A 72,089-nucleotide genomic window follows, 5' to 3' on the forward strand; every position below is an offset into this window, starting at 1 on the left:
CAAAACTCCTTTACTACTTAAAGTGCCTCATTTCCTAATCTAATTCCCTCAGCATCACCCGACTTAATTAGACTACATTCCATTATCCTTGTTTTGCTTTTGTTGATGTTCATCTTATATCCTCCTTTCAATACACTGTCCATTCCATTCAACTGCTCTTCCAAGTCCTTTGCTGTCTCTGACAGAATTACAATGTCATCGGCGAACCTCAAAGTTTTTATTTCTTCTCTATGAATTTTAATACCTACTCCGAATTTTTCTTTTGTTTCCTTTACTGCTTGCTCAATATACAGATTGAACAACATCGGGGAGAGGCTACAACCCTGTCTTACTCCCTTCCCAACCACTGTTTCCCTTTCATGTCCCTCGACTCTTATAACTGCCATCTGGTTTCTGTACAAATTGTAAATAGCCTTTCGCTCCCTGTATTTTACCCCTGCCACCTTTAGAATTTGAAAGAGAGTATTCCAGTCAACATTGTCAAAAGCTTTCACTAAGTCTACAAATGCTAGAAACGTAGGTTTGCCTTTCCTTAATCTTTCTTCTAAGATAAGTCGTAAGGTCAGTATTGCCTCACGTGTTCCAGTGTTTCTACGGAATCCAAACTGATCTTCCCCGAGGTTGGCTTCTACTAGTTTTTCCATTCGTCTGTAAAGAATTCGTGTTAGTATTTTGCAGCTGTGACTTATTAAGCTGATAGTTCGGTAATTTTCACATCTGTCAACACCTGCTTTCTTTGGGATTGGAATTATTATATTCTTCTTGAAGTCTGAGGGTATTTCACCTGTTTCATACATCTTGCTCATCAGATGGTAGAGTTTTGTCAGGACTGGCTCTCCCACGGCCGTCAGTAGTTCCAATGGAATATTGTCTACTCCGGGGGCCTTGTTTCGACTCAGGTCTTTCAGTGCTCTGTCAAACTCTTCACGCAGTATCATATCTCCCATTTCATCTTCATCTACATCCTCTTCCATTTCCATAATATTGTCCTCAAGTACATCGCCCTTGTATAGACCCTCTATATACTCCTTCCACCTTTCTGCTTTCCCTTCTTTGCTTAGAACTGGGTTTCCATCTGAGCTCTTGATATTCATACAAGTCGTTCTCTTATCTCCAAAGGTCTCTTTAATTTTCCTGTAGGCGGTATCTATCTTACCCCTAGTGAGATAGGCCTCTACATCCTTACATTTGTCCTCTAGCCATCCCTGCTTAGCCATTTTGCACTTGCTGTCGATCTCATTTTTGAGACGTTTGTATTCCTTTTTGCCTGTTTCACTTACTGCATTTTTATATTTTCTCCTTTCATCAATTAAATTCAATATTTCTTCTGTTACCCAATAATTTCTACTAGCCCTCGTCCTTTTACCTACTTGATCCTCTGCTGCCTTCACTACTTCATCCCTCAAAGCTACTCATTCTTCTTCAACTGTATTTATTTCCCCCATTCCTGTCAATTGCTCCCTTATGCTCTCCCTGAATCTCTGTACAACCTCTGGTTCTTTTAGTTTATCCAGGTCGCATCTCCTTAAATTCCCACCTTTTTGCAGTTTCTTCAGTTTTAATCTACAGGTCATAACCAATAGATTGTGGTCAGAGTCCACATCTGCCCCTGGAAATGTCTTACAATTTAAAACCTGGTTCCTAAATCTCTGTCTTACCATTATATAATCTATCTGATACCTTTTAGTATCTCCAGGGTTCTTCCATGTATACAACCTTCTTTCATGATTCTTAAACCAAGTGTTAGTTATGATTATGTTGTGCTCTGTGCAAAATTCGACCAGGCGGCTTCCTCTTTCATTTCTGTCCCCCAATCCATATTCACCTACTATGTTTCCTTCTCTCCCTTTTCCTACACTCGAATTCCAGTCACCCATGACTATTAAATTTTCGTCTCCCTTCACAATCTGAATAATTTCTTTTATTTCATCATACATTTCTTCAATTTCTTCGTCATCTGCAGAGCTAGTTGGCATATAAACTTGTACTACTGTAGTAGGCATGGGCTTCGTATCTATCTTGGCCACAATAATGCGTTCACTATGCTGTTTGTAGTAGCTTACCCGCATTCCTATTTTCCTATTCATTATTAAACCTACTCCTGCATTACCCCTATTTGATTTTGTGTTTATAACCCTGTAGTCACCTGACCAGAAGTCTTGTTCCTCCTGCCACCGAAGTTCACTAATTCCCACTATATCTAACTTCAACCTATCCATTTCCCTTTTTAAATTTTCTAACCTACCTGCCCGATTAAGGGATCTGACATTCCACGCTCCGATCCGTAGAACGCCAGTTTTCTTTCGCCTGATAACGACATCCTCTTGAGTAGTCCCCGCCCGGAGATCCGAATGGGGGACTATTTTACCTCCGGAATATTTTACCCAAGAGGACGCCATCATCATGTAATCATACAGTAAAGCTGCATGCCCTCGGGAAAAATTACGGCTGTAGTTTCCCCTTGCTTTCAGCCGTTCGCAGTACCAGCACAGCAAGGCCGTTTTGGTTATTGTTACTAGGCCAGATCAGTCAATCATCCAGACTGTTGCCCTTGCAACTACTGAAAAGGCTGCTGCCCCTCTTCAGGAACCACATGTTTGTCTGGCCTCTCAACAGATACCCCTTCGTTGTGGTTGCACCTACGGTACGGCTATCTGTAACGCTGAGGCACGCAAGCCTCCCCACCAACGGCAAGGTCCATGGTTCATGGGGGGGCTTTTCTACATAGTTTATAATTAAATATGACATTGAATTGAGTACAAAAGCCTTTAGTGTTAAAATTTGTGCATCATGGTCTGAATGGCATTCACGCATTTACTAACAGAATGCCCATCTAGTAATGAATAAAAATATTGTCTATGGCTGTGTTACTGTTCCCCTGTCCCCCAGTTGGAAAAAAACACAGTTTGCATCATATCATATGAGTTTAAATTTAGCAACATCCTTTTTCTTCCACAATCATATACAAAATTAATATTGAAGTCACCACATATAACTAGTTTCTGGTACTTCCTACAAAGTAAATCAAGAACCCTCTCTAGCTTGAGCAGAAATGCTCTGAAATCGGAGTTAGGGGACCTATAAACAAGAGCAATTTGAAGTTTATTTTCACTAAATTCAACTAACGCTGCACAACATTCAAATATCTGATCAGTGCAGTGTTGTGATACGTCTATGGACTCAAATGGAATACTGTTTTTTTACGTACAGAATCCCTCCCCCACCCCGCAAGGAATTCCTTGAGAAACAGCTAGCTAACCTGTAGCCTGGTGATGTCCTCTACCATTTCTCTTGCTAGTCTGATGACAACCGCTTTCTGAGCATGGGTAGGATATCTATGGGACGGAGTTTATCATATTCGATGGCTCCATGTAGCGATACTACTTGTTCACTTTCAAGTAACTCAGAGTGGCCTTCATCCATACCACAGCGATATTGCGATAGCTTCCCTGCACCCGGAACACAACGTCGATAAACGTAGAAACTATTCTGTGCTCACAATTACTATAACGGAGTCTAATCTGTTGTAGGGCTGACGTACTTCCAGAGATTATGACTGCTGTCTCCGCTGCGAATATCAAGGCTTCCAAAATGTCTGTCAGCTCGGCTCTCATAATCGTGGAGTGGGGATCTAGCTCGTATAGGCCATGGCGTTTGATGTGGGGTACCCAGTAGGCACTAGCAGCGCCATCACTAGACTTGGGCCGATTCGTGCACACCACGCTGGTATTGTGACAGTAAGACAGATATTCGGTTTCCACTGCGTTACTTGGGCCCTGGCTCTGAAACGTTAAACTGGTCCTAGCGTCAATCTGCATAGTAGACGTTTCGTACGGTCTGTTTAGTGCTGTGTAAGAGGACTTTTCCCCACACTTTGCGCCTTATTGACTGCATGTCCTTACACTCAGCCGCGTAGGGAAGTTACATCTTTATCCAGCATCTTCCGCACACACAGTAGGCTGTTAACTTCCGGATATTTTCGTAAAACGGTCCATATTCCATCGAAATAGAGCCGCAGGAGAAACTTCTTGCATAGCAATATTCGTCGTATCTTTAACGATGATTTGTTCGCTTCAACGAATAAAGCATTGTTCATGGTTGACATAAACGCACCAGTAACTGTACGCTGGGCTTTGTATTGCATAGTGTCAAGTCTTTGGAATGTGCTGTCTGACGCTGATCCATAGGACGTGCGTCCATGGTCAAAGTGTATTCTTAGCACAGACTGGTCTAAAGTCATAGCTGTCTGCCGATCACAGCGTAGCCACACTCCAGTCGTAGGTCTAACGAGGTTGCATGCCTTTTCACATCTAGTAATGATAGATCGGGCATTATGAACCCTCTTGGTTAATCACCGATAATCATCCAAAGATGCTGTGTTGCTAACGCAACTGGAAAATTATATTGTTCCACTAGCATTGTTTGGGAACGTAGAATCCTGTGGTGATTAAAGATCCTTAGAGTAGACTTACTGAAGAATACTCAGTATTGTAAAACACTCCGTACAACGTCGTTTATTGAAACTGAACTACACTTCTCGAAATATCACTATACACACAAAGAAAACAAATAACATGTAGACGACTATTCATTAAGAGCGTCGGTGAGGTCCGTCGGAGCTGGTCCTATGTCGGCGAGGAACTGGCTGTACTGCTACTGCGCTGGCCTTATAAAGCCGGTGGAGGTCGGCGGAGTACTCCAACTTTTCCTGTGTCTGTGAAGCGACCTCTGCAGCAAAAGGTTCGCATTAGTCTCTAGTAAGTTCTGTTTATTTTGAAGAATTGTTTTCCGCTTGGTTGCGCCTGCAAGTGCTTGTGTATGTTATATGGTACACACGGGTGTCTTGAGTGTAGTCTGCGTGGCAGGGGCCGTCTGTGGCAGAAGTAACATACCTCCCATCCGGGGGGGGGGGGGGGGGGGCTGCGCGAAAGATTGGTAGCTGCTACGTCGTGGAAATCTGCGGCTGCGGCTCCCTGGAGGAGGATGTGGAGGCTGCCTCTTGGAGAATATGGTGCTGTACGTCCTGCGATGCGGGCTGACCGGCGTACTGGTTGTGATGTCGGCATGGGTGGGACCAGTGGCATCGGTTCGACTTCATCGGTGGCCATCGGCTGGTGGGGAGGCGGCAAAGAGGGGCCGGGCAGCTGGTCCGTCGGCTGCGGCTGCTGTGTTGGTGGTGCTGGTGGCGGCGACCGATGCCCTGAAACGTCACCCAGGCAACAATGAGACGGCAGTAATGAATTGGTCTTTATGGGTGGTCTGGAATGGGTTGTAGAGGTGGCGGTGGTCCGTGTCGTAGGGTGCAGTGCAGGTGGCGCAGGGTAGCGAGGATGCAATTGATTATGATGGCGACGGACTATGTGGCCATCCAAGATGACATCAAAAAGTTGGCGACTCCGGAAACGCTGGATGACGGTGGGCAGCCAACCTGTGTTAGTGCCAAAATCGCGGGTCCAGACTAAGGAGCCAGGGAAGAACCGGGACTGTGCAGGAGAAATCTGAATTCTCGGAGAGGGCAAGAGAAGATGTAGGAGGGCCCTGGGTTGGCGGCCGTGAAGTGGTTCCGCTGGCTTTTGTCCCCTATTGGAGTGGCTCAATAGGAACTGAGCAATAGCATCAGAGCATCTTCAAGGGAGTGGTCTTTGGTGTATTTAAGCATTTGTGTCTTGAAAGTACTGACCAGGCGTTCTGCTTCCCAATTGGATTGGGGATGGAAGGGTGGGTTAAGAAGATGCTGGATGCCATTGTCGGAGCAAAAGGAGAGGAATTCCTGGCTCCGAAATTGTGGTCCATTGTCCATGAGTATGGCTTTCAGTAACCCTTCCTAGCAAAATATTTTTGTGAGGACTGATAAGGTAACATGCATGGTGATTGCTGAATACTAAAAGATGTATGGGAAATGGTAAAATGCATCCGTGACTAAGAGCTACTGGTGGCCCAGATATTGTCCCGCGAAGTCAAGGTGGATATGTTCCCAAGGACCGTTCGGCATAGGATAGGGAATGAATTTTTTTTTTTTTGGGAGGAGGGGCAGTTGTTGGGCACAGACAGTACAGCGCCGCACACTCTCTGTGATGTCAGACGTGAGGCTGGTGTCGGCTGGAAAAGTACAACCTGAGGTGGCGTTGATCCTGAGGAGGCGGCTAGGATGGTCACCCATGCAGAACACGGTGTCAGACGACTCAGAGGAGGGAATCTGCTGTGGTGGCTGCAGCTATTTTGACAGCTGTAACAGGAAATGCCTTCAGGGCCTCTTGGACGTCATCATCAATCTGAAAAACGAGGAGGCCCAACTGGTTCAAAAGCAGGCTCTGGACCTTGTGGTAGATGCGACAAGGCGTTCGCGTTGGCGTGCTGGGAGGTGGTATGGAAATGAATAGTGTAGCGAAACTGGGATAGGAACAACGCCCAACGCTGCAGACGTTGGGATGTTTCGGTCGGTAATCGCGTGGAAGGCGCAAATAAAGAGAGGAGCGGTTTGTGGTCAGTAATAATGTGAAAGGACTTGCCATAGAGAAAGAGATAGAACTTGGAACAGGCAAAAACCATGGCAAGTGCTTCTTTCTCGATTTCAGAATATTTGATTTGTGCTGTGGAGAGAGCTTTTGAGATGTATGCAATGGGGCACTCTGTGCCATCCGGCAATTTGTGAGACAGGACGGTGCGCACACCATACTCAGAGGCGTCCGTAGCAAGTATCAAAGGAAGATTGGGAGCATAAGGCATGAGACATGCCGCGGATTGGAGCTCCTGTTTGAAGGTATGGAGAGCGGTCTCGCAGACTGGGGTCCAACACAATGGGACATTTTTGTGGCAGAGGTGGGACAGGAGTGCTGCCACTTGAGCTGCAGAAGGAACGTATTTCCTGTAATACGAAATTTTGCCTAAGAAGGATTTCAAGTGATAAAGGTCCCGGGGATGGGGCAGGTTGTTAATGGCGTCGATATAAGTGAAAGTTGGAGAAATGCCCTTCTGGGAAATGATGTGACCCAGATAGGAGATAGATTGTTGGTGGAAATGAACATTTAGAAATATTACATTTCAGACCTGTAGTTCGAAGGCGGAGTAAGAGGAGGCGGAGGTTGGCTATGTGCTCTTTGGAGGAGGACCTCATGACGACTATGTCATCTAAGTAATTTATACAGCCCGGGATATCAGTGAGAAGTTGTTCAAAGTATCTTTGAAAGATTGCAGGAGCACTGGCTAAACTGAACATGAGTCGGTTTAGTTGGAAGAGTCCGAAAGGAGTAATTATAACAGTGTATTGTCGGGAGGAAAGATCAAGAGGAATTTGGAGATATGCTTCTGCGAGGCCGATTTTGGTAAAGTAGGAGCCCCCTGCCACTTTGCGAAAAAGCTCTTCAGGTCGTGGAAGGAGATAGTCGTCAACGAGAAGCTGTGGGTTGACTGTAGACTTAAAGTCACCGCAGAGGCAAAGGCGGCAGTTTAGCTTCTGCACGATAACTAAAGGCCTGTACCACAAGCTGAACCGCACGGGTTGGAGAATCCTTTCATCTTGAAGACGTTGGAGTTCTTTGAGCGGCCCGGTGAAAACAGGTCGTGGAATTCATTACAGAGCGCATCAACTTCAGAAAAAGGAACGTACCGAGATACTATGTGAACATCGTCCACAATGGAAAAACCAAATAAGCGGAAGGTGTCCAGTCCGAATAAGTCTGCTGTGGAGGAATTGTTGACAACCAGAAACGTGACTGGGCGGAGAACCGATTTGTACTTGAGCCTGAATTTTCCTAGGAGAGCTACCTCTTGCTTATTGTATGCCAGTAGGCGCTTAGGGGCTACAGAGAGGGGTGGTGAACCAATGTTGACATATGAAGTGTAATTAATCAAGGATACTGCTGCGCCGGTGTCCACTTGCAGACGCAGAGGCTTGTCATTGACAGTGACGTCTATAAAAATTTTTGATGTCGAGGAGTTGCCCACCTGGTTGATGTGCATTGGAGTGTTGTTCAAGCCGTTTGGATATGGCCTGGGCTGGCGGTTGCTGGAGGTGGTTGTTTTTGCGCGACAAACGGACGCTAAATGGGCTTATCTGCCGCAGTGTGTGCATTGCGCCCAGCGGTCTGGGCAATCGTCTCTATCATGTGTTGAATAGCAAGTGGGGCAGGAGGGCAGGTGGAGATGATCCCCACGACGACGTTGCCGGTTGTGTTGTGGTTGCTGCAGTGATTTCTGGCTCCGGCCGGGATGGTGCGACTGGGCGTCTTGTTGTGGAGGCGGTCTCCGACCGCGGTGGTGGTAGGAGCGCGGCGTGGAGACCTGGATTGCTGCGACGTCTTCGGCGTCCATCGTGGCGTCGTCACGGATTGCTGCTACATCTGCCCAGGACTCCAGTCGACGATCAGCGGCTATAGAAATTTCGAACTTATATGCCAGTTCTATGAGCTGCTCGAGGGGCAGGTCTTATAACTTGAGGGCGTCGTGGCGGAAAGGGTATGATTCCTTGGAAAGATGTGTGTGAAAATTTCCTGCTGAGACCTTGCAGTTCGGCAGCCCACTGGCGATAGGTCTGCTCGGGCTCCTTCCGGCATTGGTAGAACTCGGCGCGAGCCGCGAGGACATGATATCGGCGTTTGTAGTAGGCATTTAACGTCGCACAGATGGCGGTGAAGGTGAGGGAGTCAGGATCCAGCGGCTGTAGTTTCGTGAACAGAACGTACATCTTCGATTGGTTCCATGACAAGAAAAAAGCGCGCTGCCTGTCTTCTTGGCTGACTTGATGAATCACGAAGTGTTGCCGGAGACGTCGTTCGTCTGTTTCCCATTCTTCAACTTCATCGTTGAATGCATGGAACGGCGGTGGCGTCGCGGGGCGGTGGAGGCTTCGGATTACGGCGATCAGTTGTGTCTGAGTTTCCAAAAACTGGTACAGAAGCTGCTGTCGTAAACATGATGGTCGTCGGTTCGTTCCACTATACTCGTCGCCATTGAAGAAAGTGTTGTAGAACACTCAGTATAATGTCGTTTATTGAAACTGAACCACACTTCTCGGAATATCACTATATACACACAAAGAAAACAAATAACATGTAGACGACTATTCATTAAGAGCGTCGGTGAGGTCCGTCGGAGCTGGTCCTAGCTCGGCGAGGAACTGGCTGTACTGCTCCTGCGCTGGCCTTATAAAGCCGGCGGTGGTGGGCGGAGAATTCCAACTTTCCCTTTGTCTGTGAGGCGACCTCTGCAGAAAAAGCTTCGCATTAGTCTCTAGCAAGTTCTGTTTATTTTGAAGAATTGTTTTCCGCTTGGTTGCGCCTGCAAGTGGTTGTGTATGTTATATGGTACACGCGGGTGTCTTGAGTGTAGTCTGCCTAGCAGGGGCCGTCTGTGGCAGACGTAACACTTACTATCACAGATTTCAAGGCCACTTTGTGTACGTCACTCACGTAGACGTTTCAGATCGGTGTGCAATTTCATTCGACAGGACTGAAGAGCGCTGTTTTCGGAATAGATGCATACTTCGTCTGCGTATTGTAACACTTTTTGTTTTTTTGTTTTTTGTTTTTGTCATCAGTCTACTGACTGTTTTGATGCGGCCCGCCAGAGTAGCACTTGCAATCTACATCCACAATTATTTGCTTGACGTATTCCAATCTCTGTCTTCCTCTACAGTTTTTGCCCTCTACAGCTCCCTTTAGTACCATGGAAGTCATTCCCTCATGTCTTAGCAGATGTCCTATCATCCTGTCCCTTCTCCTTATCAGTGTTTTCCACATATTCCTTTCCTCCCAGATTCTGCGTAGAACCTCTTCATTCCTTACCTTATCAGTCCACCTAATTTTCAACATTCGTCTATAGCACCACATCTCAAATTCTTCGATTATCTTTTGTTCCGGTTTTCCCACAGTCCATGTTTCACTACCATACAATGCTGTACTCCAGACGTACATCGTCAGAAATTTCTTCCTCAAATTAAGGCCAGTATTTAATATTAGTAGACTTCTCTTGGGCAGAAATGCCTTTTTTTCCATAGCGAGTCTGCTTTTGATGTCCTCCTTGCTCCGTCCGTCATTGGTTATTTTACTGCCTAGGTAGCAGAATTCCTTAACTTCATTGAATTCGTGACCATCAATCCTGATGTTAAGTTACTCGCTGTACTCATTTCTACTACTTCTCATTACCTTCGTCTTTTCTTCGATTTACTCTCAAACCATACCGTGTACTCATTAGACTGTTCATTCCGTTCAGCAGATCATTTAATTCTTCTTCACTCTCACTCAGGATAACAATGTCATCAGCGAATCGTATCATTGATATCCTTTCACCTTGTATTTTAATTCCACTCCTGAACCTTTCTTTTATTTCCATCATTGCTTCCTCGATGTACAGATTGAAGAGTAGGGGCGAAAGGCTACAGCCTTGTCTTACACCCTTCTTAATACGAGCACTTCGTTCTTGATCGTCCACTCTTATTATTCCCTCTTGGTTGTTGTACATATTGTATATGACCCGTCTCTCCCTATAGCTTACCCCTACTTTTTTCAGAATTTCAAACAGCTTGCACCATTTTATATTGTCGAACGCTTTTTCCAGGTCGACAAATCCTATGAAAGTGTCTTGATTTTTCTTTAGCCTTGCTTCCATTATTAGCCGTAACGTCAGAATTGCCTCTCTCGTCCCTTTTCCTAAAGCCAAACTGATCGTCACCTAGCGCATTGTAGTTTTCTTTTCCATCCTTCTGTATATTGTTCTTGTAAGCAGCTTCGATGCATGAGCTGTTAAGCTGATTGTGTGATAATTCTCCCACTTGACAGCTCTTGCCGTCTTCGGAATTGCGTGGATGATGCTTTTCCGAAAGTCAGATGGTATATCGCCAGACTCATATATTCTACACACCAACGTGAATAGTCGTTTGGTTGCCACTTCCCCCAATGATTTTAGAAATTCTGATGGAATGTTATCTATCCCTTCTGCCTTATTTGACCGTAAGTCCTCCAAAGCTCTTTTAGATTCCGATTCTAATACTGGATCCCCTATCTCTTCTAAATCGACTCCTGTTTCTTCTTCTATCACATCGGACAAATCTTCACCCTCATAGAGGCTTTCAATGTATTCTTTCCACCTATGTGCTCTCTCCTCAGCATTTAACAGTGGAACTCCCGTTGCACTCTTAATGTTACCACCGTTGCTTTTAATGTGACCAAAGGTTGTTTTGACTTTCCTGTATGCTGAGTCTGTCTTTCCGACAATCATATCTTTTTCGATGTCTTCACATTTTTCCTGCAGCCATTTCGTCTTAGCTTCCCTGCACTTCCTATTTATTTCATTTCTCAGCGACTTGTATTTCTGTATTCCTGATTTTCCCGGAACATGTTTGTACTTCCTCCTTTCATCAATCAACTGAAGCATATCTTCTGTTACCCATGGTTTCTTCGCAGCTACCTTCTTTGTACCTATGTTTTCCTTCCAAACTTCTGTGATGGCCCTGTTTAGAGATGTCCATTCCTCTTCAACCGTACTGCCTACTGCGCTATTCCTTATTGCTGTATCTATAGCGTTAGCGAACTTCAAACGTATCTCGTCATTCTTTAGTACTTCCGTATCCCACTTCTTTGCGTATTGATTCTTCTGACTAATGTGTTGAACTTCAGCCTACTCTTCATCACTACTATATTGTGATCTGAGTCTATATCTGCTCCTGGGTATGCCTTACAATCCAATATCTGATTTCGGAATCTCTGTCTGACCATGATGTAATCTAATTGAAATATTCCCGTATCTCCCGGCCTTTTCCAAGTATACCTCCTCCTCTTGTGATTCTTGAACAGGGTATTCGCTATTACTAGCTGAAACTTGTTACAGAACTCAATTAGTCTTTCTCCCCTTTCATTCCTTGTCCCAAGCCCATATTCTCCTGTAACCTTTTCTTCTACTCCTTCCCCTACAACTGCATTCCAGTCGCCCATGACTATTAGATTTTCGTCCCCCTTTACATACTGCATTACCCTTTCAATATCCTCGTACACTTTCTCTATCTGTTCATCTTCAGATTGCGACGTCGGCATGTATACCTGAACTATCGTTGTCGGTGTTGGTCTGCTGTCGATTCTGATTAGAACCACCCGGTCACTGAACTGTTCACAGTAACACACCCTCTGCCCTACCTTTCTATTCATAACGAATCCTACACCTGTTATACCATTTTCTGCTGCTGTTGATATTACCCGATACTCATCTGACCAGAAATCCTTGTCTTCCTTCCACTTCACTTCACTGACACCTTTGAATTTCCCTTTTCAGATTTTCTAGTTTCCCTACCACGTTCAAGCTTCTGACATTCCACGCCCCGACTCGTAGAACGTTATCCTTTCGTTGATTATTCAATCTTTTTCTCATGGTAACCTCCCCCTTGGCAGTTCCGTCCCGGAGATCCGAATGGGGGACTATTCCGGAATCTTTTGCCAATGGAGAGATCATCATGACACTTCTTCAGTTACAGGCCACATGTCCTGTGGATACACGTTACGTGTCTTTAATGCAGTGGTTTCCATTGCCTTCTGCATCCTCATGTCGTTGATCATTGCTGAGTCTTCCGCCTTTAGGAGCAATTTCCCACCCCTAGGACAAGAGAGTGCCCTGAACTTCTATCCGCTCCTCCACCCTCTTTGACACGGCCGTTGGCAGAATGAGGCTGACTAACACTTGGATATCACTGGCAAAGAGGTCATGAAGGTCTATAGTACAGAGAGGGAACAATAAAGGAGCCAATACTGATTCCTTCGGCAATCCTCTGCTAGTTTTTGTGGTTCCCACTGCAGTTCCGTGTTGCAAAGTGATTATCTTTCTGTTGTTCAGGAAGGTTACAACATTACGAATGTGTGGTTTTGGAACTTGAAGTTTCTCAGTTTTTTCCGTAACACTACAAGACAACGTTATTGTATGCTTTCGTCATGTCTATGATTGCAAGTATCATATGACTACTCGAAGAGATACTTAGCTGTACGTCATTAACTAACCGTAGGTTTCAGTTACCTCTTTTTCCTTTGTGAAATCCAAGTTGCTTTTCCCGTATACTTTCTTGTTTCCGCACCACTATTCTATACGCCACTTAATAATCTACATCTACATCCACATGGATAATCTACAAATCACACATAACAGCCTGGTAGAGCGTGCATCGAACCATCTTCATAATAATTGTCTATTATTCCACTTTCGAAGAGCGCGAAGAGAAACGAACACCTGTATCTTTCCGTGCGTGCTCTGATTTCCCTCATTTTATTATGATGATCGATTCTCCCTGTGTATGTCATCTCAAAAATATTTTCGCATTCGGAGAAGGACGTTTATGATTGAAATTTCGTGATAAGATGCCGCCTCAACGAAAAATGCTTTTGTTTTAATGGTGTCCATCCCAAATTCTGTATCGTGTTCGTATCACTCTCTCCCCTATTTCGCGATAATACAAAACGTGCTGCTCTTCTTTGAACTTTCTCGATGTATTACGTTAATTCTATGTAGTAAGGGCCCCAGACCGTGCAGAAGTACTCCAAGAGGGCGGACAAGCGTAGTGTGGATCTGTTACATTTTCTAAGTGTTCTACCAATAAAACGCAGTCTTTGGTTTGTCTTCCCCACAACATTTTCTAGGTGTCCTTTCCAATTTAAATTGTTCGTAATTATAATTCGTAGGTATTTACTTGAATTTGCGGCCTTCAGATTAGACTGATTCATCGTGTAACTGCAATCTATCGGATTCCTTTTAGCAGTCGTGTTGATGACCTTACACTTTTCATTATTTACGGCCAATTGTCAAATTTTCACACCATTCCTTACTTTCGCCGAACACGATAGTAAGGTGATATGCCGATATAACTCTGGTTTATCACATTTTTTTCTAACGTGTGACTGGGGACGACACTTCATGTTTTCAGAGAGAAGATGTGAACCTTTTGAGTCTATACGCTATCGTTAATTTTGAGCAGTTTCAGTTTCTCTTCCTGTGGGATTTGTTGAAGCACTGGTTGGTCAACACAACCCTGGCCAGGTGCAGCTCCCTTCCCTTGTGAAGTCCTACCAGCAAAATTACACTGTTGTCCTCTTCGTATTCCGCCTTGTCTTCCTTGTCCATTTCGTCACATGGGGTTCTCATACACAAGGACGTTCCTAAAAGTTCGATGGTAGAGATGTGAGCATGCCCGTTGTCAGACTGTTTTTTATGTACCTTATTACATTCCAAATATAGGTTCGTTCTGCTTCTTTGGAGACCGCAGTGCAGAAATTTCGCCAAGATTTTCTTTTCTTTTCTTTCCTTTCCTCTCCTTTTCTGTTCTGTTCTTTTTTTTTTTTTTTAAATTATCTTGGCTATAGCTTGTGTCTACTTAAGAGCACTAAAGATAGTGTAATAAGATTTTTGTATTTTCTTAATGACTACCTGCGTTACTGGAGGACTGCGCCACATTCTCAATGCCGCAAACAGGGTGCTGGCCTACGAGAAGTACGATAATGTCATTCTTGAGGTATTGAGGTTTCCGCTGTTTCACTGACATGCGATACCAAGACCCATTGTTTTTTTAGGTATCCCCAGTTTCGATTATCGATTTTCGTTTTTCTTCCAGTAGCGTTTGGTACGGGTTCCAATTAGCTTTATTTGTATTCCATTTCCGACGGATTACGTGTTTGACAGTCTTCCTAAATCGATCGTTTATTATAATTAAAATTGGCAAGTGATCCAAACCTTAAGTATCCCTTACGACATCCCATGTTGTTCCAGCACACAAGGCAGGGGACTACTGTCGGGACTTCATTTGGTCAACCTATTCGTGTTGGTGATCCATAGATTAGTACAATAAGATTTTCTGGAACATCCACTAGTGTTTTCTTATTGTGTTGGCAGTTTTGCAGCCCCATAGTGTGCGACGGCTGTTAAGTCACATAGCAACAGAAAGAGTTTCCAGTTGGAGTCAGTTATTGTTGTTAACTGTTGTTTGGAAAATCTGTCGTATGCTGCGACAAAATTCAGATGAAAGTCCTTGATCCGCTGAGTACTCGCACTGAGAACGGAAAAGTGGATATCTTGTTTTACCAACAACGCTGCAGTGCCATAGCTATCATCTGTGTCTTATCTAATGACAGAATATCCTAGGAAGGTGAACGGGTCGTTCGGTTTTAACTATGTTTCGGTGATGGCACAGATATCTACTTTGGTGTCGAGCAGAAATTGTCGAAGGTTTTGTTTGCCTTGAGCGATATTGCATCGCATTGAATGCCTTTATAGCTGTTTTTGGTTGCAAGGAGTGGGGTCAACATATTTTGGAATTCAGGATCGAATCTGTTGGTAGTACTGGATGGGCCCTTTAGTTGCCTGTTGGCACGATATACACTCCTGGAAATTGAAATAAGAACACCGTGAATTCATTGTCCCAGGAAGGGGAAACTTTATTGACACATTCCTGGGGTCAGATACATCACATGATCACACTGACAGAACCACAGGCACATAGACACAGGCAACAGAGCATGCACAATGTCGGCACTAGTACAGTGTATATCCACCTTTCGCAGCAATGCAGGCTGCTATTCTCTCATGAAGACGATCGTAGAGATGCTGGATGTAGTCCTGTGGAACGGCTTGCCATGCCATTTCCACCTGGCGCCTCAGTTGGACCAGCGTTCGTGCTGGACGTGCAGACCGCGTGAGACGACGCTTCATCCAGTCCCAAACATGCTCAATGGGGGACAGATCCGGAGATCTTGCTGGCCAGGGTAGTTGACTTACACCTTCTAGAGCACGTTGGGTGGCACGGGATACATGCGGACGTGCATTGTCCTGTTGGAACAGCAAGTTCCCTTGCCGGTCTAGGAATGGTAGAACGATGGGTTCGATGACGGTTTCGATGTACCGTACACTATTCAGTGTCCCCTCGACGATCACCAGTGGTGTACGGCCAGTGTAGGAGATCGCTCCCCACACCATGATGCCGGGTGTTGGCCCTGTGTGCCTCGGTCGTATGCAGTCCTGATTGTGGCGCTCACCTGCACGGCGCCAAACACGCATACGACCATCATTGGCACCAAGGCAGAAGCGACCCTCATCGCTGAAGACGACACGTCTCCATTCGTCCCTCCATTCACGCCTGTCGCGACACCATTGGAGGCGGGCTGCACGATGTTGGGGCGTGAGTGGAAGACGGCCTAACGGTGTGCGGGACCGTAGCCCAGCTTCATGGAGACGGTTGCGAATGGTCCTCGCCGATACCCCAGGAGCAACAGTGTCCCTAATTTGCTGGGAAGTGGCGGTGCGGTCCCCTACGGCACTGCGTAGGATCCTACGGTCTTGGCGTGCATTCGTGCGTCGCTGCGGTCCGGTCCCAGGTCGACGGGCACGTGCACCTTCCGCCGACCACTGGCGACAACATCGATGTACTGTGGAGACCTCACGCCCCACGTGTTGAGCAATTCGGCGGTACGTCCACCCAGCCTCCCGCATGCCCACTATACGCCCTCGCTCAAAGTCCGTCAACTGCACATACGGTTCACGTCCACGCTGTCGCGGCATGCTACCAGTGTTAAAGACTGCGATGGAGCTCCGTGTGCCACGGCAAACTGGCTGACACTGACGGCGGCGGTGCACAAATGCTGCGCAGCTAGCGCCATTCGACGGCCAACACCGCGGTTCCTGGTGTGTCCGCTGTGCCGTGCGTGTGATCATTGCTTGTACAGCCCTCTCGCAGTGTCCGGAGCAAGTATGGTGGGTCTGACACACCGGTGTCAATGTGTTCTTTTTTCCATTTCCAGGAGTGTATTACTCATCGCAGCCATAATTATACTTAAAACCGACAGTAACCGATATCGCTTTATTGGATGAGTCTTTGAAACTGTGGTGGGTAAGGGATGAGACCCACTGAAGCAAGGGGATGGTAGAATTGTAGTCGATCTCCTACACTTGACCTCGGGAGATCGCGCTTTGGTAGCGTTTTCAATGCCCAACACAATGTACAAGCTCCTGGTGGTGTAGTCGGGCTAGCTGTACTAGTAGAGGGATTGGTGATACTCCACTGAAGCCACACACCGTCAGGTGGCTTGCGGACTATGGATGTAGATGTAGATTTACGACGTATGCGGCATTGTTCTAATGGCAAGCGTGTGTCGCTGCAGATCGTAGATGGCGGTACTCATTTTTGCATTGAGTTGCTGTAGTCGAAAAGAGCGGGAATTCTGTATCCTGTCTCGGAATATTTTGGGGAGAAGTACTGCATTTGCGTAAGGCATGTTTTCAGACACAACTCGATTTTCTTGAAAGGAAATTTTTTTCATAGACATCATTTTGTTAATTTCCTTCTGTTTGAGATAGAATGGTCATGTTCGAGACAGGGCACTGTGACCACTGGTACAGTAAAAAGACGTTGCTTGACCGGCCCTGCCACAGGCATCACTTCTGTGTGTGCCTGCGCAGTGTGCACATCTTGAGTTTCTTTTGCACTGTTTGCTGCCGTGTCTAAATCGTAAACAAGATGGAGGGTACATACCCAGTCACTGGACAGCGAAACCCATGAGTACAAACAAACTGTGGGAGCCGCTGTGATTTAAATGTCGCAACACAAACTGGTGACCGCTTCGTTAACTTTCGCTTTTCAGGTTTATAATTTTACTAAATAGCCTGATGGAAACAAGTCACTTCTATTAGCAATTCGTTCTCCGTAAGGGCTCTTTCAAAATTATTGATGATTCCTTGTTTAGCAGTGAAAAACGTCGGAATATGGGCCTCCAAATGTGATTTGTTTAGGAAAGAATGTTGAACCAAATGACTGACAGTTAATCTTGACACAATCTCAATTTTCACACAGTTTTTCCTGCAGCCGTAATATTGATTATGTGCTTGAATAATGATTCACATTTCTGACTAATAAGTTTGCCTACTCCCATAGAGTGGAGCCTGCCTACGTTTCTGTCTCTGATTACAATAAATAAAATGCAGAGTCCATTGTCTTTAGTTGCATATAAGTTACCAATACAGCCTACATGTTGGTGGGTGATGATTCCTTCTTGGATGGTGTCGATGCAAAACACTTTCTTCATTTTTGTCCTCCCTCCGCCGTGCAGTATAGCTGACGTCCCTGCGTGGACTGCAGGTCTCTTGTTGTAGGTGCATCGACGGGCGGAACAAGTTGGCATATATCTGCCTTGTGGGGCGGGATGATTGCGTCGCTACTCACTTCACTGATGGGTACCTGATGTGCATCAGTATTCATTATGACACTGTGCGGCTGGTTTGACGAAGTCTGTGGAGCAGGCGGGCTGCAATCGCCACTGTCGCTGGTGGTGACCGCACAGTAGCGCACGTTTTATGGTGGCAGAGCCTATGGAAGTTTAGAAAATACCAGTAAGAAGTATCACCACTTACAATGAGCGAACACTAGCCGGATAGGAAGTGTTCACACCTCATTAGCGTACCGATGTTATCCTTTCTGCGTCGCTGAGTGAACTGTAGCACGTGGTTTACATCAGCAACTCCTTCATTACCGCACTCAAAATAAAGTGTCTCACGAAGACCGAGAGAGTACAAATAACTTGAAAAATTCCCACTGTTAAGCATCATCATTATTAAACTGGAGGAGCTTCTTCTGTCAACTTTGTTATTGGAACCAAGATTTCGATCGGATATTGTCTTAAATATGTGAATAGTAGGTGCCCTTTCAATTCCTTGATGAGTTACAGTCTTCTCGCCAAAGAGAATCAGTGTTGCATTTGACAGTGTTATAAAATTCTATTCCCAGTGTCTTGTTGACATTGAATTTGAAACAGACTTGGAGTCACTAACTGTCAAAAGTTTGTTTGAAACTATGTGCAGAATGTACATTAGTGCTTCAAGGAGAACACCATTCAGCAGAAAAAAATTGAGTGTTTTCTATTAACTGATATTTCCTAAATCCTCTTGACTGTAGGCAGTAAAATGTACCTCTTACATAGTAATTTGAAGTTCACCTGGATCCCTCAGAGTAGGCGAAGGAATAATCTGACCGTTTATTGAGCATCTGTCGGTACATTTTTTAGTATATATTGCGTAGGATCCACCTCTTCACTAACAATTAGACTTGTAAGGAGGTCTCCATCGTCACAATTATTTTAATTTTTGAATAATGCCATAACTTTTGACTGGGATGAATGTTCTTCTAGATCTTATCTTGGGTTACAATAGAGAATGAGTCTACGCTTGTGATTGCTGGATGCTCATCAATCGACAATTAGCATATGTAATATTTACCTTCCAGTAACTGTCTTCGAAGATAGTTTTCTTATTAATTGCTGCGTGTAAATGAGACACTTGGTTATTCCTTGCACTGTCACTTAGTATTCATTGGAGCTTAGCAACACTCGGAGCGGCGAAACATTATGAACTGGAGTCTGATGCGTATTGTAGGGCCTCAGCTATGTTACTTATACTCATTACTTAAGTTTTACATTTGAGTTGATTTTAGGCAAGTTACAGCGGTGGTTCACCTAATACAAATTTTACGCCTTTGGATCTAATCTTTCCAATTAAATTTCTCTACGTTTTCCTTATTCTATTAATTCTTTTCTCTAAAAATTTTCCAATCAGCATTCTGTAAACTGTAGTGACTATATAAATCTATACATATTATAAAAAAGTGTTTGTGTCTACGTGTGTGTGTTCTACATCTTCTCCTAAACCACTGGTACACATATCCCCTACTGTCATACAACAATCACTGTGGGGGTAAGCACTACCTACCTATTATAGTTCGGAGATACGATGTCGCAAACGGTGAGAGAGTGAAAAAATGGCGCGTCATCCATGAGTGACAATCCTGCATTCGAATCAAGTTAAGGAAATCCCAGACACCTTGTAGTACTTTTGACAGTTTGAACTGCGAAGCGCTGTAGTAGAAACGAATAGCATCTATTGAGCTATGAAGAGGCGTTGCCATAGACACTTTTACAAAATCACGTTATAGACAAGCGAACAGCTCCGTCTTGCCTGCAGGAAATGTCCGGGAACGTCTTACGCCGCATCTACTGCATAATTTCAAAGGTGTTTTCACGAAAATATGGAAATGAAATTTTTTTTCGACACGTCACTACAAACACAGTCAATTTTTTTGTTCTCGCTTCTGATCGAAATTTGGCGAAATGAAGACCCGGGCAATAGCTGGTTTTGTCAGCTTGTATAGCAACGACGCTACAGTCACAATAAATGATAACACTAAGTTCAGCAGTAACACTTAGGTCTTAGTTATAACTCTTTGCAGTGGGTCAGACCTTGTTCCAGCCCGAAACTGCTGGAAAGCAGGGCGTCCAGACGAGTACGCGAGCGCTAATGACCTGTTCGCCCACCCCACCTCCCCCCCCCCCCCCCTCAGCAGCCGCCCCTCCACTAAGTTAGCCTCTGCTCTCCGTCCAGTCTCCGCTCTTGACCTGTCTGGCTAAGGCGGCCCAGCAGACAGCTCCTCCCCCCCCCCCCCCCATTAATTTCAGTCCCATAACTGCGACACAGACAAGATCCGTCTTGTAAAGTGACAACACAAATAAAATATTCCATTTCTACATTTATATGTGTATCCTTACTCTGTAAACCACTGCAAAACCCCGTATTCCATTCGCACATGCAGCGCGACAAGTAGGACTACTCAAATGCCCCTGTTCACGTTCTAATTAGTCTATTTTATATTCTCGGCACCTACGGAAACCGTAAGTAGGGTGCTGTAGTAAATTCATAGACCCTGCACTGAATACTACACAGTTCAGTTACATTGAAGTGACCACCTGGAGAAAGAGCGTGGAGGTGAAGGAACAGAGTCAGTAAGGTTCTGGAAGTTGATGTGGAGTCATGCAAATCAAGTGCCGTGGTCAGCTGCGCTGGGTTTCTCGGATGAGATCGAAGGGGCGAACAGCTTGATAGAGACAGTTCCTCAGATTCTCGATTGTGTTTAAATCCGGGAGTTTGGTGGCCAGCGCAGTACGGTAAACTTATCCCAGTGCTCTTCGAACCACGAACGTACACTGTGAGCTGTGTGACACATTGCACTATCCTGCTGGTAGATGCCATCATGCCGAGGAAAAGCAAAATGCATGTAGGGATGGATATGTTCTCGAAGGATAGATGCACACTTGTTTGATGCATTGTGCCCTCCAGAATGACGATATAACTCAGGGAATGTCACTAATACATGCCCCAGACCATAACGCTCCGCCTGCCGCTGTGGCTGAGCGGTTCTAGACGCTTCAGTCTGGAACCACGCGACCGCTAAGGTCGCAGGTTCGAATCCTGCCTCGGTCATGGATGTGTATGATGTCCTTAGGTTAGTTACGTTTAAGTAGTTCTAAGTTCTAGGGGACTGATGACCTCCGATGTTAAGTCCCATAGTGCTTAGAACCATTTGAACCACAACGCTCGTTCCTTCATCCTGAACCCTTACGATGATTGCTGCAGTACCAAACACGCCAACGGCCATTTCTCCGATGGAACGTAAAACCTGAACATCTGGAAAGACAACCAGTCGCCACTCAGTGGGCGTCCAGTTGTGGTAATGTCGTGCCAATTCCAGCCTTCACCGCCAACGAACAGCAGTCAGCATGGGTGCATGAATCAGGCATTTGTTGCAGAGACCTATATGTAGCAACGTTCGCTGGAAGGTCATTGAGGAGACAATGTTGGTAGCCTCTTGGTTCATCAGTTGGTCAGTTGCTCTTTCAAAAATGTTGCTCAACTATTGTACATGTGTTCGCCCGCACATATCTCCAATGTCGTTCACCCACGTCATTTGTGGCCCGGCGCTGATTTTTTGTAGCACCATTTTGCCACGCACGTTATACTTCAACTACAGCGGCAAGCAAACACTTTAAAAAATTAGCAGTTTTGGAAATACTTTCTCCTTTTGCCCGAAAGCCAATTATGGTGCCCTTTTGGACGTCAGACAAATCGCTCCGTTCTGCGCATTACAACAACGAATGGACTGTTGTTCGCGTCTCCTCGACACCCTTTCTATGCCCTGCAATACTAGTATTGCCACTTGCTGTCTATGAGTGGCTGTTGCTCGTTACCTCGAACAGGGGCGGTGATAACATTAATGTGACTGGACGGTATAATTCTTACAACTTCTTAATTTGGCTTTCGCGGGATAGTTCAAAGTATTCAAGTACCTACAAGCCCAGTTTTTTTTTTTCAACTTTTCCGTGACGCTCTCCTGGGAGTGTTCCTTTATGATGGCAGCACTGTTCATAATCCGCATGATCAGTTCGTCTCTTGTGTTTACTCTTTCCTTGGAGACTTCGTCTTTCAGCTACCACACAGCCGAAAATGTAAAGGGGTAAGGTTGGTCACCTTGGTGCCCAACTGCTTCCTTTCTATTCTGTAGGTCTGGGGGAGTGTCGACACCCTATAATATTCAGCCTGTAGCATTTCTATCAAATTGTTACATTGGTACATTTGTTTCCTCGTTCTGTATGTGTATTTTGATCTCAGGTAAATCCTTTCCAGTATGGCATGTGATGAAGCCACGGCTGTTGAGTAAATGTTAGACAGTTTTACATCATTTCATGTACACATGCTTCTAGTGTAACTGTTGCACATGTGAATACCAATGCAAAGTTGTAAAAGAACAAATTTCATTGAGGGCAAGAAGGAGAAAAACTATCTTTGTATCAGATCTAGACAGGAATTAACTGTGGTGTTTTTAAATAAGAGCTCTGGAGGTGCAATTTATATTGGCAATGAGATTACAATGTTAGAATCCAGTTTCCTTCACTTTATGTATGTCTGAAATTATCAGTCTCAGTTTCGGGTTTTATGTACTTCAGCTCTGCATGCATTATTGCATTGCTGTACACGCACCCCTTCTAGAGTATTCCAACAAACAGCACGCATTCAATTTGGTCGGGCTTGCAGCACTCTATAAGTGCAAGGTGAACATACGAAATTCGTCTCTCTGGATTTCCGAAAGGTGTTTAGCATTGTGCTATGTAGCTGACAATACAAAGCTGTAGTCGTAATGAATATTCTTTGAAAAGTAAGGTTTTCCGATATATTTTCAGACAAACAGATTGCAGTATGTTTCACTGGTAGGCAAATATTCAACAGAAACGGTAGTGTGAGCTCTGCTCCAACTTGCAGGCATCTTGACTGGGTGGCAACCCACAACACACAGTGGCGTGGTGCATGCCTGGATTATAGGTCACTAGCCGTACGCCACATTCCCCTTTTCTTCGGAAGATATTGTGGAGGCATCTCGCTGCCACAGGGACGACAGCCGAAGATACGGCAGTGAAAATCGAGAGTAAGTCGTTCGGGGACTGTGAACACACAAGTAGGCGAAGGTTGTCGGATATTAATGCCTAACTACAGGACGTGGAGGTCAGATGCCTGCCCACTATCTAAAGCAGGAGGGGCGGAGATCTGTGTCAAATCCGACGACTGAGTATAATTCTGATGCAAGCACAAGTGTTTGCTTCACATCGTTTAATACACAGATAAAATTTTTCTTAGCCAGTAGCCCTTTCAGCTTAATCCTTAACGATGCTGTAGTTTACACGGAAGTACTTGTAACGGAGCATTTACAGGCCATGAAGGTCGGTGAGTGACGGTCGCTATTGTGAAAGACAATGACAGTTTGCCAGTGTCTATGGGACTGTGGCTATTCTCCAGTCTGGAAATCCGCCTAACGGCTGACCACCTGGCCCGAATGGATGGTCTGCCAAGACGAAGAGTTTCCCACAGAATGGCTGGTGTTTCCTGGTGGTGGCAAACAAACTTATGAAAGTGTAGCCAGGCAGCGGCACTTAAAAATAGCACCATGTGCGTGAGCAGTAAGTAACCAACCAGACTGTCTACTTTATGCTCTGGAGGCTGATGGTAGAGCCTTCAGCATTTAAAAAGACTGTCGTGTAGTTGTGACCACTTCGCAAAATCCAGTCGGTCGGTTGCCCTGGTAGGGTGCAGGTGGATAATTTGAGCCATGTGGTGGGGATGTGGCGTGGAGGAGTAGTACATCGGAAGTTTGTAGTCAGCGGTCAGTAAGGTTGTTCTCGTATATGGAAGGTTCAGAAAGCCTTAAGAAGTGCGTTCCCTTTGGCGCGTGTTGCAATCGCCTTAATCTATTGCTGGGTTTCGGGGTGGGTGTTGAGATACGACGAGATGATTCGAGATGGACAACAAGCTCGAATTGGGGAGTGATGAGCTACGAATGTGGCAATGCATTTACAAGGAAATTATTAAAGCATTAGCCGTAACTATTAAGATAAATACTAGATATATGTCCTCGGACTTCTTCGCGGTGCCATGCTTAGATAAAATCTTCTCATTAACTGAATTTTCCACTGGTGCTTGGCAGAACATGATAATGATATTAAAAAGGAAAACCACTTCCTAATGTTCTGCAAAATTATACTTATTTGGTAAGAAACAGGCTCTTGGCTTCTCAGGCCATCTTCTGGTGCTACATACAGACTTGTTTACTTGTACTAATAGGTACTTTAAGGTCCAACAAATTTACAGAAGAGCCTCCCAGCTCATACAAGAAAACACTTATTTAGCATTTAGAGAAACGACATAGCTACTGATACAGTAACCACTGCAAGCTTCCAGCACCCACAAAACCACAAACATGCAGCTTTCTATTCAATGGCACACCGTCTTATATCTGTTCCATTATCGAAATCAGCGTTTCAGACAGACTACAGACCATTAAAAAATTCGCTTCCAGCAATTCCCAGTTCATAATATTCACGAAAAAAGAAAATGAATAAAACTATACCACTTGTGTATGCTGACAAACACGAAACACTCTGTAGGTTCAAAGCCTGGTGCAGAATTCCATATACTGGCAAAATTCCAGAGAATCTTGCAAGAAAGTTCAAGTCTCGCAACTACAGACTTGCACTTTATAATCCCAAACAAGATTTTTATTCAAAATGCAACCCTTAACACAGAGTGGTGTATATGAAATCAGTTGAAAGCAGTATGAGAAAGTGTATATTGGTCAGTCACGCAGAGCTAAGTGACTCTGAGAGGAGCTGGCGATTAAGGAAGGAAGATTCCACCTTTGCTTATCATTTTTTAGCAGAAAACCATGCTTACAATGTATAATATGAAGCTTTATATTCATCTACATCTACATGGATACTCTGCAAATCACATTTAAGTGCCTGGTAGAGAGTTCATCGAACCACTTTCACAACTCTCTATTATTCCAATCTCGTATTGCGCGCTGAAAGAATGAACACTTGTGCCTTTCCGTACGAGCTCTGATTTCCCTTATTTTATCGTGGCGATCGTTCCTCCCTATGTAGGTCGGCGTCAACAAAATATTTTCGCATTCGGAGGAGAAAGATGGTGACTGGAATTTCGTGAGAAGGTTCCGTCGCAACGAAAAACCCCTTTTTTTAAAAATGATGTCCAGCCCAAATCCTGTATCATTTCTGTGACACTCTCTCCCATATTTCGCGATAATACAAAACGTGCTGCATTACTTTGCACTTTTTCGATGTACTCCGTCGGTCCTATCTGGTATGGATCCCACACCGCGCAGCAGTATTCTAAAAGGGGACGGACAAGCGTAGTGTAGGCAGTCTCCTTAGTAGGTCTGTTACATTTTCTAAGTGTCCTACCAATAAAACGCAGTCTTTGGTTAGCCTTTCCCACAACATTTTCTGTGTGTTCCTTACAATTTAAGTCGTTCTTAATTGTAATACCTAGGTATTTAGCTGAATTTACGGCTTTTAGATGAGTCTGATTTATCGCGTAACCGAAGTTTAACGAGTTCCTTTTAGCATTCATGTGGATGACCTCACATTTTTCGTTATTTAGGGTCAACTGCCACTTTTCGCACCATTCAGATATCTTTTCCAAATAGTTTTGAAGTTTGTTTTGATCTTCTGATGACTTTATTGGTCGATAAACGACAGCGTCATCTGCAAACAATCGAAGACGGCTGCTGAGATTGTCTCCCAAATCGTTTACATAGATAAGGAACAGCAAAGGGCCTATAACACCACCTTGGAGAACGCCAGAATTCACTTCTGTTTTACTCGATGACTTTCCGTCAATTACTAAGAACTATGACCTCTCTGACAGGAAATCACAAATCCAGTCACATACCTGAGACGATATTCCATAAGCACGCAATTTCACTACGAGCCGATTGTGCGAAACAGTGTCTGAAGCCTTCCGGAAATCCAAAAATACTGAATCGATCTGAAATCTCTTGTCAACAGCACTCAACACTTCATGTGAATGAAGAGCTAGTTGTGTTTCACAGGAACGGTGTTTTCTAAACCGATGTTGACTGTGTGTCAATAGACCGTTTTATTCGAGGAAATTCATAATGTTCGAACACAATATACGTTCCAAAATTCTGCTGCATATCGACGTTAACGATATGGGCCTGTAATTTAGTGGATTACTCCTACTACTCCTACTATCTTTCTCGAATATTGGTGTGACCTGTGCAACTTTCGAGTCTTTGGGTACGGATCTTTCGTCGAGCGAACGGTTGTATATGATTGTTAAATATGGAGCTAATGCATTAGCATACTCCTAAAGAAACCTAATTGGTATACAGCCTGGACCAGAAGACTTGCTTTTATTAAGTGACTTAAGTTGTTTCACCACTGCGAGGATATTTACTTCTACGTTGCTCATGTAGGCAGCTGTTTTCGATTCGAATTCTGGAATATTTACTTCGTCTTCTTTTGTGAAGGCATTTCGGAAGGCTGCGTTTAGTAACTCTGCTTTGGCAGCACTGTCTTCGATAGTAAGAAAAAAAAGCAGAAAGGAGAATGATGATCCCACTGGACAAAATGGAAATCAACAAACACATGACACAGAATGCCAGCCTAGTATTAAATGATCTTACTCAATTTCCATTATTTTCCTTGACCAATTAAGTTTCCTTCACAAATAGTGTATTCACACTGTAAATTCATTTTATTTCTCATCGTTTGTTATATGTATATCCACATAAATCTTTGTTTACCATTTTTAGGTAATGTAATTATTTCAATATTCTTCCACATAAACACTTTGTCATTTTGTGTCTTCTGTACGATTAATATCTGTGTAGGTCGCACATTTATGTTTATCTCTGCGATATTCGGTTGTCACGTGAAGATGGTCCGTGAAGCCGGAAAGCGGTTCATGGCCAAATAAATACAAATTCGCAGAACGTTAAAAAGTATTTTCCCTTTTTAATGTTAAAACTTTCCCAGTTTACAGGCCGTATCATTTCGAATGAAACACTGTGCTGCAGCTATCATCGTCCTCAAGAGTTAATATCACTGACTGCCGGGGCTGGTATGGTGCTCTGCTTATATTCAAGTGAGTGCTGGGAAGTAATGCTTCCGAATCTTTCATGCGAAACCTCTAAAAGCTTTTTATATAGTACAAACTTTATCAACACTCTAAATTTTTATTCTTCTTGTCTACATATTTATTTCTCAACAGTCACCATAGCGAATAACACATTGCCATGAACGAGACACCTGTTTGTTTATACCATCACTGTAGAATGTTTGACTTTGTTGAGGGAAACCTCACCTCTGCTTGCACAGCTTTATCACTTTTGTTTCACGAAAGGTGAAAATCGAATGGGACGTAGTTGGGACTTTGTTGTACTGAACTGAAAAATTTTCCTCTCTGACTTGAATTGTAATATAGATGACTAATGAGATCGCCCCACATCGGATTGCAGAAATCTAATGAACTGAGAATTCTTTGCGATGTCACACAGCATGCAAGTAAACAATGAGAACGCTCGACGTTGAGGGCGAAAAACGTGCTGAACCGAGAATTCTCTGATCTCTTGCATAAAATGGAGAGGAGATTACTAATTACATTGCCCCATGATGGCTGAAATGGCTCTGAGCACTATGGGACTTAACATCTGAGTTCATCAGTCCCCTAGAACTTAGAACTACTTAAACCTAACTAACCTAAGGACATCACACACATCCAGGCCCGAGGCAGGATTCGAACGTGCTACCGTAGCGGTCGCGTGGTTCCAGACTGAAGCGCCTAGAACCGGCCACATTATCAATGATCAGCTGACATCAGTAAGTGAAATCAAAAAGTAAGAGGTTACGAGACTAAGGGACTGGTAAGCGAATGGAACAGACAGATAGCGTAAATGAATAAAACGTAAATGAGTGCCCCTCTCTCATTATGCTTATAACAAAATACAAATCTCGCAGGCGGTTTGACTGGGCGTGGACGCGACAGTTACTGAGCGCATTGAGGGTAGTTTGAATCATCTCACAATTCTTCAGTCATTTGTCGTGTGATGCTGATGGTGCTGGGTTGAGTTCGCGCGTCGCCTCGGAGTTTCGCGGTGGCGAGTCGGCCAATTTACTCTGTGGCCAGCAACTGTGTGGCTAGGGCCTGGAACAGTGCCCACGTTGACAGGTCCCCGTGTGTTCCCGTAGCCGAAGCAGCGTTATAGCGGTGTCGGAAGGCGGATGTCGTAAGTGGGTGGAAGCGCCCCCGTGTCGTCTTGCTTCCAGGTTGTCTCGCCCACTGTCTCCTCACTACTCCCCCCTCTGTTAAGCTCAACTTCTCCTCGAAACTTTCCTGCTCTCGCCGTTGTCATTGGTGCGCTAAATTTGCAATGCCGCACAATGACTAATCGCCTTTCATGACCATGCCTCCCATTGCAGGATCTTAATTTTTTATGTTGTGTGGGCTGGTGTGTGATCCGAGCATTGGCATTTGTCTCACAATCCCACTGTGAACGTTGTTTCCAGTGTTGGTCGCACGTTGTTCCGATGTTGTTCTGCATTCTTAAGTTTCTGTGAAAGCAGCCGCAAAAGACTTGCTTGTAACGGCTCTCTCTGCGTTAGGCCTGGACAATCTCATGTTTGTGCTTCATTTAAGAATCTGCTGGCGTTCGTTATTTACAAGCAATTTTCTTAGCATCCAGCAAAGGCCTGGACAATCTCATGTTTGTGCTTCATTTAAGAATCTGCTGGCGTTCGTTATTTACAAGCAATTTTCTTAGCATCCAGCAAATATTTTCTTTAAGCAGGCTGATTTCTTCTGCGGTTTTTTAATCTCACACACTTCCCTGTTCTAGGCGCTTCATTCTGGAACCGCGCGACTGCTACGGTCGCAGGTTCGAATCCTGTGTGATGTCCTTAGGTTAGTTAGATTTAAGTAGTTCTACGTTCTAGGAGACTGATGACCTCAGAAGTTAAGTCCAATAGTACTCAGAGCCATTTGAACCATTTTGAACCAATTTTCTGTGCGAATTCGCGTCCCAGTGTGTGTGGGGTGCTGGAACTGTCGGCAGGTTCACGCATTCTACAAGGGTAGGTAAAAACGGCTGCTGCAAGCCAGAAGATTTACACGCCTACATGTGTGCATTCTCGACGCTTTTGTGGTATGCTCCATCCGAGTGGCTGCACGGGTTGTGATGTTACAAAATAGAAGTGATGTTGCTATTCAATGGAAAGTTGGAAATTGAGATTTAACTAACTGTTTTATCAATCACAATTGGCGTAAGAATCATGGATTGACCATTGTCATAAAATATTGCATTATGAGATGTGAATAGTTTTTACTTGCGGTTTCGCGTGGCTTGAGGCAGTCACAACTAGCGTGCTATTGATTAAGAAGTTGCGTTATCGTCTTTCTAATTACTTCATGATTGTAGATACGATCATACCCGGTTGTGAAGTTATTGTTATGACAAAAAAATTTCCTAAGGGACCAGAAAGTTCTTAAGGGCGCAAAAACAACTGTAACATCACACAAAAGAGAAATTCAATATTAAAGCTGATGCAAGAAGACGATAAAACAGTTTTCTTTTTATCAAGGTAACACGCACATTGGACTGCTGATCTTGGAGTCTGTAATATTAGCAAAATGCATAATTAAAATGAAAATAATACTGAGGAGATAATAGGAATGAGCACTGCTAAATGATTCAGTATTCCCAGAACAAATATTTATTATAACTAAAACATATATCGTACCTTAAGCTTAATACTACAATGACGGTAGATTTTTATGTCCATATCATGTTCATTGAGCGCTCTTTTATATAGCCATTGTCTTCTTTGAGTCGCTCGTGCGTCGTCACGGTAAGTTATAACAGTTCTTTACATTTCACTCAAACTTAAACATAACACGTTTTTATACATTTAGTAAAAAATTAGATCAGACTGCCACAGATCTGCGTCCGTCTTACTTGAGAAAAACAGTACAAGTCTTTTTAGCGCTCAAGGCTTCATTTGTTCTCCAGCGAACAAAATAGTGAAGGATCGCATATCCATCCGTACTTTTCTGTTTATATTGTCGCCCAAAGACGACGAATTACATTATCTAGAAAATTCCACCGTCGCCATGCGACGCCTTATTATATATTAATCATTCTTTATAAACAAGTATTTGCCTTCTGGCTGAATTTGCTGTTTTAATTAAGCCAAAAATAGCGAATATCACATTGCCTCCCATGAGGAGAGAGGGAATGCCGAAGGATTACCTCGATCCTCATGTCCTCATGAGATATTCGTGATTTTTGGTGTGACGTTTACATAACGTTACTGGCGTACAAAGTACATAAATTGAAATCACATTTATAAACATATATCAGATATTTATCATTTTTCAAAATAAAGTTTTTCATTCTTTGTTCATCAGTCACTTCATTCCATAATACCAAGATTAACATTTATGTGCATATTTAAGTTTGGTCCATATTTGCTTATAACAATAAGTGAACGTTCATTTCGCACTTCGGGGGATAGAATTCAGGAATTACTTTCTCTTGAGCTTAACAACTAATACATAAGTACAGTGAGTGCTTATTTTCACTAAACTAGAGTGGACAATGTTCGAGCATCTGTTGACTCCTTGTGGTTCAATTACAGTTTAATAACGCAGCACTACACTTCGTGATGCTTTCACTTTCTGTGTTAGCTGTCTACGTCGTTCATTATGCAGTACATCTGTCCTTTCCACTGTGGTGCCAGGAATTCAAGTGGCTTCCCGGGTTTTTATTTACAATATGAAACAGAAGAAGGGGAAAATTATTAGTATGACTTACAAGCTACTGGATACATTTGTTAAGGATCGGGACTGGTCTGGAGTTTAGGGTCTTCCTATAGTGCACATTCATTTTCTTTGTCCATCAAGAGACAGGATTATAATTCATTTTAGCAGTGTTCAGGAGTGCCGGTATTAATGGCTTTAAGGCCTGAGTAATCTAACAATCTACTTCTCACTCATCTTAACTTCAACTCAAGAAAATTGCTTAATTTACATATGAAAATGTAGTCACACAAGTGTACAAATGTCTTTCCTCCAGTATGTACGATTGAAGTCATGGCGGTTAGCAGTTTAAAGTTTGGATTGTTTCGTCACCCACACGTCAGCCACTCACAGCGGCTGCACAGTGTTGCGTGAGCTCCAATACTTAGTATCCGTTCGCGCTCAGGCTGTAACAGAGCTGCTGGTCGTCGATTGCTCCCTTTTTTTTTTTTGTGAACTTCGTATCACACGAGTGCATCGATACAAACACCTCGCGCGCGTTTCCCATCGGAGGAGCCGGACACTGAAGTTGCCTCCATACTTCTGTCAACTGCCTCCCATGAGGCTCACAGGTAAGTGACGACGAATGTTTTAGCTGTCGCTGCACTTAGAACAACACTGAACTTTGCGTTGCACCTGTTGTCGTAGCCTTGACTTCTTTTTTTACACTTGCAGTACAACACTACCACTAGTATACAGTGAACAGTTATTTTTATTATGCACGTCGCACTTTAGTGTGCATCTTCACACAGCATTCGTGCTCAGTTCCTTCGCCGATGGAGTTCATTTACAAAACAATCAATTTTGCACGTTTCCTCCACTGGAATAGAAAGACTTATATTCTACTATTTACAAAATATCACTTACGAGCTAATATTTACAATTAATGGTCACTCCTTTTGTTAAGTCCAGTGAACAACTGCTTTATGAATGGACTCTTTATATCTCAAGATTTGCTTTCACTAGTGAACCTAAAAATATTCTTTCAAACCTTCTTTTAAGTGCTCATCTCCTCATTATGAAAACTACAGGTTTCGCAACACTCGTTGCATTTATTTTTTAGTGCACCCAAGAACATTTTCTACTGCCACGCAGCATACCTACTACTTAACGAGTACGCATTTAACGCTGAACCTTTTTTTTTTTTTTTTTTTTGCTTGCCAAATTTTTTTTATATATTTGAGGGCAGACTGGATAACAATAGGTCTCCCTCTTCGCTTCATGTACTCAGCAATCGTTCTCTGTTAAAAAAAAAAAAAGGGTAACGCGTGTCTACTTTTTTTCGCATGAATGGAATTACCGACAGTTCACTGGGTTTACCCAACCGGTCCATAACAAACATTACCAAAGCTAGCGAAGTTCATCACGCTACGTGTCTCATTTCTCATAAGCACTGCTTTGCTTCGAAGCACACGTGCCTTTTACAAGTCGACCCTTGGTCTGGGTTAATGAACCAGGATCAAAAGGAACGGGCACAAGGAAAATGGATTTCATAAGAGGAGTGTCTTAGGAGACATTTTTGCAATAAAATCTGCATGTAAATAAAATTATCTTAATAAACATAGGCACATATATAAACTTCAACCTCCTTCCTTACAGCATGCTTTGCTACTTCTACGTCTTACTCAGGTTATAGTCAATATTAAGTTTAAATATCACTGCATTGCTTGTTCTTTAGATTAGCCTTCAATTAGGGTATTGAATGGTCGCTAGATTACACTACAGATCTTCTGAAGATCTTTACTTGGACTTATTTATGATACAGGGGGCTTGCTGTGTGGTTATTTAGTACCTCGATTCTACTGAAATCAATTCGTCAGCTAACATTCCTCATATACTCTTTACATTGGGCTCAGATCACAGGGAAATAGTTTACTTTCATAGCAATTAGTGGCCTCGTGGAGTACTTACGCTACATTATTGATGCTTCATGGTTTGCCTCCATTTGTACTGTATTTCACCTAACTTAGTTTACTACAGCTTATTGTCTCCTTGCGTGAACACATGTGGGTTACCACTTGTTTTTCCATTTAACAGCACGCTTTAACTGAACTTTAAGCTATTTCTTCTACTCCTGTCCACTGTCTGGAGTGTTTGAACATGTACCTTTTTTTTTAAGCAGGTAATTTGGGCTTTTACAACAGAACTTCAAGTACTTACATTACTAAAAATAAATCTATCTTCTTGTACCTTGAGAGAAGTGCTTATTTTCGCATCCTTCTCCATTTCTCACCTTTACATATTTATATAGCTCCGGGCAATCGCCTCGCAAGCACTTTTTTTTCTTAATACTAACTTAAAATTAAATTGAAATTCTTGGTGCAACCTCAATTTCCTGCTTCAGCTTGTTGAAGAAATATCAGTTCATGTCCATCACTATAAACAATTTTTCCATACTTAACATTTAATACTTAAAGTTTACATGTAGTAGCCGTTACCATGTAGTCAGTGCGCTGTTCAACACAATACTTATCATTAACAGTTCACACAAGGAAATTTCCAGTACGCAAGAGGTAAGAAACCCAAACAGATGCTATCTGCAGTTGAGGCTGTGTCTGTAAACTAACTCTCTGTTTCAATGGACCAATCGCTCCCGATATGGAGCAGCCCTGAATCGGCAATGATAAAACTTTTGAAACAGAAGACACCTGTCTGAAGAGACATGATGACATCACATTAATGTTTGCTCCTGTATCAACAATGGCTGTGATAGGAATGTCGGCAATAGAAATCTTAATCGAAGCCTGGACCTGTTCATCATAAATGTTGTTAATGTCTTGAGCTTCTAGGTCAGGTGCAAGGTCATCTCGTAAGTCGGTCTCATGGTCGTACCGTATCGCATTAGCATACTCAGAATCAGAGTTTTCATTAGTGCCCCCACTCAAAATCCGCAGGATGTTTAACCTGTTTGTCATTCATGGCCTTAAGTGTTTGTTCCGTTTCATATTGGTGCTGGTTATGTGGTACAAATGCCGGTGTAGAGGGGTAAAATCCACTGGGTGCATTCACTTGTGAATAAAATACTTGAGACGGCTGCTGTCGCCCGATCTTTTGGTTGCCGGCAGAACCATTTCCTTGTGAAGGAAAGTTCGCATTTGGTACCGTTTGAAAATTGTTCCGCGGCCCTCTATCCTGTGAATAGTTGTTCTTATGTTGTGCTGGGTGGCCTCCGCCTTGCCCATGCCACTTGCTATATTTCGACCTATAACTTTGATTGTACACTGGCCCATTTGAAAAATTACCACTAGTTTGTGGAGAATTTCCATACTGCTCAGGCGCAGAATTAAAGGGTGGGTTTCCGTACTGATGTTGTACCTGGTGGTTGTAAATTGGGTGGTATCTCTGCTGATTACTGTAATTGGTTTTCTGCTTCCGTTTAAAGTTATTGCCGTTTGCGTTTTGATAACCGCTGGCAGGTTGGCAACAGCGGTCGCAGTAGCTCGCTCTCTCCTTGGGCGCATTGTTGTCCGCGTGCGATGCATTCTGCTGGCTGCCAGGGAAGAATCTGCCGCTGCCAACCTTGGAGCGCACATCCTCGCTAATTAAATCTAAGGAATCCAGCACAGAAAGGAATACATCCGTGTCTTCTTCGGACACATTTACTAATTTCTCTCTAATAGACACAGGGAGTTTGCTTTTGAGAATCATAATTACGTCCTTGGAAGAAATCGGAGAATCCCAGAATTTAATTTTTGCTAGATACTTCTCAAAGTATCGCCGGAGACTTCCATGCTTCTCATTGAAAATTTCCGCACCATACACCTCCTTCCTTAATCTTTGCTGTACCCCATTACTCCAAAATTTTGCCAAGAACATTTTCTCAAACTCTTCATAATTCCTACACGTGTCTACCATTTCCGTTCCCCATAATGCTGCATCACCAGAAATAAAGCCAGTGACGAACTGAATACGCTGTCTGTCTGTCCAGCTCCTGGGAAATATGCCGGAAAAATTCTTTAGGAACACGATGGGGTGTATTTCTCGCTTCTGCGGATGAAAAACAGGAAAAGTGCGATGCTTAATCACACTTTCCTCTTGCATTAAACTCACAATTGTGGGCGGATCATTTAGTTTCCCTACTCGGGACTCAACAGGACTGTTGTTTTGCATGTAATCAGGCGGTGAACGATAAGGAGTTGACTGACATTCGTCACCGTCTAAAGAGTTGTTCCCTATAGTTTGCGTATGTGTGTGCGGATTTTCTACCCAGTTTCTCAGCATTCTGACTTCGTCCACTACTTGCTGCTTCCACTCGGGAAGATCCCGTGTAAGTGTCCTCCGAATCTGTCCCAATTCAGAAACTACTGTGTCTCCCGACTTACCAGGAGCAGCTAAGATTTCATAAGTTGACAGTCTCCCTAAGCTCCTCCCTGACCTTCTTTTCGATAAAAATATCTTTACCCTTTATCCATTCACTGTAGTGTTCCGACAATGCCTCCGCGTGTGCTTTCACGGTGCTCTTAACCTGTTCTTCGATATTGATTGAGTCTATCTGCCTCGACAGATCCTCTACTACACCTTCAATGTCAGATACTGCATTTCTAACTGAGTTTATTTCTTTGGTAGCTGCCTGAATTTTTGTGTTTAATGTTCCAGATACTTCAGCTATTTCACTTTTCACCTGTTTCTGCATTTTCTGAATTTGATCACTGATCTTAGTTTGCACCTCACCCAAATGGGTATTTAATTCAGCCGTAATTTCTTTATGCAGATCTGTTTTGATTGTGCCTAGCTCTGTTTTTAATGATTCGCTTACAGCATCTAGTCGGGCGTTAACAGTCTCATTTTGTGTTTTTATAGTCTCATTTTGTGTTTTTATATTCTCATTTACTGCGTCAAACTGTTGTTTCAGCATTTCCATTAACGCACCGAGGTCATTTGTAGCTGCAGCGGGACGAGTTTGGACTTTAGGGTCACTTTCCCCTGTTACAGACATGGTTAGTTCAGTTTCCACACGGGAACCTACCGTTCGCGATCGTAAAGGGTATGGAATACTATTAACGTCTTCACTCCCGTCTCCTGTTGTCACCTGTCTCTGTTTACTATCTGCCATTTTCGTCAGTAAATCAGGTGCTACGCAAGGCTTTCGTCGTTTGTCAGTGACGTGGTGAGTCCGCTAAGAGCACCGCTCTCGCGTGAGCAACAAATGAAATTCTATCTGGCGAGAAGACAAGATGGAATCTAAACGTTTCAGACAAATGAATGAAGATGCTCTTCACTGCAAATTGCACACACTATCCACCATGTTGAAAATGTAATACAGCTATACTAACAATGGAGAAAAATAATTTCTGTTATCAGACTACGAAGAATTTTACTTTGAAAGATAAAATAAAGCAGATTTTCTATAGCGGGAAGGAGATAGAAAGGATGTGGATCGACTTGGAAAAGCAACGTTGCTACTGAAGCACTACACTGCGTATGCAAAATTCTGACTTACTTTTTGATGGCTTGAATACCGCTATGTTGTCTCAGCAAATTCACGTCTCTTTTCTTTTCTTTTCTCTCGGTAATTAAACTGCATTATTGACCGTTATTCTCACAGAGAGACGATGTGTACATGAAACAACAGAACATTTGTTAACACAAGCACATAGAAAATTTTCCAAGAATTTGAACTAATTTTTGGTCAAGTCCCTGTTCGGGCGCCAAGTGTGATGTTACAAAATAGAAGTGATGTTGCTATTCAATGGAAAGTTGGAAATTGAGATTTAACTAACTGTTTTATCAATCACAATTGGCGTAAGAATCATGGATTGACCATTGTCATAAAATATTGCATTATGAGATGTGAATAGTTTTTACTTGCGGTTTCGCGTGGCTTGAGGCAGTCACAACTAGCGTGCTATTGATTAAGAAGTTGCGTTATCGTCTTTCTAATTACTTCATGATCGTAGATACGATCATACCCGGTTGTGAAGTTATTGTTATGACAAAAAAATTTCCTAAGGGACCAGAAAGTTCTTAAGGGCGCAAAAACAACTGTAACATCACACAAAAGAGAAATTCAATATTAAAGCTGATGCAAGAAGACGATAAAACAGTTTTCTTTTTATCAAGGTAACACGCACATTGGACTGCTGATCTTGGAGTCTGTAATATTAGCAAAATGCATAATTAAAATGAAAATAATACTGAGGAGATAATAGGAATGAGCACTGCTAAATGATTCAGTATTCCCAGAACAAATATTTATTATAACTAAAACATATATCGTACCTTAAGCTTAATACTACAATGACGGTAGATTTTTATGTCCATATCATGTTCATTGAGCGCTCTTTTATATAGCCATTGTCTTCTTTGAGTCGCTCGTGCGTCGTCACGGTAAGTTATAACAGTTCTTTACATTTCACTCAAACTTAAACATAACACGTTTTTATACATTTAGTAAAAAATTAGATCAGACTGCCACAGATCTGCGTCCGTCTTACTTGAGAAAAACAGTACAAGTCTTTTTAGCGCTCAAGGCTTCATTTGTTCTCCAGCGAACAAAATAGTGAAGGATCGCATATCCATCCGTACTTTTCTGTTTATATTGTCGCCCAAAGACGACGAATTACATTATCTAGAAAATTCCACCGTCGCCATGCGACGCCTTATTATATATTAATCATTCTTTATAAACAAGTATTTGCCTTCTGGCTGAATTTGCTGTTTTAATTAAGCCAAAAATAGCGAATATCACAGGGTCCATCAGTTTTCGGCACACTTCTCGTTGTCCGCCAGGCTCTTTGCAAGATGTCCTTAAGAGAGGCTAGAGCAGCCACTGGGCTACCCCCCTGCATGTTTGCAGAATGTGTCTGTCTTCCGTTCTATGGCGTCTGACTTTCCTCTCATGCTGTACACCTGGTGCTGTGAGTCTGTGAATGTTGCCTAATGGAGGTATCGTACAGCTCCTTGTCATGACTTTTAAGCTTTTAAAATGGAAGACTGAGAATCATGGCAAAGTGGCCCATTTATGTTCACTTGGCTAACTGCACACTCACTCTTCGAAAAGGATAGCAAAGGTCTTCATTCCGTAATATTAACGCAAACGCTTCACTCACTAAAGTGAGATTTTGTGGGAATATTATATTTTCAATTGTGCCCTAACGTTTATGACTCTGTCGACTAATTACACAAATAAGATAAGATATTGCAGTGCCTGTGTTATTCTGATTACGTAGCAAAGTTCCTTTGGATATGCATGCTTGTCTAAAGAACTTTTCACCGTAATCGGAATAACATAGGCTCTGCAGTATCTGATATCGGGCAAGAGACTTTCAACTACAACGTCTGACCTGTACGGGAATACACATAATGGTTGTAAGAGTCCAGGTCGTACACGCATGGCTGACAACTTATGGAGTTTTGGTCTGGCTGTGAGTCGCGCACGGATAGCCGAATGGTAAGGGGACCGATCGCGATAAGCGGATGATCTGAGTAGCAGTCCAGCATAAATTTTCATTGTAGTCATTCCATTCTACAGATGTAGTATTTATTCATAATTGCGAATTCATTTGATTAATTGCACAAATGGCAATAAACAGGTATAAGAAACACAAGAATAAACAAGGATGCCTTCCAGGGCGGCCGAGCGGTTCTAGGCGCTGCAGTCTGGAACCGCGCGACCGCTCCGGTCGCAGGTTCGAATCCTGCCTCTGGCATGGATGGGTGTGATGTCCTTAGGTTAGTTAGGTTTAATTAGTTCTAAGTTCTAGGGGACTGATGACCTTAGACGTTAAGTCCCATAGTGCTCAGAGCCATTTGAACCAAACAAGGATCAAAATGAGTAAACAGAGTACGAGGAAGAGAAATCACATTGAACGTGGTGATAATGTCACATAGGTACATAAAACATATACAACTTAAACATGTAACCAAGACGTGTGAAAGTAATAGATAAACTATGCATAGTAATACTGTTCATCACGGAGATATGTGTCGGCAATGAAAATGCTACGTACATACAATAATTCCAATCATAAAGAAAGCAGGTGTTGACAGATGTGAAAATTACCGAACTATCAGTTTAATAAGTCACGGCTGCAAAATACTAACGCGAATTCTTTAAAGAAAAATGGAAAACCTGGTAGAAGCCGACCTCGGGGAAGACCAGTTTGGATTCCGTAGAAATATTGGAACACGTGAGGCATACTGACCCTACGACTTATCTTAGAAGATAGATTAAGGTAAGGCAAACCTACGTTTCTGGCATTTGTAGACTTAGAGAAAACTTTTGACAATGTTGACTGGAATACTCTCTTTCAACTTCTGAAGGTGGCAGGGGTAAAATACAGGGAGCGAAAGGCTACTTACAATTTGTACAGAATCCATATGGCAGTTATAAGAGTCGATGGGCATGACAGGGAAGCAGTGGTTGGGAAGGGAGTGAGACAGGGTTGTAGCCTATCCCCGATGTTATTCAATCTGTATATTGAGCAAGCAGTAAAGGAAACAAAATGAAAATTCGGAGTAGGTATCAGAATCCATGAGGAAGAAACAAAAACTTTGACGTTCACCGATGACACTGTAAATCTGTCAGAGACAGCAAAGGACTTGGAAGAGCAGGTGAAGGGAATGGACAGTTTTTTGAAAGGAGGATATAAGATGAACATCAACAAAAGCAAAACTAGGATAATGGAATGTAGTCGAATTGAGTCAGGTGATGGTGATGGAATTAAATTAGGAAATGAGCCACTTAAAGTAGTAAAGGAGTTATGCTATTTGGGGAGCTAAATAACTGATGGTGGTCGAAGTAGAGAGGATAGAAAACGTAGACTGGCAATGGCAAGGAAAGCGTTTCTGAAGTAGAGAAATTTGTTAACATCGAGTAAAAATTTAAGTGTCAGAAAGTCGTTTCTGAAAGTATTTGTAAGGAGTGTAGCCATGTATGGAAGTGAAACATGGACGATAAATAGCTTTGACAAGAAGAGAATAGAAGCTTTCGAAATGTGGTGCTACAGAAGAATGCGGATGATTAGATGGGTACATCACATACATAATGAGGAGGTATGGAATATAATTGGGAAGAAGAGAAATTTGTTGGACAACTTGACTAGAAGAAGGGATCTCTTGGTAGGACATGTTCTGAGGCATCAAGGGAGCGCAGCATTGGAGGGCAGCGTGGAGGGTAAAAATCGTAGAGGGAGACCAAGAGATGAATACAATAAGCAGATTGAGAAGGATGTAGGCTGCAGTAGGTACTGGGAGATGAAGAAGCTTGCACACGATAGAGTAGCATGGAGAGCTGCATCAAACCAGTCTCTGAACTGAAGACCACAACAACACGTATAAGACACATAGAGTTAAAGAAAATGTAAGACAGAAGTTAACTTTACACAAAAATAAAGTTTATCAAAGAGTCATATGTGTCAAATGGCAACATGGAAAACACACAAGACACTAAGAATCAGGCGTCAACTGTAGGCAGGACAGTGTTGTGAGTACCTGTTACAGCATTATGTCGGAGCCCTGTGTATTTGGACGTGGGCAATTGTATGGTGGGTGCTTTCGTAACCTAGGAAGTCTAAGCTTTCGTTATTTCAAGAAGCATTGTATTGCCGCGTCGCGGACGAAAGTGTGGGCTGAGTGGTAGTGATGGATGACCATTAACAGGCTGCGTCGAAACGCGATAGGACGACTGCTGTAAAAGTCACTGCAGAGCCGAATGTTTCACTCGCGAACCCTGACAGCACTAAAACAAGACTAAGGGATCTCCATAATCCGGGAATTGCTGGGTCAGCTAATATTCAAAAACTGCTCATCGGCGATGCTTATGCTCGTAACAGGATAGCATGATTTCAAAGATATAAAACCTGGGACATTGAGGTAACGAATAAAGTAGTTTGGTAGGATGAGTCTTGTTTCACACTGTTCCTAACTACAAGTTCCAAGAGTGAAACATGGTCAGGATTATGTGATGATTTGGGCATCTGTACTGTGGCGTTTCATGGGCCCCACGGTTGCTCTGCAAGATCGCATTACTACCAAGGCTTATGTGACCGCTTTGGCTGACCAGTTCCATCACATGATAAAATGTTTGATCTCCAATGGTGATGCAATGTTTCTAGACGACAGGGCTCCTGTTCACAAAACTCCTATCGTCCAGGACCGTCTTTGTGAATGTGAGGATGAACTATCACATCTCCCATGGCGCTACAGTCTTCATATTTCAATAATATTCAGCCTTTGGTTCTACCTGGGAGAGAAGGGTGCGAGATCGCTAGCAACCCCCATCACTGTTACCTGAAATTGGCGTTGTTTTGCAGGAATAGTGGAATAACATTACCTTTAAAACGGTAGAGGACCTGAATTTATCCTTTCCAAGATAGCTCGAAGCTGTTCTGAATGCCAAAGATTTTCCTACAGCGTACTAGGCATAGTAATGGGTTGTGCTTTTGATATTCCCATATTTTTGTCCCCCTCCTGTACGTAGACAAGCCAACGGCCTTGCAGAAATGGTAACACCGGTTCCTGTCAGATCACCGGAATTAAGCGCTGTCGGGCTTGGCTAGTATTTGGATGGGTGACGGTCCGGTCTGCCGAACGCTATTGGCAGGTGGGGCGCATCAGCACTTGTGTGGCCATTGAGGAGCTACTGGACTGGGAAGTAGGTTCCCCGGTAAGGAAAACTGATAACAGCCGCGAGAGCGATGTGTTGACGACATGTCCCTTCATATCCGCCTCCAATGACGACTGTGGTCTGAGGATGACACCGTTGGGGCTTCAAGGAGTTTAGTGTAATTCTATATGTGGATGTGAAGAATGAAGATGTGTAATGTTAACAGCGTTTTGTTTTATTTAAAAATCTTTCAGAGTTTTCGCGTGAAATATTCGTAGGTATTACTTTTCAGCAGACCCTCATAGATTCAGTACCAGCGACTGGAACCTTCCAGAGATGACCGAAGTGGTGCATGCCTGATAGGCAAATCTGGCAGCTCATAGCAACTCCGACACGCCATAGGACTGGGTAGCATCAGATGACGCGAGAGGCTGGTAACACATTTAAATTGCCCCTCCTGCCTTCCTACAAGCTCTTGGACATTGAGGAAAAACAAAGACGGTAGCTGGTAGATTGCATGGAGGCGAGAGCGGCAATTTCATACGTGGCATCGCTCCTCGCGCCACCTGACCTCATCCGGTTCCACAACACATCGGTGCTGCTACGGGTTGCCCAACTAGCCTACCGTGCATGTGTCTCTTTGGCACTCTCTGGAATGTTACAGACGCTGCTGTTTCATGTATGTAAGCAGTGCACCTTCCCAGCCCCGGCAGTAAGTGATTTTTGCACCTGACGTTGGCGGGGACAGCTATGGGAAGCTTGATCATTTATTCGAAGTGACGCGGCTTGTAAACCAATATTTAGTGACCGTAAATGTGGGTGGCCATACGGGGGCTTCACTCGCGGTCTTCTCGAATACAAGACCACTATCTTACCATCGTTCCATCACGTCCGGTGACTGGTGTGGAGCCTGGGTCAGGGGCTCTGGATTCCAAAAGGTGTTCCATAGGTTCAGTTCGGTGCTCTGTGTAGGCCATTCCATGTTGTCCAGAAACCACTGGTTCAAAGGTGTTGCTTTATGACACGTTGCATTGCCATGCTGACAAAGTGACCGTATCAGGTTCTCTGAAACAGAGTACAGAGTTTGTCTAATGCCTGATGATCATCACCACGAATAGTGTGAAGGCAAACATGTACTAATACGCATCTCCGACTTGCAGTCCAACTGGTTCTCCAGGGTGGATGGTCAGTTACTTTTGGGATGGTGTCATATACAGCAGCAGGATGACTCATGGCCAATGAGAGTAGTATGAGGGCTGTGCAGTATTAGGAAAGAATACTCCAACCTATTTTCCAGCATACATCAGATCACAGCGCTTTTCTTTAGATCACAGGAATCAGCCGAATAGTATAAACTGTTAACTTGCAATATGTGTTAGATGAACTCAGAAGCGTTGCCACCGTCCATCCTTGTCGGCAATATGACAAGAGTATCCAAACGTAATATAATGACAATGAAATATACAATACCGCTTAGTATAAAAATAATAAATTTTAATTACAATAAAATGTACGAATATTTTAACGTAATACACTGTATGATCAGTTTGGATTCCGTAGAAATGTTGGAACACGTGAGGCAATACTAACCTTACGACTTGTCTTAGAAGAAAGATTAAGAAAAGGCAAACCTACGTTTCTAGGATTTGTAGACTTAGAGAAAGCTTTTGACAATGTTGACTGGAATACTCTCTTTCACATTCTAAAGGTGGCAGGGGTAAAATATAGGGAGCGAAAGGCTATTTACAATTTGTACAGAAACCAGATGGCAGTTATAAGAGTCGAGGGGCATGAAAGGGAAGCAGTGGTTGGGAAGGGAGTGAGACAGGGTTGTAGCCTCTCCCCGATGTTATTCAATCTGTATATTGAGCAAGCAGTAAAGGAAACAAAAGAAAAATTCCGAGTAGGTATTAAAATTCATGGAGAAGAAGTAAAAACTTTGAGGTTCGCCGATGATATTGTAATTCTGTCAGAGACAGCAAAGGACTTGGAAGAGCAGTTGAACGGAATGGACAGTGTCTTGAAAGGAGGATGAACATCAACAAAAGCAAAACGAGGATAATGGAATGTAGTCAAATTAAATCGGGTGATGCTGAGGGAATCAGATTAGGAAATGAGACACTTAAAGTAGTAAAGGAGTTTTGCTATTTAGGGAGTAAAATAACTGATGATGGTCGTAGTAGAGAGGATATAAAATGTAGACTGGCAATGGCAAGGAAATCGTTTCTGAAGAAGAGAAATTTGTTAACATCGAGTATAGATTTAAGTGTCAGGAAGTCGTTTCTGAAAGTATTTGTATGGAGTGTAGCCATGTATGGAAGTGAAACATGGACGATAACTAGTATGGACAAGAAGAGAATAGAAGCTTTTGAAATGTGGTGCTACAGAAGAATGCTGCAGATAAGGTGGGTAGATCACGTAACTAATAAGGAGGTATTGAATAGGATTGGGGAGAAGAGAAGTTTGTGGCACAACTTGACTAGAAGAAGGGATCAGTTGGTAGGACATGTTTTGAGGCATCAAGGGATCACAAATTTAGCATTGGAGGGCAGCGTGGAGGGTAAAAATCGTAGAGGGAGACCAAGAGATGAATACACTAAGCAGATTCAGAAGGATGTAGGCTGCAGGAGGTACTGGGAGATGAAGAAGCTTGCACAGGATAGAGTAGCATGGAGAGCTGCATCAAACCAGTCTCAGGACTGAAGACCACAACAACCACAACACTGTATGATAAGAAATATCTAGACACATTACTATAAATTTGTGCAACTGTTAGTTGATGTTTATAAAGGGTATGTCTACTCTTTGCCTTTGATGGCCTGAACTTCGTTGAGGTACTTTCAGTGAGGTGTCTGAATGTCTGTGGAGAAATAGGTAGCCCATTCTTACTCAAGAGTCGAAAGCAGAGAAGTTAGTGATGTGGGACGCTGGGGTGTCTAGCAAAGTCGACATTCCAACTAATTCCGAAAGATGTTCAGTTGGGTTCAGTTCGGGGCTCTGTGCAGGGCATTCCATGTTATTCTCTAGAAACCACTGGTTCAAAGATGTCGTTTTATGAAAGGGTGCATTGCCATGCTGATATACTGACCGTATTAAGATTATTCCTCAACTGTTCACAGTACACTATGCTTTAAAATGGCTGCATTACACGCAATAAGGGAAACACACCCAAACTACGAGAAACACCCTCATAACGTTTTACCACTTCCTGAGTACTTAACTGTTGTTACTAAACGTGGTGGCACGTACCGTTCTCATGGCATTCGCCAAACCAAGAACCTTTCAGCGGAACGTCACAGGTAAAGGGTGCTTCATCACTCCACATCATTTGTTTCTGAGCACTCATTGTCCAGAGGCGTTGCTTTTCACACCACCTCAAGCGTCACTTAACACAGATTACAGAAATGTGTGGCTTTTGAGGGTTGCTCGACCATTGTAGCTCATTCTTTTTAACTCCCTAAGCACAGCCATTGTACTAACTGGACTACTGGTAACTCTCTGGAACCCGCGAGTGATTTCTTCCGCTGATTTCAAGCGATTTTTTGGAGGTTCGGGTCCTCCCTCGGGCATGGGTGCGTGTGTTGTCCTTAGAGTAGGTTAGTTTAAGTTAGATTAAGTAGTGTGTAAGCCTAGGGACCGATGACCTCAGCAGCTTGGTCCCATAAGACCTTACCACAAATTTACATGAGGAATGCCTGGTCTTGGTTTATATGTGATTGTTCCTTCGCGTTTCCGCTTCACTGTTACATCGCCAATAGTCGACAGTGGTAGCTTTAGAAGGGTCAAAATCTCCCTGATAAATCTGTTACTCAGGTGAAATCCAATGACTGGTTCATGTACGAAGACACAGAGCTCTAGTGACTAAAACATTCTGCTCTTACTGCTTCTCTCTACTGACAACACAGTTCTTTTATACTGACATATATAGGTAAATTCCACATTACATAGGAGTTCCTAATACTTTTGATCAGCTAATGTATATACCAAGGGCAAAGCTAGTAAATTCTCATGCAGTAAGCTGAAAGCCGCCAATGACCGTCGGTTTTAGCATGTGGAATCTACCAAAAGATGTATAATAGATGCCGGCCGGAGTGGCCGAGCGGTTCTAGGGGCTACAGTCTGGAACTGCGTGACCGCTACGGTTGCAGGTTCGAATCCTGCCTCGGGCATGGATGTGTGTGATGTCCTTAGGTTAGATAGGTTTAAGTAGTTCTAGGTTCTGGGGGACTGATGACCTCAGAAGTTAAGCCCCATAGTGCTCAGAGCCATTTGAAAGATTTTTGTATAATATATGTATGTGTATGTGACAGGTACTTGCGTTAGATTGCTTATATTTGCAATATGTATAAATATGTACACCATATACCGAAGTGCTTTACGCTTGTTTTATTTTTAAGTATTTCTTTTAGATGCTGCAACTAAAAGTAATAATGTACTTGATGCCAAGAGACCTATCCTTAACTGGATGTTATAAAAGCCGCTAGTATTTCTTATATATAATGGTTGACGATAAATATTGTCCCATGTAACACTGCTTATAAATTTTAATGTATGTGTACATGACTTGTCACTTGACCGAAACTGATTGTTTGACAGTATATGTACATTATAATAGCTTTGCTGATCCGACAGGTTGCGTTTCATACGCCTTCCTGGCTAAGTAATTAGGTTGAGATAAGGAGTGTTCCTGCCGTAACATTACTGCATCGGACATGCTAACAGCACAAGTTGTTCTCGCGAATTGGGCATTTAACTGTTTGCTGTAAATTGTCTTAAATGATAAATTATGTCATTTTACGCTTCTAACACGCTTCTTTCCACTTGAATTTCAGTATTACTTCATGAAAACGGAAATGAAATTCAAATAATTTGAAAGTCGTTCCATAAAAACACGGGAGAACTGCCGGATATCAGTAACGTCCTGTCACGATATTTCAGCGCAGAGTCTTCTGGCCATCTTCAGGTGAGTGCCACTGTAGTAGTACTGGCGAATACGCGCTGAGCTCAGCTATTTAAAGCCGTACTGAGGTGACATTGCGCATGCGCTGCTCAGCGTACGCGTTCATAACATCACATCAATTTGAAAGTCCGCTAATACGTTGCATTCGATTTATGTGATGCCTGTGACGTCACTGATTAGCTCATTGCTCCTGCGGTCACAAAGCTCATTCACAGTGCTCTTGTTTTGAAATTTCAGTTTCGGAAAATGTGTTACGTATGTTGAGTACTTCCATCCTGTATACATACATCTGTAAAAACTCCTGAAAAGTTATTTTTGAGTGTTCCAGAGAATGAGAAGGTGCTCAAAATGTAGTTGCAGAGCGCCGGCAAATTGCCACCGCGTATACTTTCCTACTGTTACAAGGAAGGATAGCGTAATTCAACGAAATTAAACTCTTAGTTAAAATTGTCGTTTTGGCTAAATCTACCTAAATTGTTCGGTAGTTTAGTAGATGATGTTTGGTTTGGGGGGCGCTCAACTGCGCGGTCATCAGCGCCCGTACAAATTCCCAATTTTTACACAGTCCAGTATAGCCATTGTCACAAATGATGATGATATTGATGATGACGAAATTATGAGGACAACACATATACCCTGTCCCCGGGAAGAGAAAATCCAGGTAGTTTAGTTGTTACAGCGGTAGACGGTCGAAGTGTGTAAGACGATGTTCGCAGATCGCTGGTTCGAATCCAATCTGAAAGAATATTTTAGCTTATTTATGAAACGAGTCGACAGTCCTCTCTTATGAAAACCAAATCACAATTACAAAACTTCACCAAACCACCATAAACATAGCATTATTGTGTTTTCCTTGCTATTTACATGCGTCTACATTTGCAGTCTCTGTTCTCACATGTCGCGTTCAAAAAGATATTTTATAGTTAATGTGACCATACACTTTTTACTGCATAGAAATAATGTTCTTTTTTACACTATAGGCTATTAAAATTGCTATACCAAGAAGAAATGCAGATGATAAACGGGTATTCATTGGACAAATATACTATACTAGAACTGACATGTGATTACATTTTCACGCAATTTGGCAGCATAGATCCTGCGAAATCAGTAACCAGAACAACAACCTCTGGCCGTAATAACGGCCTTGATACGCCTGGGCATTGAGTCAAACAGAGCTTGGATGGCATGTGCAGGTACAGCTGCCCATGCAGTTTCAACACGATACCACAGTTCATCAAGAGTAGTGACTGGCGTATTGTGATGAGCCAGCTGCTCGGTCACCATTGACCAGACGTTTTCAATTGGTGAGAGATCTGGAGAATGTGCTCGCCAGGGCAGCAGTCGAACGTTCTCTGTATCCAGAAAGTCACGTACAGGACCTGCAACAAGCGATCGTGCATTATCCTGCTGAAAATTAGGGTTTCACAGGGATCGAATGAAGGGTAGAGCCACGGGACGTAACACATCTGAAATGTAACGACCACTGTTCAAAGTGCCGTTAATGCGACCGGGAAGTGTGGCCAATGGCACCCCATACCATCACGCTGGGTGTCACGCCAGTGTGGCGATGACGAATACAACCTTCCGATGTATCTTCACCGCGATGTCACCAAACACGGATGCCACCATCATGATGCTGTAAACAGAACCTGGATTCATCCGAAAAAATGACGTTTTGCCATTCGTGCACCCAGGTTCGTCGTTGAGTAGTTCGTCGTTGAGTACAACAACGCAGGCGCTCCTGTCTGTGATGCAGCGTCAAGGGTAACAGCAGCCATGGTCTCCGAGCTGATAGTCCATGCTGCTGCAAACATCGTCGAACTGTTCATGGAGACGGTTGTTGTCTTGCAAACGTCACCATCTGTTGACTCAGGGATCGAGACGTGGCTGCACGATCCGTTACAGCCATGCGGATAAGATGCCTGTCATCTCGACTGTTAGTGATGCGAGGCCGTTCGGATCCAGCACGGCGTTCCGTATTACCCTCCTGAACTCACCGATTCCATATTCTGCTAGCAGTCATTGTATCTCGAGCAACGCGAGCAGCAATGTCGCGATACGACAAACCGCAATCGCGATAGGCTACAATCCGACCTTTATCAAAGTCGGAAACGTGATGGTAGGCATTTCTCCTCCTTACACGAGGCATCACAACAACGTTTCACCAGGCAATGCCGGTCAACTGCTGTTAGTGTATGAGAAATCGGTTGGAAACTTTCCTCATGTCAGCACGTTGTAGGTGTCGCCACCGGTGCCAACGTTGTGTGAATGCTCTGCAAAGCTAATCATCTGCATATCACAGCATCTTCTTCATGTCGGTTAAATTTCGCGTCCGTAGCACGTCATCTTCGTGGTGTAGTAATTTTAATGGCCAGTAGTGTATCTTCATACTGTCGAGCTAGTAACGTATCGTATACACTTTTGAAGTTTCATCATCTTACACAATGATGAAGTAATTCTGCTTCGGACACTGATGAGCCGTGGTGCGCCTTTTTTGCGACACCAGCTCTTTGGTCCGACACTATCGATTACCCGGCAGTACTAGGATCTTTGCCACTGTTGTGATCTCGCGGGTGTTTGGCGCTCGTGACAGTCGGTGGCCTCGCGGAATTAGGTGAGTGGTCTAGGGCGGTGCAGTCATGGACTGTGCGGCTGGTTCCAGCGGAGGTTCGAGTCCTCCCTCGGGCTTGGGTGTGTGTGTTTGTCCTTAGCATAATTTTGGTTAGGTAGTGTGTAAGCTTAGGGACTGATGACCTTAGCAGTTAAGTCCCATAAGATTTCACCCGTGTTCGAACATTTTGACAGTCGGTGTCGGACTCGCTACGAGGTGCAAGGTCGTGCTTGCGTGGGCGAAAGAGGAAGTGACGCGTGCTCGGCCAGAAGCGGCACGGCTGGTCTACCTCGTAATGTGGTGGCGAGTTTGTGGAGAAACTCTCTGATGTCAACTCCGGGTGCTGTTCGTCGCATTGCTGTGGTGCCTGTTTTCTCGGAGAGACCCATCCCTGGAGACCATCTCGAACAGCACTCTCCATCGAAGGTGTAAGTGTCCGCAGCTCGTGGTCGTGCGATAGCGTTCTAGCTTCTCGCGCCCTGGTTCCCGGGTTCAATTCCCGGCGGGGTCAGGGATTTTCTCTGCCTCGTGATGACTGGGTGTTGTGTGATGTCCGTAGGTTAGTTAGGTTTAAGTAGTTCTAAGTTCTAGGGGACTGATGACCATAGATGTTAAGTCCCATAGTGCTCAGAGCCATTTGAACCGTTTTTTTGAAGGTGTAAGTGATATTGGTGCCTTCGTTTCGTTGAACTATTTGTGTTGCAGCGAGTGTACTTGTTGCTTGGTTGCCCTAATGTATTTGTTGTTGAAGTAAGAGCAGCCGGCGGAGTGTGTAACCGCATGGAGACCAGCAGTTGCTATTTCTTTTTAAAAATCCGCTTGTTGTATTACTATTGGGAAGCTGATTATCTCGAAGGCGTGTGTGTTATATTTTGGTTTCCTTTTGGGACAGTATCTAGTAGTTTATATATTGCTGTATGAGATTTTCAGTGTATGTTGATTGCCATCAAATCGGTGTCCCTTGCATATTGCTGTAAAATTTGGGTCACTTCTATTGAAACAACTTACTCAGTTGTTAGTAAAGACTCGTACTCTATAAAGCTATCCATTTGGATGTAGTTCCTTTATATACGTGCATTTATTTGAAAGCACTCACTCAGTTGTTAGTAAAGTCTCGTATTCTGTAAAAGGCAATTATTTGTACATAGAATTTTATGTGCGTGCGTTTCACTTAGTAAAAGAGCAATTGATTCTTCATTTATTTGTTGTTTATTGATCTCTTAACTTATATTAATTGATGTTTCGTTCGTGTTTGCCATGTCTTCTGCGGTCTGTTTGTGTTCCAGTTTTCCTTGAGTAGGGGGGGGGGGGGGAGGTTGGAGCAGCGCCACGTTCCGTTTAAAAAAAAGGTTTTTTATTTGCTTGGGGATGAATTGTATTCAATTGTGACTTATGCTGCTTGTGTTATTTGGGTTCATAAGGAACTGGTGTGCGTTTCATAAATCATTTTCATATTGCAAATTATTGCTCCTTTGGATAAATTATCTGTGCCACATTTCTTTAAATCACTTTCTGATTGTAATTTATTGTTCCTTTAAGTATTGAAATCTCTGTGGCTCATCTCTAAGTCAGTTTTCGTAATTTTAATTTGCTGCCTTGCTTGGGAAGCAAGCTATCTGTGATATTTTGGTATTGTCTTAAAGATGGCCATCTGTTGATTGCCTCATAGCTGTTTTATAAATATTGTCTTTGAATAAATTCATAATTTATTGATGTCGTAGTTGTTGTGTTTAAGGAGTGACATTATAGGGGCCTTGACCTTCCATGCTAAGTGTACCCTTCACCCCGACTTCTTCAGTCACAGATTGATAATCCAGAGCGTGGTTTCGTTCTGTTGGCAGGGCGGGGGGAAGGGGATAGAATTGTCTTCCTTTCAATATGTGCCACTCATTAATTGGTCATTTCTTGTTTAGTAAGAATTTATGGTTATTGTGACTAATTGCATTTTCTATTGTTCTTTGGTAACTGCTGTTCGACATGGTCTCAAGAGGGTGTCCCGGAATTGGTTCTCTCAAGAAGGAGTTCTTGCAGTATGAATTGAGGTTTCGTGAACAACCTGTAACGGGCAGCGTGCCGGAGTTGGCAGCTAGGCTGCGTGCGGCCGTGGATCTACCGATATCCTTCTCGGCGGGTATGTTTGGCGAGATAGGTGTCGGCTTGCAATTTATTCTAAGTGCCGTTGATGAGATAGACCGGAACCTTGCCTTTTTAGAGGATAAACAGCCAACACATAGGCAAATATCTCATATACAGTCCCAGTTAGTTCATTTGGGGAACCGCTTGAGCGATTTTGATTGCGTGAAGTTAAAGACATTGAGAGGCGGGAAATAAAACACGTTACGAGTTGTTCGCTGGATTTGCGTATCAGAACCGTGGCCTTAAGTTTAAGTATGGAAGGCGCTAGTTCGGAACAAGGGGACGTTGGTAGTCAGGGGCTTAGCGGCACTCAGATTTGTGACGTAAAGGTAGCCTTCGACGGGTTTGCTAAACTGTCCTTTCCTATTATGTGTTTACCTACTGGGTTGTCGGAATTATCTGTCGACAATTTGAGTCAGGTTCAAGAGCTTTTATGGTTATTAGCCAAGTTGGAGGTTCAGGCTGATACCTTGCATGTCCCGCACAAGGTAATTCTCTCGCTACGGTTTTCCTTAACTAAAGGAGTGTTAAATGTACTAGTTTCGGTAGTTTTGATACGTCATCAGTCTATTAAATATCTGAGGACTTTAATCATAGCTAGGAAATTGGCAGTACGAATGCGAATTGAGCGCCAGTTTTTCTGGCAAGTGCAGGGCTTTGCCGAAACATAAGAACAATACGTGGAGAGAGTCCGTAACGCAATGTTGGCTCTGGATATGTCAATGGCTGAGTCCGATGTCGTACCTAACACTCTTGAGGGGATGCTCCCTGATGACCGGTCATGGCTAGTTTTTGCTGGCCGGCCGGCTAGCTTTTCGGAGTTGGACCAAGTGGTGGAGTCAATTCAGGCCCTCACATTCACTGATTCCCAGCGTAGTACTAATTATAATGCAGGGACAGTACTTTTAGTTCCAGGGAATAGCAAGTTACGCCCGGAGGCCGTTGTGCAGGCTAAGAAGCATTGTTTTCACTGTGGCGACACTAATTACTTAGTGCCCTATTCCTAAGGGATCGCAGGCAAACATCTGACGCCATAGGAAGAGAGGGGGTAGAAATAGTAAGTTATCATTCCAATGTTCACACATCTGTGCTTCCGGTAGTCCTCCTCTCCCCAACGTTTGTACTCGTGTGGGAACAGAGCCCCTTCGTGGACAGATTGATTCCAGAACTTCGGTGTCCTTGATTGACCATAAATGGTATTTGGAGTTTCGTCGATTGAATGGGTTATCTGTTGTGAGGCCTACCTGGCAGAATTGTCGCGTTGCGAATGGGGAGCAATTGCCTGTGGTGGGGGATGTGCAGGAAAGCCTATCAATCTGTGATTTTACGTGGCCAGTTACCTTGTTGGCAGTTAAGGGTTTAGGCATACCCTTACTTCTGGGCTGCGATTTCATTTCAGCTCACCGGATTGGTATTAGACTATGCTAGTCGCACATTAAGCTTTAAGTTCATTAATTTCTTAATTTGGTAGCTGTTGTGTTTAAGGAGTGACATTATAGGGGCCTTGACCTTCCATACAATGTGTATCCCTCATCCCGACTTCCTCAGGCACAAATGATATTAGTTTTCACTCACACAGTCATTACGTTTGTGTTACCTGAATGCTGTACATGCTTTATATATCTGCGTAAACAAAACCCCACATCCTACTCCTCATTGTTGTACTGTTGGAGTATGGTGATATCTTCACTACTAGAAATTTTTCCCAAATGAGTGAACTGTTTGTTCGCCAAGTAAATGTATTTTTCCTCTGCTGTTCATTTCTCAGACTAAGATTAATGTGAAGCTATATATAAAATATTCCACCATAGAAACAACTACAACAAACATTTCTAGCTAACATTATCCTCGTATTTCGTGTAAAACCTTTAAAAATATATGACTCTTCCAGAATGGAACACATGGCCTTTTTTGCTGTCAACTGCGTTAATCCTTGCCCCACCGAACGCCTGTTGGGCATTTTATCTCTGCGGTGTTCTATACAGGAAATCGCCACTCAGGTTTGTCAAGAATAATTTCATTGTGCGTTTGGTCGTAGCTCATGACTGATAGTTGACAATGTTACAATATAAGGTCCCATTTACAAACGTTCTACAGTTTCTTAGTTTTGAGCGAGTTTCATGATCTTTCTGAGCAGGTAAAAGAATGTCCCTGGTTGCACATATGGCCGCTCTAAATGGGTGGAGCATACCCGCATCAAATTTCGCTAGGCTTCCACTATCAGCATTCCCAAAATACCTTTCTATTGTTACTTAAAAGTTGTAACTGCCTTTTCCATCACTAAATAGATAAACTATCTGCAGAAAACGTAAAATCCTCGTAACTTTTGCTAACTCTCCTATAACACACGTAGAGCTTCGTCCTTACTCTTACGTCGGTGATATAATCTGAGCATCAGCCACGAACAGAGTGTTTTGGATCACGTGGCTTAATCTTAACATTTAATAAGTTTTTAGCTTTAATTACATATTTTTAAGCTTACATATTTTGTGAGATTATTGATCGTAAATGCTATTTAAATGTTATAATAAATGAGAATAACAACAATCCGAACCATATTTTGAACATAGGAAAATAACCTCTTGTTGCATGTGGAGTGATACGTTGATCAGCTCGTAAAGAGAAGATCCAGGACATCTCCCAGTACCCTAATTCACCACCTAGTGGCTTGTTTACTTCGTACCTGGTAAAGCTGTCTCGATGTCTGAACTGATCTCCTTCTAATCCAGAAGTCGTGGCTCCACAAAAACAAACAATCGATTGTGATAATGGAATGGCAAGAGGGAAAATCTCGAAGCTAATTTAATGAAAGTCTTAAACTAATGGGATTTCTCCTTATTTTTGGTAAAAAAAGCAGGGTAAAACAACGTTTAGAGGCAGTTTAGTGGTACTACTCGAATGTAAGTTCGCGGGTTCTAATCTTCACGCGCAAAAGTTTTCACACGAATTAATATGCGAATTCATATTTAAATGTTCTCTGAGCCACTTGTAACTCCATAAACCAGTTTCACATAATAACTTCACTCTACAAGCTTGGTGTGCCTCCTAAACTAGTACGTGACTGCCTAATAAACGTTTCCCGAGGCTGATCTCTTGGTGAGTACACATTATTAGCCGGAATACTAATCGAAGACTGTTTGTGTGAGTCACTTGAAAGCTCGTTCTAAACTGCTTGAGGAGGTAGCATTACTATTTCGCACTTGCCTTGATAGAGTGCGTTTCTGATTGGTCGATTTAATCGGGCAATAACGATTATTTATACTAATAATCAAACTGCAGAATTATCGTGTCTGTTTGTGTGTCTGAACACAGTTCTCCAAAAATACTAGACGAATTTTCATGTGAATTTCGTAGGTAACTTGAGCGTAGCTTCGGGCACCATATATGCCTTATTTAATCAAAATTGAATATCGTGATTTAAAGTGTTACCTAAAACCGCCGTGTCTGTTTCAACACGCTAATCTCCAGAATTATGACACGAGTTTTCATAGGGTTTTTGCAGGTACGTATCTTGCGGCACAGTATACACTTCAAGACATCAAAATTTGCCATGCAGCAAAAAATATATCCCTACATATTACAAAATGCTTATATGCAAGTATTTTCCACACCTTCTCTGAAACCACTGTACCGACTTCAGCCTAGTTCGTACACAAATCACTTAGTGTCTGGAAAGAATAGCAATGGCGGTAAGAACCGCCCATCTATCGAAGGAGAAGGAGGGGAGGTAAAAAAGAGGTGTACGCCACGGCGTGCGAATACCCATATTTTATTCCTCCAGTATTTGAGAATGAAAGCACATAGTGACTTGCAGCAAACTTCACACATGATTTCGAAGCTTTGCGACGCTTTCTCGCTTGCAAACCCCACTAAATAATGTAAAGGAAGAAGTTTAGCTCTTACTAAATTTTCGCTGTTTATGCAGTAAAACTGCCGCATCATGCATGACATTTTAATTTATTAGTTCTTTGCTACTGACTATGCTCGCAATAAGTTCCGTGGGGAGTTCCGCAGAATGTACCTACAAAGTTATAGCAATGTTCGACGTATAGTTCAGGAAATATGACGTCATAAACATTGAACTGTGATACTAACACTATAAATGCGAAAATTAACTCCGTCTGTTACTTCTCACGACTAACTAGCTAAATCGAATGCGATGAAACTGAATAAGTGTATAACTTGGACCCTTTGGAAGAGCATAAGCTACTTTATAAAGTGTGTAATACGAGATATTTTTTGTCTTGAAGAATTTTATTCCAGCGAGGGTAAAAGTTTTACTCTTTAGAAAAGCTATTTAGTCTTTGACCTTTCAACTTTATCACATTGGTGAAAAGGCTTATTGGTTCATACGAGCCACGTGATATGATTCAAAGAAATCAATACAGTGCTTATACTATCTTCAAGTGTTTAATCCATATTTCGACAATATATATTGCATAATGTACACGCCATGTAATGTATAGCTATTTCAGTAGCAGGATGTATAGATGCACACTTCTGCCAATGCCCCTTTGTACGTACTGTTTGGCAGTGACGCTGTGTACACCAGCGCATTTTGCACTGGGGCAGTTTGGGAGGGGGGAGAGCGGGGAGCACATAATGAGTTATAATTAACCCAAATAGGCAGACACGTGAGGGCAGCTGATGTTATGAATGTACTTTAGCTTGCTTACTCATCATCACTCATTATACCATAAGTAATGACATGAAAGCACAGCTGTGGATTACAACTAGTCTTGAATAAAATTCTAATTAAAATTTGAACTTTATTTTGGAGATGCAGAAATCATGGTTAAGTAGCTGTCAGTGTGAGTAATTTCGACAGGCTAGCTGGAGCTGTACATAAATATCTGAAGAAGGTAATATTAATTAACAAAGCAATACCGCCAAACTCGCCGTGTGAATCCCCATGTTCTCTGCATGCACCAGTATGGCAATGCACCTGCTTACATCTCCTGTCTCTCTCTTCGTGACCATCTGACATTTGATGGGATGTGACTGCTATCGATCCCAACTACTTGCTCACATGTAGTAGCGGAAGTCTTTCTGCACCGTATGATGAAACGTAATAAAATGTGGGTCGACTATGGGCATAACTGCCAAAGACCAATGGTGCTGTTCTTATAGGAAACGTGTGGGACTATTTGGAACAGCGGGTGGACTGTAGCCGACAACAACCCTGCAGTTTTGTAGTTCTGCGGGATATAGTCATCACTGAGTGGTTGCTTCTGGGTATGGCATATCTGAAGTAGCTTGCTGACTCTTTTCCTCTCCGAAATAAGGCCGTTTCAGTGTTAGAGGAAGTGTAAGCTTTGTTTGTCTTTGGGGTGCTTACACTGAGTTGCAAAATGCCAACTTGCCACTTCTCGATTGTAGGATTCGCAAGTTTAGTGGTGCACATAAGAGTAAGACACATGGACACTGTGACATTGACATTGTGACATTGTGAAGGAGAGCTGTAGCTGGTCCGAGGTGAGGTTCCCTGGCACTTGGGACTGGTCAGTGAAGAGATCGGCAGCTCTCAGAGAACGAGGGTGCCTCCCCCGGCAGCCGGATGAATTATTTAACGCCGCTGCAAACCATGACTGACGGTCCGGGATTCGAACAGCGATATCGGCCAGCGCGACTCCTGCGGCACATCACACGCTGATCAATACTTAAGCGGCGACCTGGCCGGGTCACATGTGGCCACCACAGCCTCTGACGCAGCCACCATCGGCGGCGTACGTCTGCAAATAATGAGACCGTAGTCGCACTTCTACCTTTATGAGTAATTCTGCCTCGAAATCTGAAAGAAAATCCAACTAGATACAGGTCGTACGTAAAGTACACCAGCGGAAAGAGACACAATGCCTTCACTGGCTGACACCAATGGTAATATTACGGATGACAGTGCCATTAAAACGTAATTATTAAACACAATTTTCCGAAATTGCTTCACCAAAGACGACGAAGTAAATATTGCCGAATTCGAATCAAGAACAACTGCCACATAAGTAACTTAGATATCTTCGTTGTAGCAAAGCACCTTAAGACACGCACTAAAGGCAAGTCTTCCTCCCCAGATGGCATACCACTTAGGTTCCTTTCAAAGGATGCCGATACATGAGCCCCACACTTAACGATCATATACAACCGCTCGCTCGACGAAGATCTGTACCAAAAGGCTGTAAAGTTGCACAGGTCACACCAATAGTTCAGAAAGGGAATAGGAGTAATCCGCTGAATCACAAACCCACACTCGGCCAGAGTGGCAGAGCGGTTCTACGCGCTACAGTCTTGAACCGCGTGACCGCTACGGTCGCAGGTTCGAATCCTGCCTCGGGCATGGATGTGTGTGATGTCCTTGAGTTAGTTAGGTTTAAGTAGTTCTAAATTCTAGGGGACTGATGACCTTAGAAGATAAGTCCCATAGTGCTCAGAGCCATTTGAACCATTTTTGAACAGACCCACATCACTCCCGGCGACTTGCTATAGGATTCTGGAAGATGTACTGTGTTCGAACATTACGAATTACCTCAAAGGCAACGCTCCATTGACACATAGACAACACAGATTCGGAAATTATCGCTCTTGTGAAATACGAGTACCTCTTTATTCGCACAAAGTAATGGGTTTTATCGACAAAGGATCTCAGATTGATTTCACATTTCTAGATTTCCAGAAGGCTTTTGACATCGTTCCTCATAGAGACTTCTAATCAAGTTGCGTCCCTATGAAGCATCATCAAGTTGCGTCCCTATGAAGCATCACCTCAGTTTTGACGCCTGGGTTCATGATTTCCTGTCAGAAAGGACACAGTACGTAGTAATCGACGGAAGGTCCTTCTCGGCTTTTCCCATTTAACCGTTATAAGCCTCTGCTGTTCCTAAACTATATAAACGATTTAGGAGACAATATGAGCAGCTGACACAGATTGTTTGCTGATGATTTTGTCATTTATCTTCTAGTTAAGTCATCAGAAGATAAAAAACAATTGGAAAATGACTGAGACATGGTATATTTATAGTGCGAAAAGTGACACTTGTCTGTCAATAAGGAAAAGTGTCATCCACATAAGTACTAAAAGGAATCGGCAAAATTTAGGTTACACGATGAATCACAAAAATTTAAAGGCTGTTAATTCAATTCACTGTCTAGGGATTGCAACTACTAACAACTAAAACTGGAACCATCACACAGATAATGTTGTGGTGAAGCCAAATAAAAGACTGCATTAACGCGATGGAGGTTACAGGCCACTCACATAGTCCAACTACACAAAAATGTTGTGCTTTGTTCTGTACATCGCTGATGAAAAAAGTGAGACCTTTGCATAACTCACTGAAATGTACTCGCCATGTTGTAAATAATACGTGTAGTGGTCCAGAAATTGCTTCATTACTCGCTGCGAAACAGATAAATGAATTAATTGACTGCACGACACAGCAATAACTACGTAAAGGCTGCTGTAGTGCTGAACACAAGTTTATTATTATGATTATGATTATTATTGTTATTAGAATGGTTAGCCAAAAAGCCTTAACAGCCTGAAATCGTCCAATTTCTGACAGTTCAGAAGCAAGGAGGGCAGCAGTGAAGTGATTTATGAACAGTAAGTATAGTGCAAACATCTGAACTTCTTTGATTTTAAGTGGAGTTGCAGTCTGCAGGTCAAGAAAGCGCCTCAGTGGAGAGGGATAATGCAGGGGAAGCGTGTTTTGTAACTTGTAGTGCCCTCACTGTGGATAATTAGCTTTCTTGTTTGAGAAGGAGTTGTGGGTCGCACTTGCGCTGCATCACGAATTCCTCCGTCATTCAATCTAACACACACACACACACACACACACACACACACAGCCATAAAAACACTTACACAAAAACACACACAAACTAAATACCATTCATTTTCATTTAAGAAAAATGTTGGAAGAGAAGTTTTTCGTTCTACAGTTTAGTTAGGTGACAAAGCTGGTGATAATGAAAGGGGAAACAGATGGCTGGGAGGGGGAGGGGGGGGTGAGGAGGAGGGATGTGGTACTAGCTAATTTCAAATTACACTCTGGGGTAAGGGTCTAAGAAAGATTGGGAACCACTGGACTAGACCAATAAACATCAACGTTAATACGCAAAACTTAACACTCAGCCGAAACCAAATCGCATCAATCAGGGAACCGTCTGGGCACAGAGCGTACTATTCTAGACATAGACTTCAACAGAATGCACTTAAACACTATGAGATTCTAAAACAAGTTTCATATGTGGCGTGCATTAATACCAATGCTGACTAATGCTTGCGTATCAAACTGTAATGCTTAGCCTATATTAATCTGAGCTTTCCTTCGCTTGCCACGATGAAAACCAACAGAGAATAAGATGACGTTCCTCCAAATTACCAGATCACGAATGCCGTATTCGTTGCGCTTCTTGACCTTTAACTGAAATAGGCAGCTTATTCAAGTGCACATACACTTGTAACCTCGACGGCGAATTAGCCGGGCCGACAAGCATAACACCTTCCTCCCAACGCACTTCACTGAACATCTAGTGTAAATGCTGCCGCCGAACTTCCGTTCGAGGTAACACGGTGCCAACCCTGTGGCATCAACTCCACATGCCAACAGCTGCCCCACTGTCTCACAAGACTCACTCGCTCGACATGTATTCCCTGCAGGTGACAATACCATCAGCCCATGCGCGCATATCGGTGGAAATCTTCGTCGCACAACCCCGCTGCCACTTACGGGAACGTAGGGAAAAGCGTCACCAGGTCACGGGGCCCCGATATCTTTGAATATCGATAGCAGATCGGCTCAAATTCAGTCAGAAAATCGAAATAAAACTGAATAAAAATGAAAATAAACAGATGACAGAAGCACAACGAGATTCTACAACAACACAGACACCACAGTAAACTCATATGCACAGAACAGGAACACTATTGAAGTGTCGATCAAAAACAAACAGAAATCAACACACAGAATAGCAGAGATACTGAAGAAACAAGGATTATACATAATAAGGAGCCAGTATTTATCAGTTACAATGTCAAGATTACAAACCACTTTACCTGGTGATGACTGATTTCAAAAATTTCAAAAATTGATACAAAGAACACGTAAGTTGCAGAAAGTATGAAAAGAGCCATTGTATCTTTGCTGAAGGCTAATAAAGCATGGGCATAAACCATCAGTGATGGGACATTGTATGAAAACTGTTCGAATGAACAGTTATAACAGAAAACTGCTGACGCTGCAAGAAAACTTCCAGATTCAAATTGCCCTTGCAACGAACAAGAAAGTAATAAATTAACAATAAATGGTATTATCAGGAAATGGAGAACATCGCTTTAAAATATATTAAAACAATTTAAAACAATTCATGCAATTTTTTTTTAATTTTCTAGATTGCAAACAATATAAATCATTAATTTTGATGACTATTTTCGGTTGTTCATGTAACCACCTTCAGATCAATCGTGGTACTGACATAGGTCAACCTACAGAGTAAGGCTGGACCACATCGTTGATAAGCCAGCACTTTATTAAAGTTGTCTGTCATATGAGAATCTACCAGCCTTATTGCATACATTGCAAAAATGTCTTTACCATGCTCTGCTCTGAGTATGCTTGTATGAACTACGGAAGCTAGTTATCGAATTCAATGTTGCATGTCGATTGCAATGTAGAGAACTAAAATATTTTGTATAAGATATTTTTAAAAAATTTTGAAAGTAATAAATACTCAAATTTTTGGAAGTACCAACTCATTGGTCATGTTAGCCACTAAAATGATAAAAAACAGAGATGTGCAACATAACCAGACTGATTAGTTACTTAATCTTCCCATAACAGGCACTTAATAAAAAAAATTTATTTGCATCTCTTTCCACACAAAATTCAGCCCTTTTCCCAGATCAGGACCAAACACACACACACTATCACACGTACAAACATAAAAAACAGACGAATAACAAATTACATGCAGGCACCACAACAAAAACATAAAACTAACGAAAAACACACAGTGACGTTTGGCAACACGATATACGGTAAAGGTACACAACAAACACAGTCATAGTGAGGTGTTCAACTCAAATGTTCATTCAGGTCAACTAAGTATAATTCCTGGACGACACATGTCTGTTTAAACAGTCTTCTCCCAATCTACTAAACGAATTTTCATGGAGTTTTCGCAGGTAGACTGAGAATATTTTGAGGCATCCTATAGACTTCAGTTCATGAAAATAGAATTACAGAAAAAAGTCCATCCTGACTTAAAACTGTTACTAAAACCGTTTCATCTGTTTGTGTGTTAGAACACGCTGATCTCCAAAACTACTAAACGAATTTTCATGGTTCATGGTGTTTATCATACGTAACTTGAGCATAGGTGAGACACTGTATGGGCTTTATTTCACCAAAATCGGACCACAGAAAAGAGATACCGTAACTGGAAGTTTTATCCCCACTAATATTATAAATGCGAAAGTAACTCTGTTACGTACTAGACGGATTTCGCTGAAATTTAGTGTGGAAACAGCATGAACACTGAGGAACAACGTAGGCTACTTTATACAGTGTATAGCATGCGAAACGTATTGATTTGAACAATATTACACGAATGAGGGAAACATATTTACTCTTAACTTTTGATCTTTTTGAGAAAATGCTTTTATTGTTTGAAGTGTGCTAAGTGATGCGATTGAGAGTGATGAATACAATGCTTATACAATCTTTGATGTGCTTAATCCACATTTCTACAGTATTTGTTGCGTGATGCACACTTTATGAATGTATAGGGACATCAATAGCATGATGCTGTTGCGAGATCGGGGTGTCGAACCCGGGACTCCAGATGGCAGAGCTGAAGCCGGGACCCACCGCGCCGTATTTTTTTCAGGAGGCCGAGCAAGTTCAAGAGCGTCAAGGGGCAGTGCAGAGTGATACAGCGGTGTTCGGTAACATTTGTTTATTCAGGTAATTTACAGAACTCGACGGGTGAAGTGTAGTGTCGGCGTGCCACCCGCCAATGTCTCGCGAGTCCAGCCGGCTCAGCAGACTCCCAGTATGCCGACGCCGCTGCTGCCGTCATCAAGGCCGTACTGCTGGAAGTCGGCCACGCTCTCCAGGTCGCCGCCCGCCAATGCGTTGCTACTTGCGCCGTGCTGCTGCCCGCAATTCCGGAGGCACCTACAGTCCCTGGTCGTGTCTGCCTTCCGCCCCGTTTGGCCTACTCTGACCGACCATGGGACGAAGGTGGGTGTACTGGTCACCTGTGGCCCTCGGGCCGCCGCTGCTCCCAGGACAAGACCGGACTCGAACTCGCGCCCTCCTGGATGCTGTGCCGCAACTTGCTGCTAGTGGTGCTTGGCGGATGGCAACCCCCGCCGCCGTCTCTGGGGGTACTGCAGCTCTGACGGATCTTCCGCAGCGTACGCCTCGCCCCCAGTATGCCAGGTGGGAAGCAAACGTGCCCTGTAGACTGGAGTGGAACCGATCCCCTTCTGAACCCGCTGGAGACCGCTGTCACTGCCCTCTTTCAGGCAGACCATGCGATCTCCAAGTTCCAGGCTGCCGTTCCGTCCCACTCTGGTGTTGTTTCCCCGGAAGCGGAATATAGCCCTAACAAGTACACAGAAACAAAGTACAAGTTTATGCAGAATACTTATAGCATTGGTGCCAGACTGACCCCTATAAGCGAAGACCAGCACAGGTCTGTCCCAACACTCGACTGACCTGGCACACTCTGTCCAGGCTAAAATTGCCCGTCTATTTATATTGGTTTGTCCCTCGCTTCTGACGTAGCGTCAGAGAGAGACAAACTATGGCAGGGGTAAATTCCCACATGTCAGCCACTTACAAATCGCCACTCTTGGCTCTGGCCTAGTGCGCCGCCTCATACATGGCAATAACTTAAAGCAGCACTGCAGTTTCCTGCCTCGTTGTTGCGCCAGCCAAAACAAATCGTGCGTGTAATACCGATGTCGCAGTTCTGCAGCCGCGAGTGCCATGTTTACCTTGCCTGGCCTGCTGGTTGTCGACTGTTACCACACTCAGCCAGCGGCCCCAGACTTTTTCATCACCCAACCGCGCCTTCATTGAATTTTGATAAAATTTCCCTTTGCCTCGACTATGCAGCAATGCATAGATGCACGCCCCTACTCGTGCCGCTGACTAAGCACTTCGCGGTAGCGGCGCTGTGCATGCCGACACGTCGTGCACTGGGTCAGCTTGGGTGTGAGTGGGGAGACTGAGGGGCACATTACGAGCTAAAGTCCCAACAGCTGACAGACACGTGAGTGCAGCTGATGTAGTTGCACGTACAGTAGCTTATACTCATTCCCACTTACCATCATTCATCATAACAAAACTACTGTTATGCTGTGGTTGACAACTACTGAAATAATATCACAAAATTGTAAGCAGAGCCGAATAGTAACCTAATCTTACAAACGTTGCACCGCAAAAGTTTTTCCTAACTAAGAATAAGATAATAACAAAAAAATGTAGTCTAGTATCAAACATATATTGCAGGCCACTGAAGATGGTTTGTAAATAAAAAGAAGTGGAACATATGAACCATAAAACAAACAGACTTTCATTTAACTGCATAGAAGTGCCACATCACCAAAAGAAAGAAAGAAGGAAGATACACTTTCCAAACGGAGAGGAACGACTGAAAGAAACCGTGTTCCCCTCATGTAGATGGTCGAACAGCCACAGTCTGAAGACTTGTGTTTACAATCGTAGTGGAAAGTGGAAGAGATGTAATTTCGAGTACACACTTCAGTTTTATGTTGTGAGAGCGTACTGTTATTGCAGTTATTAAATCAACTATATGACACATGTCCAAATGAATGCTTTTTTACTTATCTCTTTTTCTGAATTAAGATTTATTGGCACATGTTAGCTATTGGCTTTTCTGTGAGTATCTTCGGCTGACGTTAATGTAACTATATTTCTGACGTTTCTCCAGCACGAGCGGTTGACATTATCAAAGGGTCACATTGCCCCGACGATGGTGGCCAGACAATACTTCAGGTGGCCACAAAAGTTTCAACAGTTTTGTAATTTCTTGTAAGTTACGCTAAAGTGATGTACTAAGCAATGATGTAAACAGATTGATATTGTATTAAAACGTTTTCTTTAGCGTCATATTGGCCAACTAGGACAACAAAACCACATTTGTGCCTCATATTTCTTTGCTGTTTCCTACAGGATGTCAGGGGGATAAGTGCAGATACTCTTATTGGTGAATGAGGGCAGTGTACTGAACTACATAACATTCATATTTGTCTTATTTACACGCTAATAATTATAGCTATTGGGAGTAGTCTATTTTAGGTTGGTTAGTACCTCCAAGTACATGCGGCAAGAACAAGCCATTAATGGCTATTTTCCCTTGTACAGTAGGTCATATCTTGAAATGTGGATGCGTTGGTGCAAAACGATTAGTCTATAATGAGAGATGTGACCCATCTCGTGGTGCAATTACGACTGTGCAGATAAAAAGAGATAGAACATTATGTGACGTGTTTACAGGCAGACGCAGAGTAAAACCACTAACACACTGAAATGGGTAAATATGAAAGTAACAATGGTCGTAATATATGCACTTAAACCCCTAATAGCCTGCATTTTTTCAGTAATCCATCTCCTCTACATGATTTCTTTTTCTTTCTTCTGTCCATGTTGTTGTAGATTCTTTACTTCCTCTGTCTCAAAAGCGCTCTAAATTCAGTGTTTTATTCTTAAAAAGGTTTTCTCTGTTATTTATGATTTGTTTATATTGTTTCCTTCAAGTTCTTTCTTTATTTGTGTGGTCCACGCTATTGGTCAGTTATTTTTCTAGAAATACAGGAATATTTCAATCGTTACCTTTTTCTCGTTCATTCGACAGAGGTATCCAAAGCAGATTAATTTTCGCTGTGCCATTAGTCCGATATTTTGTATATGTTAGTAAATCTCCTCTTTAATGCTCATTTTCCAAAAACTTGCAGTTTGTATTCTAGCCCATTACTTTTTATACTCGGTCTTTCAGGTACGTCTATTCTGTCCACCTCATAGTTCATCGTTAAGCATTCACATAAATGTACACATTCTGGTATTACCACTGGGGTGGAGTGTTTTAGATTTGTTTTCGTAGGTATGTAACTCCTGTTGTACAAATCTTTGTCAAAGCATATGCTCTTTCCATTTTATTAACTCTAACACATATTCGCAATTTTTTTTGTTCATTACATCGAATAGTTTTTCCAATATATTTAAATCTGCTAACCTGTTGTATTTTACCTATTTATTTTTCTATGTACCTTGTGCATTTTTTGCGTTTGACATGAAAATTGTGTTTTAACCGAAAATTTGGTACCATTTATACTCGCTGTTTCTTCCACAAGATTTTTCTGAGCAACAGCTTCTGTCAGATTCTCTGAAAATATGCAAAATCGTGTGTAAAATCCAGTTTAATTTGATTCAATTGGTTCCCTTCTCAGAATTATTGCTTGAATTTCAGATCCTTAGTCTGTTTCCTAAAACGTAGTTAAACAATAAAGACAGATAATTTGTCGCTATCAACAATGAATTATTGTTTAGTTACAAGATTCTGTAGTCATTATTACCGAAATCGTAAGCAAGTGTTACGCGTCAAAAGTGCACTTTAAAAGTTGGGATGACAGAAAGTTACATTTGAAGAAAGGGAAGGGAGATGGATTAGCGGCCGGGAGAGAGTAATCAGCTGTTAGACGAGCGATATCACTCAAACAGTAAATGGTATTTTTTCTGTGCCATCAACAAATGGTGCATATCTAATGGAAATTAGAACGTGACTGCACCTGTGAATCAACACAAAACCGTAAAATATGTTGCTGATCGATGTCAATAATTCCCCTGTGGTCTAGTGATGCCTGCAGGGCAGCTCAGCATGTTCGGTCAGAGAGCTGGTTGGTCGCTGGAAAAAAAAAGTGAAGGGATCCACAACGAAATTCAACGGATGTTATGTGACGGAGGAGCGGACAGAGATTCAGGAGACTCTCTTCTCGTTGGGGTGGGAAACTGCCCTAAAGGCGGAAGAATCAGCACGTATCAACGGCCTGAGGATGCAGAAGGCAATGCAAACCACTGCTTTAAAGACACATAACATGTATCAACAGGCCATATGGCATGTAATTGAAGAAGTGTCATGATGATCTGTCCGTTGGCGAAGGATTCCGGAATAGTCCTCCATTCAGATTTCCGTGAGGGGACGGCCAAGGGTGAGATAACTATGAGAAAAAGATTGAATAATCAAAGAAAGAAATCTGGGTATGTAATATGAGAAGCTTGAACGTGGTAGGGAATCTAGAAAATCTGAAAAGGGAAGTGCAATAGCTGAATCGAGATATATTAGGGGTCAGTTAAGTGAAATGGAAAGAAGACAAGGATTTTTGGTCAGATGAATATAGGGCTATATCAACAACAATAGAAAATAGTATAACGGGAGTAGGATTCGTCGTGATAGGAAGGTATGGCAGGGAGTGTGTAACTGTGAACATTTCAGTGATAGGGTTGTTCTTATCAGAATCGACAGCAAACCAACAACAACAACGATAGTTCAGTTGTACGTGCCGACGTCGCAAGGTGAAGATGAAGAGATACAGTATATGAAGATATTGAAAGGGAAATACAGTACGTAAAGGGAGATGGTTCAAATGGTTCAAATGGCTCTGAGCACTATGGGACTCAACTGCTGTGGTCATAAGTCCCCTAGAACTTAGAACTACTTAAACCTAACTAACCTAAGGACAGCACACAACACCCAGCCATCACGAGGCAGAGAAAATCCCTGACCCCGCCGGGAATCGAACCCGGGAACCCGGGCGTGGGAAGCGAGAAAAGGGAGATGAAAAATCTAATAGTCATAGGGGACTGGAATGCAATTGTAGGGGGAAGGAGTTGAAGAAAACGTCACAAGTGAATATGGACTTGGGACAAGGAATGAGGGAGGAGAAAGAATAATTGGTTTTTCTGTAATGTATTTCAGCTAGTAATATCGAATACGCTGTTTAAGAACCACAAGAGCCGGCCGCTGTGGTCGAGCGGCTCTAGGCGCTTCAGTCCGGAACCACGCGGCTGCTACGGTCGCAGGTTCGAATCCTACCTCGGGCATGGATGTGTGTGATGTCCTTAGGTTAGTTAGGTTTACTTAGTTTTAAGTCTAGGGGACTGATGACATCAGATGTTAAGTCATACAGTGCTTAGAGCCATTTTGAACCAAGAACCACAAGAGGAGGAGGTATATTTGGAAAAAGGCCATCAGTTAGATTATATCATGGTCAGATGCAGATTCCGAAATCATATACTGGATTGAAAGACGTACCCAGGAGCAGATACAGAGTCAGATCGCAATGTAGTAATGATGAAGAGTAGGCTCAAGTTTAAGAGATTGGTTAGGAAGAATCAATACGCAAAAACGTGGGATACAGAAGTACTAAGGAATGACGAGAGACGCTTGAAGTTCTCTAAGACTATGTGTACAGCACTAAGGAACGGTTCAGTAGGCTCTCCAGTCAAGAGGAGTGGACATCTCTAATAGGGGAAAACACAGAAGTTGGAAAGAAAAACATTGATACAAACAAAGTAACTGCGAAGAAACCAAGGGTAACACAAGAAATACGTCAGCTGATCGCTGAAAGAAGGAGGTACAAAAATGTTAAGGGAAAGTCAGAAATACAGAAATACAAGTCACTGAGGAAGGAAATAAATAGGAAGTGCAGGAAAGCCAAAACGAAATGGCTGCATAAAAAATGTGAAGAAATCGAAAAAGAAATGATTGTTGGAAGGACTTACACAGCATATGGAAAAGTCAAAATTTAAAGCAAAGGTGGTAATATTAAGCGCGCAACGGGAATTCCAATGTTAAATGCAGAGGAGGCAGCGGTTAGCTGGAAAGAGTACAGTGAAGGCATCTATGAGGGGGAAGATTTGTCGGATGTGATACAAGAACAAACGGCAGTCGATTTAGAACAGATGGGGGATCCACTATTAGAATCAGAACTTCAAAGAACTTTCGAGGACTTAAGATCAAATAAGGCAAAAACGATAGATAACATGCCATCAGAATATCTAAAATCATTGCCGTAAGTGGCAACGAAACGACTATTCACGTTGATGTGTAGAATGAATAAATCTTGCTACATACCATCTGATATTCGGAAAAAAACCATCCACACAATTCTGAAGACTGCAGGAGCGAGAATTATCGCACAATCAGCTTAACAGCTCACGCATCCAAGATACTGACAATATACAGACGTATGGAGGATGTGTTACATGACTATCAGTTCGGCTTTAGGAAAGGTAAAGGCAGCTAAGAGGCACTTATGACGTTGTGGTTGATAATGGAAGTAAGACTAGAGAACAATAAAGAAACGGTTATATGATATTTCAACCTTGAAAAATAGTTTGACAGTGTAAAACGGTGCAGGATCTTCGAAATTCTGAGAAAAATAGAAATAGGGTACAGGGAGACGGATAATAGACAACTTGTACAACAGCCAAAAGGTAATAATAAGAGTTTACGACCATGAACGAAATGCTCGTATTAAAAAGGGTGTAATACGGAGATGTCGTCTTTCATCCCTACTGCCCAATCCGTATAGCGAAGAAGCAATAACGGAAATAAAAGAAAGGTTCAGGAGTGGTATTAAAATTGAAGGTGAAAGGATACCAGTGATACGATGACATTGCTATACTGAGTGAAAGTGCAGAAAAATTACAAAATCTGCTGAATGGAATGAACAGTCTAATGAGTACAGAATATGGATTGAGAGTAAATCGAAGAAAGACGAAAGTAACGGGAAGGAGCAGAAATGGGAGCATCGAAAAACTTAACATCAGGGTTGATGGTAATGAGGTAGCTGAAGTTAAGGAATTCTGCTAACTAGGCAGCAAAATAATCACCAACGGACGGGGCAAGGAGGACTTGAAAAGCAGACTAGCACTGGCGAAAAGGGCATTCCTGGCCAAGAGAAGTCTAGAAGTCTACTAGTTTCAAACATAGACCTTAATTTCAGGAAGATATCCTGAGAATGTACGTTTGGACCACAGCATTGTATGGCAGTGAAAAATGGACCATGGGAAAACCGGAACAGAAGAGAATTGTTTGAAATATGGTGCTATAGACGAATGTTGCAAATTAGGTGGACTGATAAGTAAAGGAATGAGGAGGTTCTGCACAGAATCAGAGACGGGAGGAATATGTGGAAAACACTGGAACACTGACAAGAAGAAGGGACAGGATGGAAGGACATGTGTTACGACATCAGGGAATAACTTCCATGGTACTAGAGGCAACTGTAGAGGGCAAAAACTATAGAGGAAGATAGAGGCTGGGATACATTCAGCAAATTATTGAGCGACGTAGGTTGCATGTGTTACTCTGGCATAAAGAGGTTGGCACAGGAGAGGAATGCGTGGCGGGCCACATCAAACCAGTCAGAAGACTGATGACTCAAAACAAAAAAAAATAAATAAAAATAAAAAACTAGTAAGATCTCCATCTGTGGAAACTGGTACAAAACGTTCAGCTTCAGGGACGGCATGGAACGAAACAAGATCTTTATTCTGACATGACATCAAAACGGTAGCAAAATAAGTGAGCCATTTCCGAAAGAGCAGATCTGTGAACTTAAAACCTGCTGCAGTGTGACATTCAAAAAAGTCCACCCCAATCTAGTGCAGTGGGTCCCAAATTTCTGAGACTGATTCCATGAGTTCAATCATGTATTAACTATGACTTATAAGACTTGGTTGGAAAAGGTGTCATTAGCCGTTGTATCCCGTCCTGAGGAAACCTGGCTCACAACTGTCGTAACTGGTCCTTTTTATTCTGGATATTGGCACTAGGACAGAGTTTATTTCTGAATTGATCACACACATGGACATCAGGAATAATCCTGAGGTCTTGCTGGTCATTGATGTTCCTCGACATTACACAGACAGTTCGTAGTGACACATACCGTGTGTAGACGAGCACCGTCCTGTTGAAAAATGGATCTACAGTACAGTTGTGAGACAGGAAGCACCGTTCTGCAACGCGTGTTTCCTCAGTCACTACCATCTGTGAGTGGAGGTCATAGTCCATCACTCATCAATGATGTCTTGAGTAACACCTTCTAAAACGTTTCAAGGACAGGGCTTCTTTCTAGGTCGTCACCATACTCTCCAACGACGTTCATCCCAGATAGTGCAAACGCATGATTAATTGATCGACACAATGAGACGCTATTCATCACTTTTCCAAGCTACCTGATCATGGTATCACTCCAAGCACAACCATTTTTTTAGAGATTTTAACGGCAGTCTACGCATGGAATGATAATTCCCTTGTCCCCGTGCTGATAGTGTCAGACTACGGGTGCACGATGACACAGAATGTTGAAGGTGTCCATTACATTTTCTCGGATGGCAGGTGCTGACGTAGAAGAGCTACAATGCAAAAATAAATAAATAAATAAATAAATAAAATAAAAACAGCGAACATCTTTCCAAACTGAAATCCGGCCAAAAGCAATGCATCATCATCTGGCACCAGTCACACCAAGAGGCGTCCTCCTACTATAAATAGCTGTTTCAGCAGTATCGCTATGGGATCACTGACTGAGATACCAAATGTGCAGTTTCGTGACAGCAGCAAGTCCTGCATTAGAGGTCCTCTGAAGTTCCAGTAGTGTATCACAGGGCTAGACCATTATTTTCTGTTGGCCATGCCTATTCCTATTGGGTCACCATCTGTGTCTGCCGAGCGCAGTTGGCAAACGGGGTTCATTCAGCCCTTGTGAGGCCCATTGAGCAGCTAGTTTATTGGGAAGTAGCTACACCGAACACGAAAACTGACAACGGCCGGGATAGCAATGTGCTTACCACATGCCCCTACTATCTGCACCTGGTGACGCCAAAGCGCTGAGGGTGACACAGAGGTCGGTCGGTACCGTTGGGCCTCCAAAAACCTATTCGGTCGGCGTTCGTTTGTTTTTATGTTTCTTCCTAAAAGTGTCAGATGGCTATCTGCAAATGTTCTCAAAAAAAAAAAAAAAAAAAAAAAAAAAAAAAAAAAAAAAAAAAAGGTCGGAGCAATTCTGCTGCTAGTGTTCCTGATCGATTTCAGCCGCTGGTCAGTTCGAGGGAGTAAAAACACGCAGTAGCCGCTACCCCTGAATGGGCCACGGGGCCCTCGCTTCCGTGAAGTCCACGCCTAAGGCACTGGCCTGCTCTCACCGTTTTTCGTTTCATTCGCTGGTCATCTCATCTCAAATCCAATCACACACATTAAACCACCCAGAAGCAAGTGAGTCCAGCACCAAGTTAAATGAGAGGAATGAGGCTACACAGAGCTCAGAATTTACAATCACTGTGATTCTATATATTTAAATAAAGACACTATCTAGGAAACCCGGTGAAATATCAGCCTTTAGTTATAGATCTTATATTCAAGTCACTGTGGTTCTCTATATTTAAATAAAGACATTCCCTATTGAATCTGACCCGATATGATCGTCTGGTTGTAAATAAAATCTTATTTTCAATTAAACTGGCTTGCAAATTTGCCTGCCGCGTTTCAACATGTGTGGCGACGGGGAGGAGGTGGGGCTATCACTGTTCGAAGAAAGGGTATTGTGGAGGAATGGCTTAGCCACAGAGTAAGGGATTGCTTACAGTATGAATTTGGACTCTGCACTGGACTGATTTGAAACTTCCTGGCTGAATAAAACTGTGTGCCTCTCTGTGACTCGAACCTAGGACCTGTGCGGACAGGTCTTGTGCTGGGCTGAGGTAGCTAAGTTACTGGAGTCCTTCCCTGTGAAAGGCGAAAGT

General features: G+C 42.9%; 1 protein-coding gene across 1 annotated transcript; it reads right to left on the minus strand.

Annotated features, from left to right (window-relative positions):
• Positions 1–4,591: 4,591 nt before the first annotated feature.
• On the minus strand, positions 4,592–8,683 carry LOC124803329 (cell division protein ZipA-like). The gene is made up of 4 exons (XM_047264513.1): positions 8,500–8,683; positions 8,154–8,369; positions 5,021–5,200; positions 4,592–4,728 (listed from the first exon to the last, which is right to left on the minus strand). Exons 1-4 carry the CDS (start codon positions 8,681–8,683, stop codon positions 4,592–4,594), a joined length of 717 nt encoding a protein of 238 aa, XP_047120469.1.
• Between the last annotated feature and the right edge of the window lie 63,406 nt (positions 8,684–72,089).

Source organism: Schistocerca piceifrons, chromosome 6 (assembly GCF_021461385.2).
Source record: "Schistocerca piceifrons isolate TAMUIC-IGC-003096 chromosome 6, iqSchPice1.1, whole genome shotgun sequence".
Lineage (NCBI taxonomy): Eukaryota > Metazoa > Arthropoda > Insecta > Orthoptera > Acrididae > Schistocerca > Schistocerca piceifrons.

Excerpts from the sequence above, each read along its gene's own strand:
- LOC124803329 (XM_047264513.1), bottom strand. The coding sequence starts at position 8,683 with ATGTACGTTCTGTTCACGAAACTACAGCCGCTGGATCCTGACTCCCTC. Across the intron at positions 8,370-8,499 it reads GTGGGCTGCCGAACTGCAAG|CCGCTGATCGTCGACTGGAG; the intron begins GTCTCAGCAGGA and ends AAATTTCTATAG. Across the intron at positions 5,201-8,153 it reads ACACAACCGGCAACGTCGTC|GGCATCGGTCGCCGCCACCA; the intron begins GTGGGGATCATC and ends GTGACGTTTCAG.